The 70,869-nt window shown below is 43.2% G+C and overlaps 1 protein-coding gene across 1 annotated transcript; it reads right to left on the bottom strand.

The window, feature by feature from the left end:
- Positions 1 to 13,268: 13,268 nt before the first annotated feature.
- LOC129640234 (ADP-ribosylation factor-like protein 13A) lies at positions 13,269 to 36,480 on the bottom strand. Its single transcript, XM_055565441.1, has 8 exons — positions 36,137 to 36,480; positions 26,341 to 26,413; positions 25,901 to 25,971; positions 21,852 to 22,107; positions 20,888 to 20,993; positions 20,203 to 20,387; positions 19,126 to 19,317; positions 13,269 to 13,293 (listed from the first exon to the last, which is right to left on the bottom strand). Exons 2-8 carry the CDS (start codon positions 26,397 to 26,399, stop codon positions 13,269 to 13,271), a joined length of 894 nt encoding a protein of 297 aa, XP_055421416.1. The 5' UTR covers positions 26,400 to 26,413; positions 36,137 to 36,480.
- Between the last annotated feature and the right edge of the window lie 34,389 nt (positions 36,481 to 70,869).

Raw genomic sequence — 70,869 nt, 5'->3', positions numbered from 1 at the left:
AGAAAAATCAAATCAATAAAATTAGAAATGAAAATGGAGAGATTACAACAGACAACACAGAAATACAAAGGATCATAAGAGACTACTATCAACAATTATATGCCAATAAAATGGACAACGAGGAAGAAATGGACAAATTCTTAGAAAAGTACAACTTTCCAAAACTCGACCAGGAAGAAATAGAAAATCTCAACAGACCCATCCCAAGCACGGAAATTGAAACTGTAATAAAAAATCTTCCGGCAAACAAAAGCCCAGGTCCAGACGGCGTCACAGCTGAATTCTACCAAAAATTTAGAGAAGAGCTAACAACTATCCTGCTCAAACACTTCCAGAAAATTGCAGAGGATGGTAAACTTCCAAACTCATTCTATGAGGCCACCATCACCCTAATACCAAAACCTGACAAAGATCCCACAAAAAAAGAAAACTACAGGCCAATATCATTGATGAACATAGATGCAAAAATCCTTAACAAAATTCTAGCAATCAGAATCCAACAACACATTAAGAAGATCATACACCATGACCAGGTGGGCTTTATCCCAGGGATGCAAGGATTCTTCAATATCCGCAAATCAATCAATGTAATACACCGCATTAACAAATTGAAAAATAAAAACCATATGATTATCTCAATAGATGCAGAGAAAGCCTTTGACAAAATTCAACATCCATTTATGATCAAAACTCTCCAGAAATCAGGAATAGAAGGAACATACCTCAACATAATAAAAGCTATATATGACAAACCCGCAGCAAACATTATCCTCAATGGTGAAAAATTGAAAGCATTTCCTCTAAAGTCAGGAACAAGACAAGGGTGCCCACTTTCACCATTACTATTCAACATAGTTTTGGAAGTTTTGGCCACAGCAATCAGAACAGAAAAAGAAATAAAAGGAATCCAAATTGGAAAAGAAGAAGTAAAGCTCTCACTGTTTGCAGATGACATGATCCTCTACATAGAAAACCCTAAAGACTCCACCAGAAAATTACTAGAACTAATCAATGACTATAGTAAAGTTGCAGGATATAAAATCAACACACAGAAATCCCTTGCATTCCTATACACTAATAATGAGAAAACAGAAAGAGAAATTAAGGAAACAATTCCATTCACCATTGCAATGGAAAGAATAAAATACTTAGGAATATATCTACCTAAAGAATCTAAAGACCTATATATAGAAAACTATAAAACACTGGTGAAAGAAATCAAAGAGGACACTAACAGATGGAGAAATATACCATGTTCATGGATTGGAAGAATCAATGTAGTGAAAATGACTATACTACCCAAAGCAATCTATAGATTCAATGCAATCCCTATCAAGCTACCAACAGCATTCTTCACAGAGCTAGAACAAATAATTTCACAATTTGTATGGAAAAACAAAAAACCTCGAATAGCCAAAGCGATCTTGAGAAAGAAGAATGGAACTGGAGGAATCAACCTACCTGACTTCAGGCTCTACTACAAAGCCACAGTTATCAAGACAGCATGGTACTGGCACAAAGACAGAAATATAGATCGATGGAACAAAATAGAAAGCCCAGAGATAAATCCACGCACATATGGACACCTTATCTTTGACAAAGGAGGCAAGAATATACAATGGATTAAAGACAATCTCTTTAACAAGTGGTGCTGGGAACTCTGGTCAACCACTTGTAAAAAAATGAAACTAGAACACTTTCTAACACCATACACAAAAATAAACTCAAAATGGATTAAAGATCTAAACGTAAGACCAGAAACTATAAAACTCCTAGAGGAGAACATAGGCAAAACACTCTCTGACATACATCACAGCAGGATCCTCTATGACCCACCTCCCAGAATATTGGAAATAAAAGCAAAAATAAACAAATGGGACCTAATTAACTTAAAAGTTTCTGCACAACAAAGGAAACCATTAGCAAGGTGAAAAGACAGCCTTCAGAATGGGAGAAGATAATAGCAAATGAAGTAACTGACAAACAACTAATCTCGAGAATATACAAGCAACTCCTACAGCTCAACTCCAGAAAAATAAATGACCCAATCAAAAAATGGGCCAAAGAACTAAACAGACATTTCTCCAAAGAAGACATACAGATGGCTAACAAACACATGAAAAGATGCTCAACATCACTCATTATCAGAGACATGCAAATCAAAACCACTATGAGGTACCATTTCACACCAGTCAGAATGGCTGCGATCCAAAAGTCTACAAGTAATAAATGCTGGAGAGGGTGTGGAGAAAAGGGAACCCTCTTACACTGTTGGTGGGAATGCAAACTAGTACAGCCACTATGGAGAACAGTGTGGAGATTCCGTAAAAAACTGGAAATAGACCTGCCTTATAGTCCAGCAATCCCACTGCTGGGCATACACACTGAGGAAACCAGAAGGGAAAGAGACACGAGTACCCCAATGTTCATCGCAGCACTGTTTATAATAGCCAGGACATGGAAGCAACCTAGGTGTCCATCAGCAGATGAATGGATAAGAAAGCTGTGGCACATATACACAATGGAGTATTATTCAGCCATTAAAAAGAATACATTTGACTCAGTTCTAATGAGGTGGATGAAACTGGAGCCTATTATACAGAGTGAAATAAGCCAGAAAGAAAAACACCAATACAGTATACGAACGCATATATATGGAATTTAGAAAGATGGTAACAATAAGCCTGTGTACGAGACAGCAAAAGAGACACTGATGAATAGAACAGTCTTAGGGACTCTGTGGGAGAGGGAGAGGGTGGGAAGATTTGGGAGAATGGCATTGAAACATGTAAAATATCATGTATGAAATGAGTTGCCAGTCCAGGTTCGATGCATGATACTGGATGCTCGGGGCTGGTGCACTGGGACGCCCCAGAGGGATGGAATGGGGAGGGAGGAGGGAGGAGGGTTCAGGATGGGGAACACATGTACACCCGTGGCGGATTCATGTCAAGTATGGCAAAAACCATTGCAGCACTGTCAAGTAATCAGCCTCCGATTAAAATAAATAAATTTTAAAAAATAAACCAAATTCCTTTGCTAACAAGGGCCTGATCAATGTTGGCTTTGTGACTTCCAAAAACACCATTATTTTCGTTCCTTTCTTCTCTCCTTCCTCCCCCTTCTGTCTTTCCTTTTCTTTCTTATTATACAATTGAGAAAGTCTGCTTTCCATTTATAGTTATTAGAGTACTGGCTCTATTCACCATGTTGTACAATACATCCTTGAGCTCCTCTGACACCTAACACGGTGTGCCTCCCACTCCACCACCTCTGTTGCCCCTCCCTCTTGCCCTCCCCTCTGGTAACCAGTACATTGATCTCTGTATCTGTCAGCCTCCATTTTTGTCACATTCTCTATTTTGTGGTGTTTTCAGACTCTATAAGTGATATCGTACAGTATTTGTCTATCTCTGTCTGAGTTATTTTACTTAATAGTGTACCTTCCATGTTGCTGCAAATGTCCAGATTCCATTCTTTTTATGGGGCAGCTTCCCTCTATGCCTTTTTAGCAAATGGCACTGCCACCGCACACGACACGGCTCCCAGGCTCAGTTTCCATCTCTGCACTCACGCAGAGAATCACCAAGTCCTCTTCCTCTTCTCCCATGGGATGTGTATCTTTGAAGCTGAGTCTGGAACCAGTTCTTCCCCCCGCCCCCCACTTTCTGGCAAACTGGACCTTCTAGTCCCATCTCCAACCCCACAGGACCCATCTCCCTCCCTCTTCACACATTTATCCCTGCCCTGCCCTCTCTGCCCCCACTCTCAGAGAACTCGGAGACAAACAGAATTTCACATCAGGTTGATTTTATGTGCATTCTTAATGTATGCAGTTGGTATAATAGTCAACGTCGGTACCGTTGGCCAGTACTCAGCGGCAAGACCCTCGAAGATTTCTGAGGTCTCTAGCCATGCCTTCCAGTCACTGGCTGCCCACGGGTCCCACTCGAATGACACGGGTCTCCACACTCTCTGGGACCTCCTCTGGTCCGTTCTGATGCAGCTCTTCCTTCACCCGGGAACACTGGCTACAGAGCTTTGAGCCTCCGATCTTTCTCAGGTTCCTTGTGGTGGGCGGTTTCTGAGAAGTTTTCTTGGGCAGCTTTGCCTGAAGGTGATTATTCCCTCTCGCACTTGCCCTGGCCACCTGGAGAAAACAAGAGAAGGGTAGAGAATGGCCTTGGTTTGGGGAAGAGGGTGAAGGTGGCCGGGAACGACAGCTTCAGGAGAAGGGGTGTGGGCAGAGAAGGGGTATGTGCCAGGCAAGGACAGGGGAGGGGGTCTTATGGGGTGGGGTCAATGGGCAAGAGGAGTTTGGGTGGGTTCAGCTCACCTTGACATTTGTTTTGGGCCTCAATTGAGAGGAGGTCTTCATCCTTTTGTCCCGGGGAACAGGAGGCAGGTGTTTCCTAACTACTCTGAGGCCTTGGGGCTTCCCAGTCCACTTAGTCATTTTGAGGCCTCCCAGTGGTCTGCTCCAGAGCCCCTGAGCACCCCTATATATACCCCTCCCCAGGGAGACACACCCTCATGCTTTATGAGGTCAGCAAGTCGCTTCCCCAGGCAAAGGTGGCCCTGGGTGAGCCTTGACATCACAAAGCCCCATCCTGACACCTCTAGCGGAGGATGGGGAGCAATTCAGATGTTTTGGTGGGAGAAATGAGGCATTTGTACTTCCCCTAAAGAGGAAGTACTCCCTGCCATCCTCATCTCTCTAAGTCAACTCCGATGGGTCACATGGCAGGGAGAGTGTGTCTCCCCCAAAATTTCCCTATTCTATCTATTTATGACTGTAAAAGTATAAAGGGATTTAAAAAAAAAATCTGCAACAAAAGTTTATTTTCTTTGTTCCATAGTCTCAAAATAACTGACAATTAAGAATGAATTTCAAATAAAACCTGTTTTTCAAATTCAACAAGATCCTTTGTGTTCAAATATAAGACGATTTTGTTCTTTTCAAGCTAAAAAAAGTTTGCACCTTGCAGTGAATACTTTGTTTCACTGATGGAGACGTAAATAAAAGCACATCCTGTGTCTTTACCTTGACAATTTCTGTGGTATCACTGTGTATTTAGAAAAAACTGTTTGGATGCGGGGTGTGTATTAGTCCCTTCCCTCGGGGACTGCAGGCTGTGCAGGAAGTGATCTCGAGGCCTTGCAAACCATGAAGGATGCTCTGTGGAAGGGAGCAGTGGTAACCATGGCAGCCTGTGTTGGTGACAATTGTTGAACAGGGTCTTCTCTTAATGAACTCCCTCATAGAAGACAATGAATTTTTAAAGAGAAGTACTAAGACTGTGGCCGTATGAATTTATATATATATATATATATATATATTTATATATGTATACCTATACACACATATGTGTATGTGTTTGGATATGTATACACACACTCATGCGTGTGTGCATTTGTATATATGTACACTGAAACTTTGTACCTTGTGAATAATATGTAAAATATTAAAACCTGACATATATGACAACAAGCTTTTCAAACTTCAACCAACAGAATTTGGTGTTGCAGAGGAAAAGTATTTAATTACTGACATTATTTTTGAATAGTGGAGTATGGAGATGGTAATGAAAACAGAACCAGTGTTTACTTGGTTTTATTCTTGTAATAAAAGTCTTCGTGGGCAATGCTCCCCAGTATTGCCTGCACGGGATGTGGGCTACTCCCCCTGCCCCACCTGTGGGGCCCACTGCCCCATTCTAAATTCCTTTGCCCCGAAGAAGACATACAGATGGCTAACAAACACATGAAAAGATGCTCAACATCCCTCATTATCAGACAAATGCAAAGCAAAACCGCAATGAAGTACCATCTCAGGCCAGTCAGGATGGCTGCTATCCAAACATCTACAAGCAACAAATGCAGAAGAGGGTGTGGAGAGAAGGGAACCCTCTTACACTGTTGGTGCGAATGCAAACTAGTACAGCCACTATGGAGCACAGTGTGGAGATTCCTTACAAAACTGGCACTAGAACTGCCATATGACCCAGCCATCCCACTGCTGGGCATACACACCGAGGAAACCAGAATTGAAAGAGACATGTGGACTCGAATGATCATCACAGCACTGTTTACGATAGGCAGGACATGGAAGCAACCTAGATGTCCATCAGCAGATGAATGGACGAGAAAGCAGTGGAACATATACACAATGGAATATTACTCAGCCATGCAAAAGAAGACACTTGACTCAGTTCTAATGAGGAGGATGAAACTGGAGCCTATTATACAGAGGGAAATAAGTCAGAAAGAAAAACACCAATCCACTCTACTAAGGCATATATATGGAATGTAGAAAGATGGTAATGATAACCCTGTATGCAAGACTGCAAAAGAGACACAGACGCACAGAAGAGTCTTTTGGACTCTGCGGGAGAAGGCGAGCGTGGGATGCTCTGAGAGAGTCGTGTTGAAACATGTATATTATCGTATGTGAATCAGATCATCAGTCCAGGCTCCATGCATGAGACAGGGTGCTCGGGGCTGGTGCACTGGGATGGCCCAGAGGGATGGGACGGGGAGGGAGGTGGGAGGGGGGATTCAGGATGGGGAACACATGTACACCCGAGGCGGATTCATGCCAAGTATGGCAAAAACCATTGCAGCACTGTCAAGTAATCAGCCTCCGATTAAAATAAATAAATTTTAAAAAATAAACCAAATTCCTTTGGTAAAACGGGCCTGATCAATGTTGGCTTTGTGACTTCCAAAAACACCATTATTTTCGTTCCTTGCTTCCCTCCTTCCTCCCCCTTCTGTCTTTCCTTTTTTTTCTTATTATACAATTGAGAAAGTTTGCTTTCCATTGATAGTTATTAGAGTACTGGCTCTATTCACCATGTTGTACAATACATCCTTGAGCTCCTCTGACACCTAACACGGTGTGCCTCCCACTCGGCCACCTCTGTTGCCCCTCCCTCTTACCCTCCCCTCTGGTAACCAGTAGATTGATCTCTGTATCTGTCAGCCTCCATTTTTGTTACATTCTCTATTTTGTGGTGTTTTCAGATTCTGTAAGTGCTATCGTACAGTATTTGTCTATCTCTGTCTGAGTTTTTTTACTTAATAGTGTACCTTCCATGTTGCTGCAAATGTCCAGATTCCATTCTTTTTATGGGGCAACTTCCCTCTATGCCTTTTTAGCAAATGGCACTGCCACCGCCCACGACACGGCTCCCCGGCTCAGTTTCCATCTCTGCCCTCACGCAGAGAAACACCAAGACCTCTTCCTCTTCTCCCATGGGATGTGTATCTTTGAAGCTGAGTCTGGAACCAGTTCTTCCCCCCGCCCCCCACTTTCTGGCAAACTGGACCTTCTGGTCCCATCTCCAACCCCACAGGACCCATCTCCCTCCCTCTTCACACATTTATCCCTGCCCTGCCCTCTCTGCCCCCACTCTCAGAGAACTCGGAGACAAACAGAATTTCACATCAGGTTGATTTTATGTGCATTCTTAATGTATGCAGTTGGTATAATAGTCAACGTCGGTACCGTTGGCCAGTACTCAGCGGCAAGAGCCTCGAAGATTTCTGAGGTCCCTAGCCATGACTTCCAGTCACTGGCTGCCCACGGGTCCCACTCGAATGACACGGGTCTCCACACTCTCTGGGACCTCCTCTGGTCCGTTCTGATGCAGCTCTTCCTTCACCTGGGAACACTGGCTACAGAGCTTTGAGCCTCCGATCTTTCTCAGGTTCCTTGTGGTGGGCGGTTTCTGAGAAGTTTTCTTGGGCAGCTTTGCCTGAAGGTGATTATTCCCTCTCGCACTTGCCCTGGCCACCTGGAGAAAACAAGAGAAGGGTAGAGAATGGCCTTGGTTTGGGGAAGAGGGTGAAGGTGGCCGGGAACGACAGCTTCAGGAGAAGGGGTGTGGGCAGAGAAGGGGTATGTGCCAGGCAAGGACAGGGGAGGGGGTCTTATGGGGTGGGGTCAATGGGCAAGAGGAGTTTGGGTGGGTTCAGCTCACCTTGACATTTGTTTTGGGCCTCAATTGAGAGGAGGTCTTCATCCTTTTGTCCCGGGGAACAGGAGGCAGGTGTTTCCTAACTACTCTGAGGCCTTGGGGCTTCCCAGTCCACTTAGTCATTTTGAGGCCTCCCAGTGGTCTGCTCCAGAGCCCCTGAGCACCCCTATATATACCCCTCCCCAGGGAGACACACCCTCATGCTTTATGAGGTCAGCAAATCTCTTCCCCAGCCAATGGTGGCCCTGGGTGAGCCTTGACATCACAAAGCCCCATCCTGACACCTCTAGCGGAGGATGGGGAGCAATTCAGATGTTTTGGTGGGAGAAATGAGGCATTTGTACTTCCCCTAAAGAGGAAGTACTCCCTGCCATCCTCATCTCTCTAAGTCAACTCCGATGGGTCACATGGCAGGGAGAGTGTGTCTCCCCCAAAACTTCCCTATTCTATCTATTTATGACTGTAAAAGTATAAAGGGATTTAAAAAATAAAATCTGCAAACGATACAGCTTCAGCAGCCCCAGGTAACAAAAGTTTATTTTCTTTGTTCCATAGTCTCAAAATAACTGACAATTAAGAATGAATTTCACCTTTTTCTCAAGCGCACATGGAACCTTCTCCAGGATAGATCACATCCTGGGCCATAAAGCTAGCCGTGGTAAATTCAAAAAAATAGAAATCATTCCAAGCATCTTTTCTGACCACAATGCAGTAAGATTAGATCTCAATTACAGGAGAAAAACTATTAAAAAATCCAACATATGGAGGCTGAACAACACGCTGCTGAATAACCAACAAGTCACAGAAGAAATAAAAAAAGAAATCAAAATTTGCATAGAAACGAATGAAAATGAAAACACAACAACCCAAAACCTGTGGGACACGGTAAAAGCAGTCCTAAGGGGAATGTTCATAGCAATACAGGCACACCTCAAGAAACAAGAAAAAAGTCAAATAAATAACCTAACTCTACACCTAAAGCCACTAGAAAAGGAAGAAATGAAGAACCCCAGGGTTAGTAGAAGGAAAGAAATCTTAAAAATTAAAGCAGAAATAAATGCAAAAGAAACAAAAGAGACCATAGCAAAAATCAACAAAACCAAAAGCTGGTTCTTTGAAAGGATAAATAAAATTGACAAACCATTAGCCAGACTCATCAAGAAACAAAGGGAGAAAAATCAAATCAATAAAATTAGAAATGAAAATGGAGAGATTACAACAGACAACACAGAAATACAAAGGATCATAAGAGACTACTATCAACAATTATATGCCAATAAAATGGACAACGAGGAAGAAATGGACAAATTCTTAGAAAAGTACAACTTTCCAAAACTCGACCAGGAAGAAATAGAAAATCTCAACAGACCCATCCCAAGCACGGAAATTGAAACTGTAATAAAAAATCTTCCGGCAAACAAAAGCCCAGGTCCAGACGGCGTCACAGCTGAATTCTACCAAAAATTTAGAGAAGAGCTAACAACTATCCTGCTCAAACACTTCCAGAAAATTGCAGAGGATGGTAAACTTCCAAACTCATTCTATGAGGCCACCATCACCCTAATACCAAAACCTGACAAAGATCCCACAAAAAAAGAAAACTACAGGCCAATATCATTGATGAACATAGATGCAAAAATCCTTAACAAAATTCTAGCAATCAGAATCCAACAACACATTAAGAAGATCATACACCATGACCAGGTGGGCTTTATCCCAGGGATGCAAGGATTCTTCAATATCCGCAAATCAATCAATGTAATACACCGCATTAACAAATTGAAAAATAAAAACCATATGATTATCTCAATAGATGCAGAGAAAGCCTTTGACAAAATTCAACATCCATTTATGATCAAAACTCTCCAGAAATCAGGAATAGAAGGAACATACCTCAACATAATAAAAGCTATATATGACAAACCCGCAGCAAACATTATCCTCAATGGTGAAAAATTGAAAGCATTTCCTCTAAAGTCAGGAACAAGACAAGGGTGCCCACTTTCACCATTACTATTCAACATAGTTTTGGAAGTTTTGGCCACAGCAATCAGAACAGAAAAAGAAATAAAAGGAATCCAAATTGGAAAAGAAGAAGTAAAGCTCTCACTGTTTGCAGATGACATGATCCTCTACATAGAAAACCCTAAAGACTCCACCAGAAAATTACTAGAACTAATCAATGACTATAGTAAAGTTGCAGGATATAAAATCAACACACAGAAATCCCTTGCATTCCTATACACTAATAATGAGAAAACAGAAAGAGAAATTAAGGAAACAATTCCATTCACCATTGCAACGGAAAGAATAAAATACTTAGGAATATATCTACCTAAAGAATCTAAAGACCTATATATAGAAAACTATAAAACACTGGTGAAAGAAATCAAAGAGGACACTAACAGATGGAGAAATATACCATGTTCATGGATTGGAAGAATCAATGTAGTGAAAATGACTATACTACCCAAAGCAATCTATAGATTCAATGCAATCCCTATCAAGCTACCAACAGCATTCTTCACAGAGCTAGAACAAATAATTTCACAATTTGTATGGAAAAACAAAAAACCTCGAATAGCCAAAGCGATCTTGAGAAAGAAGAATGGAACTGGAGGAATCAACCTACCTGACTTCAGGCTCTACTACAAAGCCACAGTTATCAAGACCGTATGGTACTGGCACAAAGACAGAAATATAGATCGATGGAACAAAATAGAAAGCCCAGAGATAAATCCACGCACATATGGACACCTTATCTTCGACAAAGGAGGCAAGAATATACAATGGATTAAAGACAATCTCTTTAACAAGTGGTGCTGGGAACTCTGGTCAACCACTTGTAAAAGAATGAAACTAGAACACTTTCTAACACCATACACAAAAATAAACTCAAAATGGATTAAAGATCTCAATGTAAGACCAGAAACTATAAAACTCCTAGAGGAGAACATAGGCAAAACACTCTCTGACATACATCACAGCAGGATCCTCTATGACCCACCTCCCAGAATATTGGAAATAAAAGCAAAAATAAACAAATGGGACCTAATTAACCTTAAAAGCTTCTGCACATCAAAGGAAACTATTAGCAAGGTGAAAAGACAGCCTTCAGAATGGGAGAAGATAATAGCAAATGAAGCAACTGACAAACAACTAATCTCGAGGATATACAAGCAACTCCTACAGCTCAACTTCAGAAAAATAAATGACCCAATCAAAAAATGGGCCAAAGAACTAAACAGACATTTCTCCAAAGAAGACATACAGATGGCTAACAAACACATGAAAAGATGCTCAACATCACTCATTATCAGAGAAATGCAAATCAAAACCACTATGAGGTACCATTTCACACCAGTCAGAATGGCTGCGATCCAAAAGTCTACAAGTAATAAATGCTGGAGAGGGTGTGGAGAAAAGGGAACCCTCTTACACTGTTGGTGGGAATGCAAACTAGTACAGCCACTATGGAGAACAGTGTGGAGATTCCTTAAAAAACTGGAAATAGACATGCCTTATGATCCAGCAATCCCACTGCTGGGCATACACACTGAGGAAACCAGAAGGGAAAGAGACACGAGTACCCCAATGTTCATCGCAGCACTGTTTATAATAGCCAGGACATGGAAGCAACCTAGATGTCCATCAGCAGATGAATGGATAAGAAAGCTGTGGTACATATACACAATGGAGTATTATTCAGCAATTAAAAAAAATACATTTGAATCAGTTCTAATGAGGTGGATGAAACTGGAGCCTATTATACAGAGTGAAGTAAGCCAGAAAGAAAAACACCAATACAGTATACTAAGGCATATATATGGAATTCAGAAAGATGGTAACAATAACCCTGTGTACGAGACAGCAAAAGAGACACTGATGTATAGAACAGTCTTAGGGACTCTGTGGGAGAGGGAGAGGGTGGGAAGATTTGGGAGAATGGCATTGAAACATGTCAAATATCATGTATGAAATGAGTTGCCAGTCCAGGTTCGATGCACGATACTGGATGCTTGGGGCTGGTGCACTGGGACGCCCCAGAGGGATGGAATGGGGAGGGAGGAGGGAGGAGGGTTCAGGATGGGGAACACATGTATACCTGTGGCGGATTCTTTTTGATATTTGGCAAATCTAATACAGTTATGTTAAGTTTAAAAATAAAATAAAATTAAAAAAAAATAAACTAAATTCCTTTGCTAAGAAGGGCCTGATCAATGTTGGCTTTGTGACTTCCAAAAACACCATTATTTTCGTTCCTTGCTTCCCTCCTTCCTCCCCCTTCTGTCTTTCCTTTTCTTTCTTATTATACAATTGAGAAAGTTTGCTTTCCATTTATAGTTATTAGAGTACTGGCTCTATTCACCATGTTGTACAATACATCCTTGAGCTCCTCTGACACCTAACACGGTGTGCCTCCCACTCTGCCACCTCTGTTGCCCCTCCCTCTTACCCTCCCCTCTGGTAACCAGTAGATTGATCTCTGTATCTGTGAGCCTCCATTTTTGTTACATTCTCTATTTTGTGGTGTTTTCAGATTCTATAAGTGCTATCGTACAGTATTTGTATCTCTGTCTGAGTTATTTTACTTAATAGTGTACCTTCCATGTTGCTGCAAATGTCAAGATTCCATTCTTTTTATGGGGCAACTTCCCTCTATGCCTTTTTAGCAAATGGCACTGCCACCGCACACGACACGGCTCCCCGGCTCAGTTTCCATCTCTGCACTCACGCAGAGAAACACCAAGTCCTCTTCCTCTTCTCCCATGGGATGTGTATCTTTGAAGCTGAGTCTGGAACCAGTTCTTCCCCCCGCCCCCCACTTTCTGGCAAACTGGACCTTCTAGTCCCATCTCCAACCCCACAGGACCCATCTCCCTCCCTCTTCACACATTTATCCCTGCCCTGCCCTCTCTGCCCCCACTCTCAGAGAACTCGGAGACAAACAGAATTTCACATCAGGTTGATTTTATGTGCATTCTTTATGTATGCAGTTGGTATAATAGTCAACGTCGGTACTGTTGGCCAGTACTCAGCGGCAAGACCCTCGAAGATTTCTCAGGTCTCTGGCCATGCCTTCCAGTCACTGGCTGCCCACGGGTCCCACTCGAATGACACGGGTCTCCACACTCTCTGGGACCTCCTCTGGTCCGTTCTGATGCAGCTCTTCCTTCACCCGGGAACACTGGCTACAGAGCTTTGAGCCTCCGATCTTTCTCAGGTTCCTTGTGGTGGGCGGTTTCTGAGAAGTTTTCTTGGGCAGCTTTGCCTGAAGGTGAGTATTCACTCTCGCACTTGCCCTGGCCACCTGGAGAAAACAAGAGAAGGGTAGAGAATGGCCTTGGTTTGGGGAAGAGGGTGAAGGTGGCCGGGAACGACAGCTTCAGGAGAAGGGGTGTGGGCAGAGAAGGGGTATGTGCCAGGCAAGAACAGGGGAGGGGGTCTTATGGGGTGGGGTCATTGGGCAAGAGGCGTTTGGCTGGGTTCAGCTCACCTTGACATTTGTTTTGGGCCTCAATTGAGAGGAGGTCTTCATCCTTTTGTCCCGGGGAACAGGAGGCAGGTGTTTCCTAACTACTCTGAGGCCTTGGGGCTTCCCAGTCCACTTAGTCATTTTGAGGCCTCCCAGTGGTCTGCTCCAGAGCCCCTGAGCACCCCTATATATACCCCTCCCCAGGGAGACACACCCTCATGCTTTATGAGGTCAGCAAGTCTCTTCCCCAGCCAATGGTGGCCCTGGGTGAGCCTTGACATCACAAAGCCCCATCCTGACACCTCTAGCGGAGGATGGGGAGCAATTCAGATGTTTTGGTGGGAGAAATGAGGCATTTGTACTTCCCCTAAAGAGGAAGTACTCCCTGCCATCCTCATCTCTCTAAGTCAACTCCGATGGGTCACATGGCAGGGAGAGTGTGTCTCCCCCAAAACTTCTCTATTCTATCTATTTATGACTGTAAAAGTATAATGGGATTTAAAAAAAAAATCTGCAAAGGATACAGCTTCAGCAGCCCCAGGTAACAAAAGTTTATTTTCTTTGTTCCATAGTCTCAAAATAACTGACAATTAAGAATGAATTTCAAATAAAACCTGTTTTTCAAATTCAACAAGATCCTTTGTGTTCAAATATAAGACGATTTTGTTCTTTTCAAGCAAAAAAAGTTTGCACCTTGCAGTGAATACTTTGTTTCACTGATGGAGACGTAAATAAAAGCACATCCTGTGTCTTTACCTTGACAATTTGTGTGGTATCACTGTGTATTTTGAAAAAACTTTTTGAATGTGGGATAAGTACCTTCCCTCGGGGACTGCAGGCTGTGCAGGAAGTGATCTCGAGGCCTTGTAAACCATTAAGGATGCTCTGTGGAAGGGAGCAGTGGTAACCATGGCAGCCTGTGTTAGTGACAATTGTTGATCAGGGTCTTAATGAACTCCCTCATAGAAGACAATGAATTTTTAAAGTGAAGTACTAACTGTGGCCGTATGAATTTATATATATATATATATTTATTTATTTATATATGTATACATAGACACACATATGTGTATGTGTTTGGATATACACACACACACACACATGCGTGTGTGCATTTGTATATATGTACACTGAAACTTTGTACCTTGTGAATAATATGTAAAATATTAAAACCTGACATATATGACAACAAGCTTTTCAAACTTAAACCAACAGAATTTGGTGTTGCAGAGGAAAAGTATTTAATTACTGACATTATTTTAGAATAGTGGAGTATGGAGATGGTAATCCAAACAGAACCAGTGTGTACTTGGTTTTATTCTTGTAATAAAAGTCTTCGTGGGCAATGCTCCCCAGTATTGCCTGCACGGGATGTGGGCTACTCCCTCTGCCTCACCTGTGGGAGCCCACTGCCGCATTCTAAATTCCTTTGCCCCAAAGAAGACATACAGATGGCTAACAAACACATGAAAAGATGCTCAACATCACTCATTATCAGACAAATGCAAATCGAAACCACATGAAGTACCATCTCAGGCCAGTCAGGATGGCTGCTATCCAAACATCTACAAGCAACAAATGCAGAAGAGGGTGTGGAGAGAAGGGAACCCTCTTACACTGTTGGTGCGAATGCAAACTAGTACAGCCACTATGGAGCACAATGTGGAGATTCCTTACAAACCTGGCACTAGAACTGCCATATGACCCAGCAATCCCACTGCTGGGCATACACACCGAGGAAACCAGAATTGAAAGAGACATGTGGACTCGAATGATCATCACAGCACTGTTTACGATAGACAGGACATGGAAGCAACCTAGATGTCCATCAGCAGACGAATGGACGAGAAAGCAGTGGGACATATACACAATGGAATATTACTCAGCCATGCAAAAGAATACACTTGACTCAGTTCTAATGAGGTGGATGAAACTGGAGCCTATTATACAGAGTGAAATAAGTCAGAAAGAAAAACACCAATCCACTCTTCTAAGGCATATATATGGAATGTAGAAAGATGGTAATGATAACCCTGTATGCGAGACTGCAAAAGAGACACAGACGTACAGAAGAGTCTTTTGGACTCTGCGGGAGAAGGCGAGCGTGGGATGCTCTGAGAGAGTCGTGTTGAAACATGTATATTACCATATGTGAATCAGATCGTCAGTCCAGGCTCCATGCATGAGACAGGGTGCTCGGGGCTGGTGCACTGGGATGGCCCAGAGGGATGGGACGGGGAGGGAGGTGGGAGGGGGGATTCAGGATGGGGAACACATGTACACCCGAGGCGGATTCATGCCAAGTATGGCAAAAACCATTGCAGCACTGTCAAGTAATCAGCCTCCGATTAAAATAAATAAATTTTAAAAAATAAACTAAATTCCTTTGCTAAGAAGGGCCTGATCAATGTTGGCTTTGTGACTTCCAAAAACACCATTATTTTTGTTCCTTGCTTCCCTCCTTCCTCCCCCTTCTGTCTTTCCTTTTCTTTCTTATTATACAATTGAGAAAGTTTGCTTTCCATTTATAGTTATTAGAGTACTGGCTCTATTCACCATGTTGTACAATACATCCTTGAGCTCCTCTGACACCTAACACGGTGTGCCTCCCACTCTGCCACCTCTGTTGCCCCTCCCTCTTACCCTCCCCTCTGGTAACAAGTAGATCTCTGTATCTGTGAGCCTCCATTTTTGTTACATTCTCTATTTTGTGGTGTTTTCAGATTCTATAAGTGCTATCGTACAGTATTTGTCTATCTCTGTCTGAGTTATTTTACTTAATAGTGTACCTTCCATGTTGCTGCAAATGTCAAGATTCCATTCTTTTTATGGGGCAGCTTCCCTCTATGCCTTTTTAGCAAATGGCACTGCCACCGCACACGACATGGCTCCCCGGCTCAGTTTCCATCTCTGCACTCACGCAGAGAAACACCAAGTCCTCTTCCTCTTCTCCCATGGGATGTGTATCTTTGAAGCTGAGTCTGGAACCAGTTCTTCCCCCCGCCCCCCACTTTCTGGCAAACTGGACCTTCTAGTCCCATCTCCAACCCCACAGGACCCATCTCCCTCCCTCTTCACACATTTATCCCTGCCCTGCCCTCTCTGCCCCCACTCTCAGAGAACTCGGAGACAAACAGAATTTCACATCAGGTTGATTTTATGTGCATTCTTAATGTATGCAGTTGGTATAATAGTCAACGTCGGTACTGTTGGCCAGTTCTCAGTGGCAAGACCCTCGAAGATTTCTGAGGTCTCTAGCCATGCCTTCCAGTCACTGGCTGCCCACGGGTCCCACTCGAATGACACGGGTCTCCACACTCTCTGGGACCTCCTCTGGTCCGTTCTGATGCAGCTCTTCCTTCACCCGGGAACACTGGCTACAGAGCTTTGAGCCTCCGATCTTTCTCAGGTTCCTTGTGGTGGGCGGTTTCTGAGAAGTTTTCTTGGGCAGCTTTGCCTGAAGGTGATTATTCCCTCTCGCACTTGCCCTGGCCACCTGGAGAAAACAAGAGAAGGGTAGAGAATGGCCTTGGTTTGGGGAAGAGGGTGAAGGTGGCCGGGAACGACAGCTTCAGGAGAAGTGGTGTGGGCAGAGAAGGGTTCTGTGCCAGGCAAGGACAAGGGAGGGGGTCTTATGGGGTGGGGTCAATGGGCAAGAGGAGTTTGGGTGGGTTCAGCTCACCTTGACATTTGTTTTGGGCCTCAATTGAGAGGAGGTCTTCATCCTTTTGTCCCGGGGAACAGGAGGCAGGTGTTTCCTAACTACTCTGAGGCCTTGGGGCTTTCCAGTCCACTTAGTCATTTTGAGGCCTCCCAGTGGTCTGCTCCAGAGCCCCTGAGCACCCCTATATATACCCCTCCCCAGGGAGACACACCCTCATGCTTTATGAGGTCAGCAAGTCTCTTCCCCAGCCAATGGTGGCCCTGGGTGAGCCTTGACATCACAAAGCCCCATCCTGACACCTCTAGCGGAGGATGGGGAGCAATTCAGATGTTTTGGTGGGAGAAATGAGGCATTTGTACTTCCCCTAAAGAGGAAGTACTCCCTGCCATCCTCATCTCTCTAAGTCAACTCCGATGGGTCACATGGCAGGGAGAGTGTGTCTCCCCCAAAACTTCTCTATTCTATCTATTTATGACTGTAAAAGTATAAAGGGATTTAAAAAATAAAATCTGCAAAAGATACAGCTTAAGCAGCCCCAGGTAACAAAAGTTTATTTTCTTTGTTCCATAGTCTCAAAATAACTGACAATTAAGAATGAATTTCAAATAAAACCTGTTTTTCAAATTCAACAAGATCCTTTGTGTTCAAATATAAGACGATTTTGTTCTTTTCAAGCTAAAAAAAGTTTGCACCTTGCAGTGAATACTTTGTTTCACTGATGGAGACGTAAATAAAAGCACATCCTGTGTCTTTACCTTGACAATTTCTGTGGTACCACTGTGTATTTAGAAAAAACTGTTTGAATGCGGGGTGTGTATTAGTCCCTTCCCTCAGGGACTGCAGGCTGTGCAGGAAGTGATCTCGAGGCCTTGCAAACCATGAAGGATGCTCTGTGGAAGGGAGCAGTGGTAACCATGGCAGCCTGTGTTGGTGACAATTGTTGAACAGGGTCTTCTCTTAATGAACTCCCTCATAGAAGACAATGAATTTTTAAAGAGAAGTACTAAGACTGTGGCCGTATGAATTTATGTATATATATATATATATATATATATATATATATATATATGTATACATATACACACATATGTGTATGTGTTTGGATATATATATACACACACACACACACATGCGTGTGTGCATTTGTATATATGTACACTGAAACTTTGTACCTTGTGAATAATATGTAAAATATTAAAACCTGACATATAGGACAACAAGCTTTTCAAACTTAAACCAACAGAATTTGGTTTTGCAGAGGAAAAGTATTTAATTACTGACATTATTTTCGAATAGTGGAGTATGGAGATGGTAATCAAAACAGAAGCAGTGTTTACTTGGTTTTATTCTTGTAATAAAATCTTCGTGGGCAATGCTCCCCAGTATTGCCTGCACGGGATGTGGGCTACTCCCCCTGCCTCACCTGTGGGAGCCCACTGCCCCATTCTTAATTCCTTTGCCCCGAAGAAGACATACAGATGGCTAACAAACACATGAAAAGATGCTCAACATCACTCATTATCAGACAAATGCAAATCAAAACCACAATGAAGTACCATCTCACGCCAGTCAGGATGGCTACTATCCAAACATCTACAAGCAACAAATGCAGAAGAGGGTGTGGAGAGAAGGGAACCCTCTTACACTGTTGGTGCGAATGCAAACTAGTACAGCCACTATGGAGCACAGTGTGGAGATTCCTTAAAAACTGGCACTAGAACTGCCATATGACCCAGCAATCCCACTGCTGGGCATACACACCGAGGAAACCAGAATTGAAACAGACATGTGGACTCGAATGATCATCACAGCACTGTTTACGATAGGCAGGACATGGATGCAACCTAGATGTCCATCAGCACATGAATGGACGAGAATGCAGTGGGACATATACACAATGGAATATTACTCAGCCATGCAAAAGAATACACTTGACTCAGTTCTAATGAGGAGGATGAAACTGGAGCCTATTATACAGAGTGAAGTAAGTCAGAAAGAAAAACCCTTCTTTTTGTATATCAGCAAGATGGAGGAGAAAGGCAATTGGTGCCCAAAGGGTTTGGAGATTGGTCCGTGAGGTAATAACTTTTAATGAGCCACTTACTAGCAGGATTGACTTCAGAGGCTTAGGTTCCACTGAGTGTTGTCCTACATGCTGTCTGTTTTCTTTGGACATTCCCATCTGGGTAGCAAACCTGGAGAAGATAGAGAGGATAAAGCCATAGTGAAAACAGATGCGAGCTCCTTAATCAAATTCAACTATCCCCCCATCCCTGCCATGTGTCTTCAGACAATTAGAGGAACAACAGAGGAAGAGGACATTTAGTCTTTTTACTCCTCAAAACCTTGATCACATCCTGTTTCTTTTTCTTCTTCTTTTCTATATTCCTGTTCTCTCCCACCTTGCTGTATTATTGGAATGATCAGAGAATGGGAAGCAGAGAATGTGGAGCAGCTCCAGGATAGTTATCCATAGAATATTGCCAATAAGCTCCTTAAGGGGCTTGTGTTCCTTTTCTCCTCTGTGTAACAAACCAGAGAATATGGCATTGAAACATGTATAATATCATATAAGAAACGAATCGCCAGTCCAGGTTCGATGCAGGATACAGGAAGCTTGGGGCTGGTGCACTGGGATGACCCAGAGGGATGGTACGGGGAGGGAGGTGGGAGAAGGGTTCAGGATTGGGAACATGTGTACACCCATGGTGGATTCATGTTGATGTATGGCAAAACCAATACAATATTGTAAAGTAGTTAGCCTCCAATTAAAATAAATTTAAATTAAAAAATATATATATATATACAGTTCAAAAAAAAAAAAAAAGAAACCCTGTTTTGGAGAAACTCTACTACTGATGATTTAACTCATCCCACTCAAATTGTGCCTAGGGGAGGATGTACCGAACAGTGTTAGGATGTTTGTGGTCACTGCCTTCACTCCATTTGGGCCAACTGATCTTGAGAGACTTGCTCAGCACCTCACAGAATTCATGCTCCTCCCAGAACTCCCTGCTTATGTTGAAGATTAACTCCCGCATCTGTTCTTATCAGTCCACCTAACAGAGGCAGCTCGGTACCTGTCTGCTGGGGATCTTTCCTCAAATCCTCTAGTGCTACTGGAGGCTGCAATGGTTGGTGGCAGTGGCTGTTGGCGAGTACACAGCTCTTCATATTTCTCCCCAATGGCAGATAACAGCCAGTACAGGCCATCAATTATAGGCTGACGGCGCCTTTGGAGTTGTTTGACAACTGAACAAAGTTCCTGTGACAAAAAGAGAAGACTCTAGCCCAGGAGCTTGGGACCTCTGGGGCCCATAGTCTCAATCACCCTCAGCACACAGGTACACAGAAACTCTGCTGTACCTAGAGAGGCTCTTAAGACTTCCTAACAGATACTCAACATTTACTCCTGAGAAGGTAAATGAAAGGTACAAAAGCTAGGTCCTTTAATCAAGTGTCACGTCTTGGATGTATAACCTTGGACAAGGCACACAGGGTCTCTGAGCCTTGGCTTGCTTAACCATAAAATGAGACTACTGAAACTTCCAGCTTTAAAGAGCTGTTTTACAGGCCTAATGAGAAAACAGATGCAAAAGTGCTGTAAGTGAGTGGTACTTATTATCACCGTTGAGTCAGAAATCATTACCATACTTGTGTCAGGGAGAGGCTTTGCCTGAGATCTGGCATAGGAGACTGATTATGGGCTGTGGAAGGCATCAGCCTTGGTTGAGAGGACAAGGGAAGGGAGGGCAGGACACTTACCACTCGGCACGGAGACTTGTTCTCATTCATTCGTCTCTCCAGCAGCAGATATTCAATGATCTCACCAGGCGTCAGGGCATCCATCTTATCCTGCTTGTTGGCCAGGCTAAAACCAGGCATTGGAAGATTTTGAGGGAAGAAGAGAGGATGAGTGAAACTGAGATAGAGACCAAGGGCAAGAAAAGAAAGGAAAGAGGGGGATATCCAGTTCTGGTACAGCTGCTCCATATCCAGGGACTAGCTTTTAAGCCATACCCAGTAAGGTGATCCAGACATTTTTCTAGCCAGCTCTCAATGGAGGAAAGAACAGCACAAGTAATTTGAATCCGAGATAATCCCCAAGCCTCATTTCTCACTTCTACACTACACCATCAAACTTTAATTAGAATTTCTAACTGGGATAGGAACAAATTTGGAGCTTTTACACCCTTCCCTAAACTCTGTTCATGCTTGAGCTGGGGGTGCTAACAAGGAATAAAAAAGGCTAAAAGGGCATGGGGAGGATTGACAGGCCACCTGAAATATCACCCTGGAATAAGAGGTAGTGGCATAAGTCTCGGGCACTCTGCCAAGGGAGCAGGCCACTGGCATTGAATATACAACACAGGAGTTTTCTGCCTTCATCTCAGGGTCAGAGACTGAAGCCAGAAAAGAGAAGCAAATGTAGGGAGGCAGTCTTCAGGAAGAGTTGACAAATGGGTGAGGAGGGTGTGTGCATTTCCCTTTGATGCTTGCCTTCAAAATTACCTTTGCACAATTAGATAATAGGTTCCCCCATGGCAGTGTCTGGTAGAAAGTGGCTCTTGAAAACAGCCCATAGAGGACTGGGCCACTACCCCTCAGCCAAAGAGGAGAGGCGGTCGAATTGGACGTGATAGAGGGACCACCTAGCCCTTCCTCTGTCTACCTCTCTTCTAAAGGCTCAGAATGGAAGGGAAAATTGGACACAAAGGTAGAGGCTTACAGTAGGATGGGTTTCCCAGCCACTCTTTCATCAGACAGCATGTTGGGTAAGATGACCTTCACTTCCTGCATGCGCTCCAAGTCACTGGAATCCAGAATAAAAACCAGCCCATGTGCCTGAGCATAGTAGTTTGGCCAGATTTCGCAGCCCTGCATGTCTCCTTTTAGATCATCGACGGAAACTTCATAATTATCCACCAGGAGTCTGGTTAGTTCAGAGTTTGAACAACTGTCCATCCTACTCCTACTAGGGAGTTCTATGCATAGGGGAAGAGAGAATGAAAGAATTTGTTAAATGATTATCTGGACCTTGATTACAGCCTGCCCTCAGGAATCCTATGGAGGTGTCCTGGCATCCTGCTCATGCTGATTCATCTTCCTAAACCAGCACTTTGCCCACACTACCCTATCCTGGCTCAGTAACCTTCCTTGAGTGCCTGCTGCTCTGAAGACAGAATACAAACTCTTTTACCTCCTAACCTGCCAGATCCATTTCTTCCCTGACTGGTATCCAGGGTCTCTGGTACCCAGCCTCTTCCTCCCTCTGCTTCTTGACTCGTGTGCCTCCCTATCCCCCATTCCACATGCATGTCAGGCTCTCCCTTGCCCCGGGCCTTCACAAGATACTATTCCTACTGGTTAGAACACTTTCCCACTACTCTGCTTGGTTAAAACCTATTTTGTTTTTAAAAGGTCAATTCAGATCTTGTTTCTTCTAGAAAATTTTCTTAACTCACACTACCATCCCCAAGTGCGGATAAGGTGCCTTTCTTCTGGGCTTACCACTACCACAGCACATGTATGCTTAGTCGCTCAGTCATGTCTGACTCTTTGTGACTCCGTGGACTGTACCCTGCTAGGGTCCTCTTTCCATGGGGATTCCCCAGGCAAGAATACTGGTGTGTGTTGCCATGCTGTCCTCCAAGGGATCTTCCCAACTCAGGGACTGAACCCAGGTCTCCTGCATTGCAGGTGGATCCTTTACTGTCTGAGCCACCAGGGAAGCCCATGTTACAGTGTTATAAATTCTGTGACTTATTTATCTGGGTTATAAACTGCAACAGGATAGAAACCCCTTCAGTATTTGCTATTATATATTCACAATGTCAAGCACAGAAACTGGCAGACAGGTGTTCAATAAATATTTGTTGAATGCATCTGATGAAGCTCTTCTCTCCCATCCTTTCTTTAAGGCCCAGCTCAAGTACCACTTTCTTTAGGAAGCCTCGCTGACTGGCCCAGCTCTCGCTTCGATCTCTAGTTAAGCACATGATGTGTTAAACTGGTCCTTCACCTCATTCTGTGCATATCCTGCCTCCCCAGTGAAAATATAAGCTCTGTGAGGGAGGGGCTCTGCATTCCCTTACACATAGTAGGTGTTCAGTAAATGTTTATGGGGCCTGTTACTGTGGAGGAGAGTATGAAGTCCTCTTCCTCTCATATCTCCTAGAAACCATGCCAAACTCAGACACCTTTGCCCTTTCAAGGCTATGGCCAGACCATACAGTCCCACAGGGCATTCCACCTCTCACTCAGCCCCCGGAGAAATGCAGTTCAGCATTTCTGTAGACACATTCCAGTCTATTAAACCGACAGCCTGGCTTAGCTCTCTGCCCACATTAGTAGCAAGATGATTTTTACAGATTCTCTACACTCATATCTGGGAGTTCTAAGACCAGAATCAGTAGCTTCTTATCTCTAGTTTCAGATTTACATGCGACATTTTCTATAGGATTGCTAGAATAAGTTGCTTAGCTGAGAAGTTAACAGGATGCTTTCAGACCTTTGGAAATGTATGGCTATACACACATGTATGAGTATACATAATATGCCTCTATATGTGTGTATATGTACATATTATTACATTTTACTATCATCTCATAGTGTCCTCTTCTGATTTTGTTAGTCAATGATTTAATTATAGCTTTCACAGATCATATAATTTTCATTCACAATTTTATGTTATTTGTTATGTCTATATTAGACTACTTAAAAATAATAAGTGAATAGGTTAAAACTCTAAAGGTAATTTTTAAATCGTGTTTTCTATATCAAAGCAAACTTTATGTTTTTTCCCTGTTATTTCTTTGTATTTGCAGCCTTACCAATTCTCCAATAATTCAATCTATTGATGGCAAACCCTAAAAACCATCAGAACTTGCTCTCTGACGATGTACATTTCTCTTATTTCCTCTATTAATTTATAAACACTCTGAGGACAGGTACTGAGTCAAATCCATCTCTATATCCCTAGCAGAATGCTACATAAAGCATAGTTTGGGGATCATCTGCTTTAGAGTTACATGGGGGTGATGGTTAAGTCCCCCCCTGTGCCAAATGAATAAGAATCCATACATTTGGGACACAAGCATCTGTATGTTTAGCAAACTCCTATGTTTAACAAAATCCCTAGGTGATTCTTCTCACCTTATATTTTGAGACTCACTGCCTTAAAGAGCAGTAGAATGTATGCCTGTCTCAGAATTATCTGGTGCACCTGTTAAGATTTTTTATTCCCTGGGCCTTCTCCAGGCCCAAATATCTGAACCTTCAGGTCCCCTGTGAGTTGGTGTGATTCTGATTTTTGGCTCTCAGTACCCACTCTGCACACCAGGATCACCTGTGGAGCTCTTAAAACCTATGACACTAGGCCTCATTCTTTGAGAGAGAGAGAGATCTGGGGTGGGGCTAAGACAGCATTTTCTTTTAAAGTTCGAAATATATATCTAGGTTTGAAACTGCTTTAAACGCCCTCACTTGCCCCATATGACCATGCCAGACAAAATAGTTATAGTGAATGATGTTGTTGATGATAATGGCTTATGTCCCAAAATATTTTATAGCCAGTGTCTTCAAATGTTTACACAAGTTACTGCTTATAGATTGGAACTTCCTCCCTAGGCTATCATCTGTTTTCAGCAATTATAAACATTTGCAGGAGCTTATAGGGGGCAAGCTATTGCATTTTGGGTACAGAGGAGTCTACTAGTCTCTGGAAGTCTTACATGGACAGAGGTGGCCTGAGATAATTCTTCAGAATGTGACATTAGTGGAAAGTTGCTTCTTAGCCATAAAAACGTCTCTGTGAATGAAGTTTATGAATCAGCCCCAAGTTATTCATCAACCACAAGGCAAGTTAAACAGTAACAAATTAGACTGCAAGCTCGATCTTCTAGGAATTAGAATGGAAAGCACATGCTATTCTCATAGGCAAAATAGCATAAGGCTAATTACAGTTGAGTGCTTCCCAAAGATGGCTATTAGAAAGGCCTGGGGTGTTCTTCATATATCCCCAGGCCCCACCCAGACTGGATGGGAATCTAGGGGTGGTGCTGAGTTGGGCTTTAAAAATCATTCCCTTTATCAGTAACCTTGTGATTTATCTTGGTTCCTTGATTTTCTTGCTGCTGTTTAACTTTTTTTTTTTTTTTAATTATCATTTCTGCCAATCAGAGATTTGGGAGAGGCAGAATCAAGTTTGCTGCCTGTAAGGTGGAATACCAGGCTGAACCACTGGCTGAAATGTCAAGGTATTACACTGGAGATTTGGTATTAAACTTGCCTGTCTCTGAACTGACACCATTTCTCAAGCTCCAACCCTCTATATGAACTGTCAAAAAGAGTTCCACGTTATTAAAATTGTTCAGCATCCCACACTTGTCTCTCTTATCTAGACCAAATTCCACTTTAGTTGAGCTCTGACACTAGACACTGTTTCAAACTTGCTCTCCTTCCTTATCAACTGCAGTGCTTTGCATAGTCACAGTTCATTCATACTGACACTATGCAAAGACCTTCAATTAGGATATCTTGTAAAGGGAGCAGGTAACAGACATTACATAATCAGGCTGATAACACCTGAGGAGAGGTGTGTGTGTGTGTGTGTGTGTGTGTGTGTGTGTGTGTCTTGTTCGTGTGTGTTAGGAAGTGTTTACCTTCAAATGAGGTAACTTAAGTGCCATGAAGTAAGGGTAGGAAGGAATGATATTTCATTGGTCACTGGGACCCAGGGGAGACCTAAACTAGTATCTAATGCTCTCAGTTCCTTACGTCTCTGGAACGCCTCCACAAGAACAGTTTTCCCTGAGTTGTGCAGTCCAAGGATGATGATGGCTACATGTCTAGAAATGGATAAGAAAAATGAGTCAAAGCCTTAAAAGTACTGTTAGTTCTCAGTCTAAAAAAGAATTATACTCTTGGTGTCTGGGGCTCTGCCTGCAGTAGTCCCAATGCAGTCATAAAGACACAGCCAGGTGGTAGAAGGTGGAGTGGGAACTACTCCCCAAAGCCTCCAAGGACACTTTGCTTCCCTGATTCACTTGCCTTGTAGAACTGGCCATCCTCCCCCAACCCTGCCCTTAGTCTTGTAGACACTACCTAGTCATGCCCCCTAATAATATATATCATAAGGATTTGTCCTGTGAGGGACTATGGCTAGGTACATTGGAGGAAATGGTGGAACAGGTCTAAGGAAATAATTACAGTATTACCTTTGGGTCTCTTCAGTTGTCTTTAGATGACACCAGCAGGAGGTCAGAAGCCGGAACATGATTCAGCTTAGTTCTTGAATATTAAGGGAAATAAGAAATCATCCCATGGTTAACTCTGAACCTAAATTAGCTTATGAATACACAGAAACTGATAAACAGACTGGGACCGTCAAAAGTCCATTATTTCATTCTGTCCAACCTTGTTTATGTCATGGATGGGGTGCAGGGGAACCGATTATCATCAACTCTAGTGGCAAAACAGTGATTTCTTATTAAAGCAACCTACACCAGCATGATGGCATTAGGTGTGGCCTATCCCTTCAGCCATAGTTCATCCCTGTTAGGAATATCTTTATTCAACCTTGGAATTGGGGATGGGGTGGAGAAATGCGTTGCCTAAGTAAAAAGGGTACTTTAGACAATTGCTTCACAGTTAATCCATGTTATAGCATGTATTAATATTTCATTCCCTTCTATGGCTAAATAACATTCCATTGTATGGATATACCACATTTTGTTTATCCATTCATCAATTGATAAGATGTTTGGATTGTTTCTACTTTTTGACTCTTATGAATAATCCTGCTATATATATGTGTGTGTGTGTAGGATTGTATAAGTTTTATATGGACATATGGTTTCAGTTCTCTTGAGTATATACCTAGGAGTGTAATTGCTGGGTCATATGATAACTTTGTGTTTAACATTTTCAGAAAGTGCCAGATTGTTTCTATATTTTACATTCCTACCAGCAGTTCCGGATGGTTCCAATTTCTCCACATCCTCATCAACCGTCGTTGTCTTTTTGTTTAATATTAGTGGGTGTGAAGTGTTTGTCTATTGGGCTGGTCAAAAAGTCCATGAGATCTTAAGAAAAGCCCAAATAAACCTTTTGGCTAACCTAATGATTGTGGTTTTGATTGACTGTGTGGATCATAATAAACTGTGGAAAATTCTGAAAGAGATGGGAATACCAGACCACCTGACCTGCCTCTTGACAAACCTGTATGCAGATCAGGAAGCAACAGTTAGAACTGGACATGGAACAACAGACTGGTTCCAAATAGGAAAAGGAGTACATCAAGGCTGCATATTGTCACCCTGCTTATTTAACTTATATGCAGAGTACATCATGAGAAACCCTGGGCTGGATGAAGCACAAGCTGGAATCAGGATTGCCGGCAGAAATATCAATAACCTCAGATATGCAGATGACACCACCCTTATGGCAGAAAGTGAAGAGGAACTAAAAAGCCTCTTCATGAAAGTGAAAGAGGAGAGTGAAAAAGCTGGCTTAAAGCTCAACATTCAAAAAACAAAGATCATGGCATCTGGTCCCATCACTCCATGGGAAATAGATGGGGAAACAGGGGAAACAGTGTCAGCCTTTATTTTGGGGGGCTCCCAAATCACTTCAGATGGTGAGTGCAGCCATGAAATTAAAAGACGCTTACTCCTTGGAAGAAAAGTTATGACCAACCTAGAGAGCATATTCAAAAGCATAGACATTACTTTGCCAACAAAGGTCCGTCTAGTTAAGGCTATGGTTTTTCCAGTAGTCATGTATGGATATGAGAGTTGGACTGTGAAGAAAGCTGAGTGCCTAAGAATTGATGCTTTTGAACTGTGGTGTTGGAGAAGACTCTTGAGAGTCCCCTGGACTGCAAGGAGATCCAATCAGTCCATTTTAAAGGAGATTAGTCCTGGGTGTTCTTTGGAAGGACTGATGCTAAAGCTGAAACTCTCATGCGAAGAGCTGACTCATTGGAAAAGACTCTGATGCTGGGAGGGATTGGGGGCAGGAAGAGAAGGGGATGACAGAGGATGAGATGGCTGGGTGGCATCACCAACTGGATGGACTTGAGTTTGAGTGAACTCCGGGAGTTGGTGATGGACAGGGAGGCCTGGCGTGCTGCAATTCACGGGGTCGCAAAGAGTCAGACACAACTGAGCGACTGAACTGAACTGAATGTCTATGTATGGGGCCCAGAGCTGGGGGAAGCTCTGGTTGGGTTACCAAAGTACTTAGGCTGATACTCAGATGGGCTTTGGTTAGCTCTCTGATGATTATGTGGTGAGTATGTATCTGCTTATCAATGGATAACTTAGCAGGATTCTGCAGAATCACCCACTGTTTTAGAGAACTGCTATCCCCAAATAGAGACTCACATTTCATAGCATTTCTTATTAGAGCATTGTTCATTCCCTAGGAAATCATTCAGATTCCCATAAGGACCTCCTGGAAAATAGGTCTGGCTTATGCCCTTCCAAAGGAAAACCTGATATGTGGCCTGTGATCAAAACCAGCCTTATTCCAGCTTTGCTCATGATGCTGATAAGACCAGGAGCCTGAAACACCACTGTCTGATTGTCTGGGTTCCATGGTAGCCATCTCCCTTTAAGACAGAAGTAGCAGCTTCATGTCTGTTTCCTGATAATTGCAGAGCTTCCTAGCTTGATCTCAGACAGTCTGTATTTGTTAGTACCACTAAGAGAGGTCCAACTGGCATCACACAAATTCTTCCTTGAGAACGTATCTTCAAGAAGGATAAGTAGGATAACCAAGAAGGAAAATAATTGGACTAGGGATTATCAGGTCCTTTCACTTCCAGCACCTCTCCTGGGTACTCTAGGATGAAATCATCTAAATTAAACCTACCATTTTCAGAATTCTTATCTACAGAATGGAGATAATGATATATTTTGCTTACCTTGAGGTGGTTAACTATGTATCTGATTAGAAGTTGGTTCTTTTTGAGAGAAAGACTTAAAATGGGTAGAGTAACAGGAAGATGTGTTGTGCCTTCTAGCTTTCTTGCCAGAGTAACACAGCTCAGTTGCCCCCTTATGCTGGCTGTCAAGGTTCTGACATATCCATGGTAACCACTGCTTGGTTTATAGCAACCAAACTCCTATCTCCCTACCTTGTCTGATTATATAGCTAATTACTAAATTACTGAATTTTTAGTCATCACGTTTTTAAGTTTACAACGTATCTACATAGATCTTACAGTGTGTCAGCACTCATTTAAGCAATCTATACATAGTCAACTCATTTAATACTAATAACATGGCAAAAAGTAGGGGCCATCATTCACAAAAAGGTTAAGGAATTTGCCCAAATGTACCCATTTAGTAAGTGGTAATGCCCAGAATTCAAACCCAGGTGGTCTAGTTTCAGAGACTGTGTATTAAGGGTCTCACAGGCTGTGTGAGTGAGATTTTTAGGGGCCAGAGAAACTACCGCAGCTCTGGGCCTTTCCATCTTTTCTGGACAAACTGTACTGTACTCCTTTTTAAGTCAACTTTAAAATAAACTTTTATAAGAACAGTTTTAGATATACAGAAAAGTTACAAAGACAGTACAGAGAGTTCACATTATACCCTGCACCTGTTTTCCCCCTTTATTAATAGTATTGATCTAACACATATAGACTACCAGTTATTTTTCCAGCAAAAAATGGGTTTATTTGGGATCAACAAAGAATTACAATTTGGGGTCTGCCATCATAGCAAGTCACACACAAGTACCCCTCACAGCAAGGAGGGGGAAAGGTAGTTGGTTGGGCTATACTAAACAAAAGAGCCGACTGGGGGAATTTAGAGCTTGAAGTCAGAGAAGGCAATCGCACCCCACTCCAGTACTCTTGCCTGGAAAACCCCATGGACAGAGGAGTCTGGTAGGCTCCAGTCCATGGGGTCGCCAAGAGTCGGGCATGACTGAGCAACTTCACTTTCACTTTTCACTTTCATGCATTGGAGAAGGAAATGGCAACCCACTCCAGTATTCTTGCCTGGAGAATCCCAGGGACAGAGGTGCCTAGTGGGTTGCCGTCTCTGGGGTTGCACAGAGTCGGACACGACTGAGCAACTGAGCTGAACTGAAAGTCCATATATCGTCAAGATCATAAACATTGGAGATCATATGAAAGATTTGGCAGACAAACTTCTGACAAGCCTGATCTAACTACCTTGGGAAAGCTGTTCCATCAGATGTTGTGTGCTTCAATTCTGGGAGCTATTTACTGTCAGGTCACCAGATGATGTGCAGGTCCACTCAGGGTGTGGTGCTTTCTCTCCATGTGTCATACGAATCCAAGAGTCTGTTGCCTGGAGTTTCATGGCACAAGGGTTGGTTGGCAGTACCTGATAGGGGTCTCTCCAGTGAAGTTCAAGAGAATCCTTCTGAAGGTGTCTTTTCCAGTATATGAAATCTCCAGGTTGCAAGGGTGCTTAAGGTCTTCATCTCCGGAGAGTGCACTGTGAAAACATTGCTCTAGCAAAACATGGTTATTTTTAATAGAAGCAATTAGGCCTTCGCAACACCGGAATATTTCTCATTTCATCAGCTGCAGGTTAAACAGTGCAAGAGCCAAGTGCATTGAGTGTCCTGTGACTATCTCAAAGGGTGAGAGTTTGAATTCCACAAGGGATGGATATAAGATTTAGAAGGATCAGTGGCAGTGCTTTTGGCCAATATATTTGGAGGGCCCATACAGATTTTTCCAATTGAGTTTTAATAATTCCATTAGTGCATTTGACTAAACCAGAGGATTGAGGATGCTAAATGCAGTACAAGTGTTGTAAAACTGGCCAAACAGCACAGATATCAAAATATCTGACCAGTAAAATGGGTCCCTTGATCGTTATGAATTGTGGGAGGATTTCCCCAGGTAGGGATAATATTTTCCAGAAAGACCAGCCACAGAAAAAGCAGTAGCCTGTCTGCAAGGGAAGGCTTAAGTCCAGTGTGAAAACATTCACACCATGACCAAAATGTATTTATATCCCTGAGATGGGGAAAGTTGTATTAAATCCAATTGCCAGACCTTGCATGGTCCATTAAGACAGTTTAAAATGTTTGGAAGCAGTAAGAACAGGCTTCCCTGGGTTGTCCTTTGGATTAGTGGGGCAAGTGAGGTAGGCACTTTTTGCAACTTTGTAAATGTTTCCCCACCAATATTGATTCATGAAAGATGGAATTTTGTCAGTAGACCAATGATCTAATGCATGTACAATGGTTAGGAGTATAAATTTTGGAATCTCTAGTAGGACTGAGTTGTTATTTGATCTGAATCAGAGCTTTCTCTTTTTATCAAACCAAGAGTTGAATTTCCAGTCTTTTTCCTTTTTTGAGACCAATTGTTGGGCTTCTCCAGCCAGTTTTTCTAAGTTATCATTTGGGGAAATACCCCTTTGTATCATGACAGAAGTTTGACTGCTTTTGATTCCTTTAAGTGCAGCGTTCCTTATGGAACTGTCAGCAAGGTAATTTCCTTTAGCTTCCAGGGAGTCAAGTTAAAAATGCCCTGGAATTTTAATAATAGCTTAAGTGGCAGGTAAAAGTACTGCATTCACTAATGTTTGAACATAGGAGCCATTTTAAATTTTATCTCTACTGAAAGTTAGGAAGCCATGTTGCTTCCACAACATTCCAAAATCATGAGCTTCTCCGAAACCATATCTACTATCAGTATAAATTCTGGCAGTTTTGTACTTGGGTAAAGTATGAGCTTGTGTAAGATCACATAATTCAGACTTTGGGGCTGAAGTAGCCATTAGTAAAGATGCTGCCTCAAAAACAATGAAAGGAGTAGCTATAGCATACCCAGCACAGTATTTACCATGATCACCTTTTAGATAAGAACTATCAGCAAACTTTGAGAAGTCAGCATTACCCAAATTATTTTCTTGCAGGTCATCACAAGGCATCAGGATATGATCTATCAGCATTAAGTAGTGGTGAGAGACTTCATTGGTGATGGAGGGCAGAAGAGCAGCAGGATTAAGGTTATTACAACCTAAAAGAGTTATGTGAGGAACTTAACAAAAGGACTTCTTAGGAGGTGAGGCAGCTGACTGAAAAATATTGAGTGTGATGAGAATTCAGAAGGGCTTCTACTGCATGAGGTACAAAAATGGTTGAATGGAATCCCACCTCAATCTTTTTGATGACCTTAACCAAAAAGGCAGTGGCAGTAATGGCTCTAAGGCAAGTTGGAAAGACAACTTAGAAGGCTGCAGGCACCCAAGGTGCTTAATTGGTAACAATCTTTTTTTCTAATATCCTGGCTCTTTGCAATAATAGCAGGGTAGACCTGTGCCACAGTGTACAGTTGCTGGCTTTAATACTCTGTGGATAGATGGTGGTTCTCATGTTTTTGGGTGAGTACCCCAAATGAACTATATTCCTTTTCATATATAAAACCAGAAGAGAGAACCTGATCACTGGATGCCCAAGAGTGTGTGGGTGCATCAAACTCTCCTTTAAGGCCTTAAAGACTATTTTGTCTGGTTCTTCCCATAACATTGGGTTGAGGTTGCTCTTTAGTAAAATATACAGAGATTTGGCCATAAGAGAGAAATTTGGAATCCAGTTTGAGTAATATCCAACTAGCCCGAGAGAACCTCACATGTGGCACTTCATTTTGGATTTTTGGAAGCTTAGGACATTATGAAGCCTTCTGGGTTCAGGTATAGCCCTTTTTCTGGTATCAGGCGTCCTAAATATTGAAGGGGTTTGGGAAAACTGCAATCTTCCCTTGGCAACCTTATGTCCCTCTAAGGCTAATAACTTTAGCAAGTGGATGCTGCTTTCCTGTGAGAAGGCTTGAGAAGGAGAGCAAAGAAGCAAATCATCTACACAATGCACCAAAGCAGAACCCCTAAGGAACTTTGTATCATCCAGATCAGCCTTCAGGATTTCTGAGAAATAAAGGCTCTCAGTAAAACCCCAAGGCATTACTGTACGGATGCATTGTTTTGTTTTCCAAATGAGGCCAAAAAGGTATTGGTTAGAATGCACTGCATATATCAATTATAGTAAAGAATTTGCTTCTGTTGGAAATGGATGTTAGTAGTGTGTGAGTTAGGAATAAAGGGTGTCCAGGGATAAGAGTCTTGTTTATTGCTCTGAAATCCTGGACAAACTTCCACCCTCAGCCCTTAGGTTTCTCGAGGGTAAAATCAGGGGATTATAGGGATTAGTATAGGGATAATGATGACTTGTTATCTTCTATTATAGGCTTTTTACCTCGAAGGCCTTCTTTCCTTACAGGGTGTTGATTCATTCTGGAGAGAAATTTGGGGGTATTTATTTGGATCTTGATGGGATGTGCACTGTGAATTTTACCAATATCAGTTGGAGATTTTGCCCATAAGGAGGGTGGTATCTGATCCAGTAGGAACAAATGATCAGTGTGTCCAGAATCAGCTGTAGTACCATCAAAGACAGAAGAAATAAAATATGTCAAAGGGTCATTTAATTTACCTGATTGACTGCTTTGATGACTACTGTCAAGTTGTAGAATTATTTCCTCCTCATGGGAGAGAAAAACTCTGGCATGATACTTCCCTAAGAAGTCTTGGTCAAATACATAGGTAGGGGTGGAGGAACTGAGGAGAAAATGTTGTGTGTTTCTCAAAGGGCCTAGAGAAAAGAATGGCTTCAGAGATAGGAACCTTTTGAAGTTCATTAGAGAACCCTAGTATTTGAACTATCTTAGTACTCCAAGGCAGAGACTGTTTATTGTAGTGGAATTGAACACCAAAGAGTGTGGCTCTGGTGTCACTTAGGACTGGAAAAAAATTTATCCTTAACATGCAGAAATGTTATTCAGGATCATCAAAAGGGAGGGATTGCGAATAGCTCTTATAGTTCCTTTGACTCCTGTTATTGAGAATTAGGGGGATGTTGGAAAGACGACTTAGAAGGCTGCAGGCACCCAAAGTGTGAAAATTGCTAACAATCTCTTTTCTAATATCCTGGCTCTTTGCAATAATAGCAGAAACTAGGAGGGTTTTGTTTTTGTTTAGGGACCTCCATTTGCTTGAATTGAACATTAAGAATTTTAGCAGTTTTCCTTTTACATGACTAATCTAGAGTGTGAGAGACCTGGGTTGCCAGATTAACTAAATCTGGACTGGACAAAGTTTCCCATTCAATCTTGGTCCTTTTTACTAGAAGAGAAAGATCCTGTTTCAGCCCACTAATAAAAATACAGTTGAAAGCTACCCAAGTGGAATCAACATCTGAAGGAAGGTAAGAATTTTCTTTAAGTACATTCTGAAGTTGATCATAATACTCATGAATATGTTCATCAGATGTTTGTGTGCAAGTCTGAATTTTGTTCTAATTAACAGGCTTTTGGAAAGCCTTATGAATTGCTCTTGGAAATCACTTAGTGATCGCCTGATCTCCCAGTTATAATTCTAGAGAGCTCTCAGGATTTCCCCATTTGTGAATTTTCATCCAAATTTAGGCCTGGTCTTCATTGACAGGCATATGAACTAACTAATCTAAGTCAGAGTCGATAAGTTTGAATAACTATATTATATTCTTCACCAAATCTGTAAGGATTTCAGTTACCTTGGGAAAATCTTTGACTACGGCTTTGCAGTTCCACTTTAGTCCAGGAGATGTAAAATAATTAAGAGTCTAGCCTCTGGATCCTCTGCAGACTTAATTTTAAAGAGACGGGTTCTGATAAGTTCAGAGGAAATGGCACAGGGGAGTTTCAGAGAAAAGGGAAAGTTTGGCAAGAGAATTAGTTGGGCAAAAGAATTAGTATGGGGGAACTGAGAGTTACAGATGAGGTATCAGATCAGATCAGTCGCTCAGTCATGTCCGACTCTTTGCGACCCCATGAATCGCAGCACGCCAAGCCTCCCTGTCCATCACCAACTCCCGGAGTTCACTCAGACTTAGGCCCATCGAGTCAGTGATGCCATCCAGCCATCGCATCCTCTGTCGTCCCCTTCTCCTCTTGCCCCCGATCCCTCCCAGCATCAGAGTCTTTTCCAATGAGTCAACTCTTCGCATGAGGTGGCCAAAGCACTGTCGTTTCAGCTTTAGCATTATTCCCTCCAAAGAAATCCCAGGGCTGATCTCCTTCAGAATGGACTGGTTGGATCTCCTTGCAGTCCAAGGGACTCTCAAGGGAAGAAGGAGGATGATGCCAGAGGCAGAGTCAGAGGAAAGGAACAAGATGACACTGGAGACAGTATCCAAGATACAGAAGCCAGGGACAAGGAACATGAGGCTTTGGCAGCCATTTTGTCTTTGCTTGCCTCAGTTGATCTTAAAATCTTACATTGCAGAGATGAAATTTTAGGCTCCTGATAATGCATTATCAGGAAATAATGAAATATACTATAGAAATAGGCATTCCATTCAGTTTTGGAAATTTTACAGATATGGCTGTCCAATTTTGTTTTAAGAAAAATAAGTTTGGGATTTCAGTATTTCTCCATAATCCCCATTGATGTTCTCAATTGCCTTTGGTTAGGTTGGTCCATTTCCTTAGAAATGTGCATGAGGAAGGACTACAGATTTTTAAACATAAAATCAGTCAGAATTCTTGTAAGGGCACCCTCAAAGTATTTAGGTAATTGGAATCACATTTCTCAGAGGTTTTTCTTTGGAGTAAAACAGTAATTTTCAAACAGCCTAAATAGCTTAAATGGGCTCAAACACCCTGCAGGCCTATATCAGCAAGTTCTAAGGGAACAGTCTAGTTTTAAAGGAGCCAGGACAAAGGCTGCTCGGCACAGCCTAATCCTGAACGAGGCAGGCTGAAGACTGAACAGCACAGTTTCAATGAAACAGCTCCTGTTCCAAAAGAAATTCAGCTAAAGGCTAGCATAGTTTCATTTGGAATAGCAGGCCGAAGTGCTTAACTCACAGACAGAATAAGGCTTTAATCAGAATAAACCTCCAGGAGAAACATTTACCCTCAGGCCTCAGAGCTGGTGATTGAAAAAAAAAAAATCTCAATGGACTTTTTAGGTAACTTACCTATCTGCTTACTAGCCTCAGAGTCGTTGTGGGGTCTTCTCTGTATCCTTGCATTGGACACCAAAATGTTCACCTTAAACAGTTTGCCAGTTACTTCTCCAGTAAAAACCGATTTACTCAGAATCAGCAAACAATTATACCCTAGGGTCTCCAACTATGGTTGCCACCAACAAAGCCCTCTGCCTCAGGCGAAAAAGACTGTTACGGAAAGGAAGTGGCAAAGTCTAATAAGAAGACAGATCATTGGATGAATTGAGAGTTCCAAGTATAGTGGCTTTTCATTGGCTGAGTTGTGGCAATCGCTCATTGGCTAAACTCTTGCCAGGTGAAAAAAGGAAGTTTTTCTTTCTTCTTCCGGTTCCGGGCTGCTACTGTCCTAAGTTGTGAGAGCTCCTCCTTTGACTTGTTGACTGTTTTCTTTGAGGTTTCTGTTATTCATTTCTGTAACATCTCTCACACTAGTATGGTACATTTGTTAAAATTAAAGACCCAGAATCGATGCATTGTTGTTGCTGTTGTTGTGCAGCTGCTGAGTCGTGTCTGACTCTTTGTGACCCCATGGAGTGCAGCACGCCAAGCTTCCCTGTGCTATAGTATCTCCAGCAGTTTGCTCAAATTGATGTGTCGGTTGAGTCCGTGATACTAACCATCTCATCCTCTGCCGCCCCATCTCCTTTTGCCTTCTATCTTTTGCAGCATCAGTCTTTTCTAATGAATTGATACATTATTACTAACTAAAGAACATACCTCAGTCACATTTCCTTAGTGAAGTTGCTTTTGCCTTCAGTGTCCCAGGCTCCACTTCCAAAGTTAGTTGGGTCAACACTCTTAACCCTGCGTCCTTCAATGAAGTTGTTTTGTACATTCGTAATACACATTCTGTAATAAGTTAATTTTGTGTGTCAACTTGACTGGGCCGCGGTGTGCCCAGATATTTGGCCAAACATTATTTTGGGTGTTTCTGTGAGTGTTTTTAGGTGAGATTAACTTTTAAATAGCAGAGAAGGCAATGGCACCCTACTCCAGTACTCTTGCCTGGAAAATCCCATGGACGGAGGAGCCTGGTGGGCTGCCGTCCATGGGGTCGCACAGAGTCAGACAGACTAAAGCAACTTAGCAGCAGCAGCAGTAGCAACTTTTAAATAGACTCAGGAAAGCAAATTGCCCTCCCTAATTTGACCTCATCCTCAGTGGCTCATATGATAAAGAATCTGTTTGCAATGAAGGAGACCTGGGTTTGATCCCTGGGTAGGGAAGAGCTCCTGGAGAAGGGATTGGCTACGCACTCCAGTATTCTTGCCTGGAGAATTCCGCAGACACAGGAGCCTGGTGAGCTCTAGTCCACTGGGTCGCAAAGAGTTGGACATGATTGAGCAACTAAAAATCAGTTGGAGGCATGACTAAAATCAAAAAAGCTGACCCTTCACCAAGTAAGAGAGGAAAATGTCAGGCAGAAGTCTGACTGCTTGTGAACTGGATCATTGACTTCTTTCCTGCCTACAGACTCAAAGTGAAACAATGGCTCTTCCTGGATTGTGAGCCTGCTGGTCTTTGGACTGGAACTACACCATCTGCTCTTCTGGTTCTCAGGCTTTAGGACTCCTCCTGGAACTAAACAATTGACTCTCCTGGATCTCTAGCCTGCCAATTCATCCTGCTGATCTTGGGGCTTGCCAGACTGTATAAATGTATAAACCAATAGCTTGTAATAAATCTATACACACACACACACACACACACAGATATCCTATTGCTGGGATAGAACAGCTACCTGTTCTTGCAGCAGGACCTCCTTCTATATTATCTCTTATCTCTTGCCTCCAGTTCTCTGCCTCAAATACTCTCCTCCCATTCTTCACTTTCATGCTTTATTGTCATCTCTCATTTCTCTCGTCTTCTTGTCACCTCCTCAAAAGAAGCCTTCCCTGGCCCAGGCTATTCTCCTTTCCCCTTTAATCCCTTTTATTTTTATTTTAAACATTTAATTAAAATAAAGACACAGAAAACTACGCAAAACTTAGCTTAAAGCGTTACTATAAAGTGAACACCCTAGTAACCATTATCTTATTTAATCTACATGTTTATGTTCTATTCCTTTCTTTTTTCTTCTCTTTTTAAAGTTTATCATACATTAACATAGACTTTAAAAACCTGCATCTATACAGTTTTAAGACACATAAATTGATGTATCCACCACCACCATCTATATACAGAATAGTTCTGTCACCCCAAAAAACTCTCTGTTGTTATCCCTTTATAGTTTCACCTCTATCTCAACCTCCCCCCTACCACTAACCTCTGGTAACTAATAATCTGTTCTCTGTCATTATAGTTTTGTCATTTGGAGAATGTTATATATATGGAATCATACATTTGTGATTAAAACTGGCTTTTTTAATATCAGCCTAATGCCATCGAAATTCATCCAAGTATTTGTGTTTATTAAATACTCGGTTTCTCTTTATTGCTAAATAGTATTCCATTGTGTGGATGTACCACAGTGTATTTATTCTATCTTTTGAGTAACATTTGGATTACTCAAATAGAGCTAGAATAAACATTTATATTCAGGATTTTGTTTAACAGTTTGGATGTTTATTTAATTATATTTTAAAATTGAGGTGTAGTTGATGTATAATGTGGTTCCCTGGTGGTTCAGATGGTAATGACTCTGGCTGCAATGCAGCACACCCAGGTTTGATCCTTGGGTCAGGAAGATACCCTGGAGAAGGAAATGGCAACCCACTTCAGTATTCTTGCCTGGAAAATCACATGGACAGAGGAGCCTGACAGGCTACAGTCCATGAGGTCACAAAGAATCGGACATGATGTATAATATTATATTAATTCCAGTTGTACAACATGGTGATTCAAAATTTTTCTAGATTAGATTCCATTTATAGTTGTTATAAAATATTGACTATTTTCCCTGTGCTGTACAATATATTGTTGTACCTTATTTTATGCATAGTAGTTTGTACTGCTTAATTCTCTACCCATCTCTTGCTCATCCCCCCTTCCCTCTCCTCACTGGGAACACTAGTTTGTTCTCTATATCTGTGAGTCTATTTCTTTTTTGTTATAGTCACTATTTTTTTTTTTAGATTCTACATGTAACTGATGCAATACAGTATTTGTCTTTCTCTGTCTGATTTATTTCACTAAGCATAATGCTCTCCAGGTCCATCTGCATGTGCATGCTCAGCTTCTCAGTCGTGTCTAACTCTTTGGGACTCTTTGAACTGTAGCCTGCAAGGTTCCTCTGTCCATGTGATTTTTCAGGCAAGAATGCTGGAGTGGGTTGCCATTCCCTCCTCCAGAGGATCTTCCTGACCCAGGGATTGAATCTGTGTCTTCTGCATCTCCTGCACTGAAGGTTGGTTCTTTACCTGCTGAGCCATCAGGTCCAGAGACATCCACATTATTGCATGTGTCAAATGTTCATTTTTTATGTCTGATTAATAGTCCATTGTGTGTGTGTGTGTGTGTGTGTGTGTGTGTGTGCATATATAAGCCCATCTGGTCTAATGTGTTGTTTAAGGCCATTGTTTTCTTATTGATTTTCTGTCTGGATGATATAGCCATTGGTAAAACTGGGGTATTAAAGTCCCCTAAAATTGTTGTATTGTTGTCTGTTTCTCACTTTCAGTTCAGTTCAGTCGCTTGGTCATGTCCAACTCTTTGTGACCCCATGGACTGCAGCACGCCAGGCCTCCTTGTCCATCAACAACTCCCGGTGTTTACACAAACTCATGTCCATTGAGTCAGTGATGCCATCCAACCATCTCATCCTCTGTTGTCCCCTTCTCCACCCACCTTCAATCTTTCCCAGCATCAGGGTCTTTTCAGATGAATCATTTCTTTGCATCAGGTGGCCAAACTATTGGAGTGTCAGTTTCAGCATCAGTCCTTCCAATGAATATTCAGGACTGATTTCCTTTAGGATGGACTGGTTTGATCTCCTTGCAGTTCACGGGACTCTCAAGAATCTTCTCTAACACCACAGTTCAAGAGCATCAATTCTTTAGTGCTCAGCTTTCTTTGTAGTCCAACTCTCACATCCATACATGACTACTGGAAAAACCATAGCCTTGAGTAGATGGACCTCTGTTGGCAAAGTAATGTCTGTGCTTTTTAAATAGGTTGTCTAGGGGTTGGTCATAACTTTTCTTCCAAGGAGCAAGCATCTTTTAATTTCATGGCTGCAGTCACCATTTGCAGTGATTTTGGAGCCCCCAAAAATAAAGTCTGACACTGTTTCCCCATCTATTTGCCATGAAGTGATGGGACCAGATGCCATGATTTTAGTTTTATGAATGTTGAGCTTTAAGCCAACTTTTTCCCTCTCCTCTTTCACTTTCATCAAGAGATTCTTTAGTTCTTCCCTTTCTGCCAAAAGGGTGGTGTCATCTGCATATCTGAGGTTATTGGTATTTCTCCCGGCAATCTTGATTCCATCTTGTGCTTCCTCCAGCCCAGCGTTTCTCATGATGTACTGTGCATATAAGTTAACTAAGCAGGGCGACAATATACAGCCTTGACATACTCCTTTCCCTAATTGAAACCACTCTTTTGTTCCATGTCCAGTTCTAACTGTTTCTTCCTGACCTGCATACAGATTTCTCAGGAGTCAGGTAAGGTGCTCTGGTATTCCCATCTCTTTAAGAATTGTCCACAGTTTGTTGTGATCCACACAGTCAAAGGCTTTGGCATAGTCAGTAAAACTGAAGTAGATGTTTTTCTGGAACTCTCTTGCTTTTTCGATGATCCAACAGATGTTGGAAATTTGATCTCTGGTTGCTCTCCCTTTTCTAAAAGGAGCTTGAACATCTGGAAGTTCACGGTTCACATATTGTTGAAGCCTGGCTTGGAGAATTTTGAGCATTACGTTAGTAGCATGTGAGATGAGTACAATTGTGCAATAGTTTGAGCATTCTTGGCATTGCCTTTTTTGGGGATTGGAATGTAAACTGACCTTTTCCATTGCTGTGGCCACTGCTGCGTTTTCCAAATTTTCAGGTCTATTGAGTGCAGCGCTTTCACAGCATCATCTTTTAGGATTTGAAATAGCCCAACTGGAATTCCATCACCTCCACTAGCTTTTTACGTCATGATGCTTCCTAAGGCCCACTTGACTTCTCATTCCAGGATGTCTGGCTCTAGGTGAGTGATCATACCATCATGATTATCTGGGTCATGAATATCTTTTTTGTACAGGTCTTCTGTGTATTCTTGCCACCTCTTCTTAATATCTTCTGCTTCTGTTAGGTCCATACCATTTCTGTCCCTTATTGTGCCCATCTTTGCATGAAATGTCCCCTTGGTATCTCTAATTTTCTTGAAGAGATCTCTAGTCTTTCCCATTCTGTTGTTTTCCTCTATTTCTTTGCATTGGTCGCTGAGGAAGGCTTTCTTATCTCTCCCTGCCATTCTTTGGAAATATGCATTCAAATTGATACATCTTTCCTTTTCTCCTTTGCCTTTCGCTTCTCTCCTTTTCACAGCTATTTGTAAGGCCTCCTCAGACAACCATTTTGCCTTTTTACATTTCTTTTTCTTGGGGATGGTCTTGATCCCTGCCTCCTGAACAATGTCATGAACCTCTGTCCATAGTTCTTCAGGCACTCTGTCAGATTCAATCCCTTGAATCTATTTCTCACTTCCACTGTATAATCATAAGGGATTTGATTTCGGTCATACCTGAATGGTCTAGTGGTTTTCCCTGCTTTTGTCAATGTAAGTCTGAATTTGGCAATAAGGAGTTCATGATCTGAGCCACAGTCAGCTCCTGGTCTTGTTTTTGCTGATTGTATAAAACTTCTCCATCTTTGGCTACAAAGAATATAATCAACCTGATTTTGGTGTTGACCATCTGGTGATGTCCATGTGTAGGGTCTTCTCTTGTATTGTTGTTGTTTCTCACTTTAGGTCTGTTAATATTTGCTTTATCTATTTAGATTCTCTTATGTTAGGTGCCTAAATATTTATACATGTTATATCCCCTTCATGGGTTGACCCTTTTATCATGATGTAATGACTTTTTCTCTTTTTACAGTCTTTATCTTAAAGTCTATATTGTCTGATATAAGTATAGTTATTCTAGTTTTGTTTTGGTTTTCATTTGCATGGAATATATTTCCCCATCTTTCATTTTCAGTATGTTGCACACAGCATATATATGGGTCTTTTATTTGTATATGTACATTCAAACTATTTTGTGTCTTTTGACTGGAGAATTTAGCGCATGTACATTTAAAGTAATTTTGGTAGGTGTGTACTTATTGCAAATTTGTTCATTGTTTTCCCTGGCTGATTGTAGTTCCTCTTCTCTTGCTGTCTTCCTTTGTGATTTGATGATTTTCTGTCACCCTTTCTCTATATGTTTTGTGTTTGAGTTTCTGCTTTGTGGTTACCACGAGGTTTACATATAATAACTTATAACTGTCTTTTTAAATTTATTTTTAATTGAAGGATAATTGCTTTACAGTATTGTGTTGGTTTCTTCCAAATATCAACATGAATCAGCTTTAGGTCTACATATGTCCCCTTTCTCTTAAATCTCCCTCCCCCTCCCCATTCCACCCCTCTGGGTTGTTACAGAGCCTTGGTTTGAGTTCCCTGAGTCCTATAGCAAACTGTCTATTTTAATATGATCACAACTTAAGTATGAATTTATTCCAGAACTCTATGTTTTTACTTCCCTCCCCATGTTCTTGATGTCACAATTTCCATCTTTTTATCTTGTGTATCCATTGACAAATTATTATGGCTATAATTATTTTTACTACTTTTGTCTTTTAACCTTCATACTAGCTTTATAAGTGATTAATCCAGCCCCTTTACAATATTAGATTTTATGAATTTTACTATATATTTACCCTTACCAATGACATTTTTGTTTCAAATGTTTTCCTGTTACTAATTGGTGCCCTTTTGTTTTGGCTTAAAGAAGTCTCTTAAACATTTTTTTTTATCAGGCTGATCTAGTGCTGATGAGCTTCTTTACCTTTTGCTTGTCTAGAAAATTTTGAATCTCTCCTTCAATTCTAATCTAAAGTTTGCTGTGTAGAGCATTCCTTGTTGGAATTCACTCATCTTTCCTTCCCACCCCTAGTCTTAGGTGACCACTAATTTACTTTCTACTGATTGCCTATTCTGTACATTTAATGTAAATGGAATCATATAATATGTAATCTTTTGTGAAAGGCTTCTTACACTTAGCATAATATTTGGAAGACTCATCCATGTTGTAGCATGTATTAGTATTTCATTTCTTTTTATTGCTAAATAATATTCAATTGCATTGGATATGCGACATTTGTTTATCCACTTGTCAGCTGATGCAGATTTTGGGTTGTTTTTATTTTTTTGGCTCTTAGGAATACTGATGTGATGACATGATGTTCAAAATTTTGTATGGGCCTATCTTTTATTTCTCTTAATCATACACCTAGGCATGGAATTGCTGAGTCATATGGGAAACAAATTGTTAAGGAACTGCCAGATTATTTCTCAAAGCAGTTACACCATTTACAATTCCACCATCAGTGTATGAAAGTTCCAGCATTGCCACTCTTTGATAGTATTTTTATTATCTATCCTTCTGATTATAGCCATCCTGTGGTGTGTGATGAGGTATCTCATTGTGGTTTTGATTTACATTTCTCTGATGTCTGATGATGTTGGGCATCTTTTTATGTACTTATAGGCCGTTTGTATATCTTCTTTGGAGAAGTACCTATTCAAATCTTCCATCAATTTTAAAAGTTTGTTTGCTTGTCTTTTTATTGTTCAGTGGTAAGAGTTATTTATACATTTTTGATTCAAGAACTTTATCAGGTATGTGACTTGCAAAATTTTCTCCCATCATATGAGTCATGTGTTTACTTGCTTAATGGTGTCCTTTGCAGCAAAATTTTAAAAAGTAGATGAAGTCCATTTATCTGCTAGTCCTTTTGTTATTTGTGCTTTGGGTATCTTATCTAAGAAACCACTGCTTAATCCAAGTTCATGAAGATTTATGCCTATTTTCTTAGAAGAGTTGTATAATTCCATCCCTTATACTTAGGTTAAAACATTTAAAATTAATTTTCATGAATGGTATGAGCAAGTGGTCCAATTCATTCTTTTGCAGGTGGATATCCAGTTGTCCATACAATTCTTGGCAATTTTAACACATGTATAGATTTTTTTAATTAATTAATTAATTTTAATTGGAGGCTAATTACTTTATAATATTGTAGTGGTTTTTGCCATACATTGACATGAATCAGCCATGGATGTACATGGGTTCCCCATCCTGAATCTCCCTCCCACCTCCCTCCCTAACCCATCCCTCAGGGTCATCCCAGTGCACCAGCCCTGAGCACCCTGTCTCATGCGTTGAACCTGGACTGGTGATCTATTTCACATATGGTAATATACATGTTTCAATGCTATTTTCTCAAATCATCCCACCTTTGCCTTCTCGCACAGAGTCCAAAAGTCTGTTTTTACATCTGTGTCTCTTTTGCTGTCTCGCATATAGGGTCATCATTACCACCTTTATAAATTCCATCAGATCAGATCAGATCAGATCAGTCACTCAGTGGTGTCCGACTCTTTGTGACCCCATGAATCGCAGCACGCCAGGCCTCCCTGTCCACCACCAACTCCCGGAGTTCACTGAGACTCACGTCCATCGAGTCAGTGATGCCATCCAGCCATCTCATCCTCTGTCGTCCCCTTCTCCTCTTGCCCCCAGTATGCATTAATATACTGTATTGGTGTTTTTCTTTCTGACTTAATTCACTCTGTATAATAGGCTCCAGTTTCATCCACCTCATTAGAACCAATTCAAATGCATTCTTTTTAATAGCTGAGTAATATTCCTTTGTGTATATGTACCACAGCTTTCTTATCCATTCATCTGCCGATGGGCATCTAGGTTGCTTCCATGTCCAAGCTATTGTAAACTGTGCTGCGATGAACATTAGGATACACGTGTCTCTTCAATTCTGGTTTCCTCGGTGTGTATGCCCAGCAGTGGGATTGCTGGGTCATATGGCAGTTCTATTCCCAGTTTTTTAAGGAATCTCCATACTGTTCCCCATAGTGACTATACTAGTTTGCATTCCCACCAACAGTGTAAGAGGGTTCCCTTTTCTCCACACCCTCTCCAGCATTTATTGTTTGTAGACTTTTTGATAGCAACCATTCTGACTGGCATGAGATGGTACCTCATTGTGGTTTTGATCTGCATTTCTCTGATAACAAGTGATGTTGAGTATCTTTTCATGAGTTTGGTAGTCATCTGTATGTCTTCTTTGGAGAAATGTCTGTTTAGTTCTTTGGCCCATTTTTTGATTGGGTCATTTATTTTTCTGGAATTGAGCTGCAGGAGCTGCTTGTATATTTTTGAGATTAATTCTTTGTCCATTGCTTCATTTGCTGTTATTTTCTCCCATTCTGAAGGCTGTCTTTTCACCTTGCTTATAGTGTCCTTCATTGTGCAAAAGCTTTTAATTTTTTTTTAATTTTATTTTATTTTTAAACTTAACATAACTGTATTAGATTTGCCAAATATCAAAATGAATCCGCCACAGGTATACATGTAATTAGGTCCCATTTGTTTATTTTTGCTTTTATTTTCATTACTCTGGGAGGTGGGTCATAGAGGATCCTGCTATGATTTACATCAGAGAGTGTTTTGCCTATGTTTTCCTCTAGGAGTTTTATACTTTCTGGTCTTACATTTAGATCTTTAATCCATTTCGAATTTATTTTTGTGTATGGTGTTAGAAAATGTTGTAGTGTCATTCTTTTACAAGTGGTTGACCAGTTTTCCCAGCACCGCTTGTTAAAGAGATTGTCTTTTCTCCACTGTTTATTTTTGCCTCCTTTGTCAAAAATAAGGTGTCCATAGGTGCATGGATTTATCTCTGGGCTTTCTATTTTGTTCCATTGATCTTTTTTGTGCCAGTACCATACTGTCTTAATGACTGTATCTTTGTAGTATAGTCTGAAGTCAGGCAGGTTGAGTCCTCCAGTTCCATTCTTCTTTCTCAAGATTGCTTTGGCTATTCAAGGATTTTTTTTTTTATTTCCATACAAATTGTCAAATTATTTGTTTTAGTTCTGTAAAATATACCATTGGTAGCTTGATAGGGATTGCATTGAATCTATAGATTACTTTGGGTAGTATATTAATATTATATTAACATTTTGAAAGATTGATTCTTCCTATCCATGAACATGGTATATTTCTCCATCTATTTGTGTCATCTTTGTTTTTTTTTTTTTAATCAGTGTTTTATAGTTTTCTATACATAGGTCTTTTATTTGTTTAGGTATATTTATTCCTAAGTATTTTATTCTTTTTGTTGCAATGGTGAATGGGATTGTTTCCTTAATTTCTCTTTCTGCTTTCTCATTGTTAGTATATAAAAATGCAAGGGATTTCTGTGTGTTAATTTTATATCCTGCAACTTTACTATATTCATTGATTAGCTCTAGTAATTTTCTGGTGGTGTCTTTAGGTTGTGTGTTTACTCTTTCATAGTGTGTGTCTTTCTCAGTGTGTGTGTGTTTGTTTGTCTCTCTTAGTGTGCATGGCTAACTCTCAGTGTGCGTGTGTCCCTTTCAGTGTGTGTGTCTCTGTGTGTGTGTTTCTGTCTGTGACTCTCACAGTGTCTCTGTTTGTGTGTCTCCCAGTGTGTCTCTCTCTCCATGTGTGTGCTTCTGTCTCATTGTGTGTCTGCCTCTGTGTAGTGGGTCTCTTTTGTAGTGTCTCTGTGTGTTGCTCAATGTGTGTGTCTCTCCCTCTAAGTTGTGTGTGTATCTCTCAGTGTTTGTATGTCTCTCTCAGTGTGTGAATGTTTGTCTCGCTCTCTGTGTTTGTTTCCCTCCCTCAGTGTGTGTGTGTGTGTGTGTGTGTGTGTGTGTGTGTGTGTGTCTAGCTCTCAGGAGTGTGTGTCTCTTCCTGGATGAAAGTGTCTCTCTCAGTGTGTGTGGCCCTTTCAGTTTGCATGTCCCTGTGTGTCTCTGTGTGTCTCTCGGTGTACTTTTGTCTCTCTGTCAGTTTGTGTCTCTCTCTCAGTGTCTGTGTGTCTCTCTCAGTGTGTGTCTCGCTCTCCTTGTTTACGTTTCTCTCCCTCAGTGTGTGTGTGTGTATGTATATCTCACTCTCAGGATTGTGTGTCTCTTCCTTGATGAGGGTGTCTCTCTCAGTGTGTGTGTCCTTCTCAGTTTGCATATCTCTGTGTGTCTCTGTCTGTGTCTCTCCATGTACTTTTGTCTGTTTCTCAGTGTCTGTCTCTCTCTCAGTTTTGTGTGTCTCTCTCAGTGTGTGAGTGTGGGTCTAGCTCTCGTTTAAATTTCTCTGCCTCAGTGTGTGTGTGTGTGTGTATATATATATCTCGCACTCTCAGCAGTGTTTGTCTCTTCCTGGATAAGAGTGTCTCTCTCAGTGTGTGTATTCCTCTAGTCTGCCTGTCTCTGTGTGTGTCTGTCAGTATGTATGTCTCTCAGTGTGTTTCTGTGTCTCAGTCTGTGTGTCTGTCTCAGTGTGTGTGTCTCTCTCATTGTGAGTGTGTCTGGTTCTTAGTGTGTGTGTGTCTCTCTCTGTATGTGTATGTCTCTCAGTGTGTGTGTCTCTCAGTGTGTGTGTCCCTCCCAGTTTGCATGTCTCTGTGTGTCTCTGTGTGTGTCTCTCAGTGTGTTTTTGTCTCTGTGTGTGTGTCTCTCTCAGGTTGTATGTCTCTCACAGTGTGTTTCTCCTTCTCAGTGTGGATGTCTCTCTCAAGGTGTGTGTCTCTAAGAGTGTGTGGGTCTCTGTAGGTTGTGTGTTCACTCTTTCACAGTGTGTGTCTGTCTCAGTGTGATTGTGTCTGGTTCTCAGTGTGTGTGTGTGTCCATGTTTTTGTGTATTTCTCTCTGCAAGGGTATGTCTCTCAGGGTGTGTGTCTCTCAGTTGTGTGTCTCTATGTATCTGCTGTGTGTCTCTCAGTGTTTTGTGACTGTCTCTCAGTGGGTATGTCTCTCTCAGTGTGTGTGTGTCTCTCAGTGTGTGTGTCTCTCTCTCTGTATGTGTATGTCTCTCAGTGTGTGTGTCTCTCAGTATGTGTGTCGCTCTCAGTTTCCATGTCTCTGTGTGTGTCTCAGTGTGTTTCTGTCTCTCTCTCAGTATGTGTGTTTCTCAGTGTCTTTGTTTCTCTGTATGTTGTGTGTTCAGTCACTCTCAGTGTGTGTCTATCTCATGTGTGTGTCTTTCTCAGTGTGTGTCTTTCTCATATGTGTGTCTTTCTCAGTGTGTGTGTGTGTTTGTCTGTCTCTCTCAGTGTGCGTGGCTAACTCTCAGTGTGTGTCTGTCCCTTTCAGTATGTGTGTCTCTGTGTGTGTGTGTGTCTCTGTGGGACTCTCACAGTGTCTCTGTGTGTCTCCCAGTGTGTCTCTCTCTCCATGTGTGTGTTTCTGTCTCATTGTGTGTCTGCCTCAGTGTAGTGGTTCTCTTTCGTAGTGTCTGTGTGTATTGCTCAATGTGTGTGTCTCTCCAAGTTGTGTGTGTCTCGCTCTCAGTGTCTGTGAGTTTCTCTCAGTGTGTGAATGTTTGTCTCGTTCTCTGTGTTAAGTTTCTCTCCCTGAGTGTGTGTGTGTGTGTGTGTGTGTCTAGCTCTCAAGAGTGTGTGTCTCTTCCTGGATGAGGGTGTCTCTTTCAGTGCGTGTGTCCATTTCAGTTTGAATGTCTCTGTGTGTCTCTGTGTGTGTCTCTCAATATGTGTGTCTCTCAGTGTGTATTTCTCTCTCTTTCAGTGTGTGTCTCACTGTTTTTCTCTCTCTCTCAATGTGTGTCTCTCTCAGGGTGTCACTGTCTTTGTGAGTGTATCTGGTTCTTAGTGTGTGTATGTGTCTGTCTCTGTTTGTGTATGTCTCTCATTGTGTGTGTCCCTCTCATTTTGCATGTCTGTGTGTCTCTGTGTGTGAATCTCCATGTACTTTTGTTTCTCTCTCAGTGTGTGTCTCTCTCTCAGTGTTTGTGTGTCTCTCTCAGTGAGTGAGTGTGTGTCTTGCTCTCCTTGTTTAAGTTTATCTGCCTCAGTGTGTGTGTGTATAGCTTGCTCTCAGGAGTGTGTGTCTCTTCCTGGATGAGGGTGTTTCCCTAAGTGTGTATGTGCCTCTAGTCTGCTTGTCTCTGTTTGTCTGTGTGTGTGTCTCTCAATATGTGTGTCTCTCAGTGTATTTTTTCTCTCTCTCAGAGTGTATGTTTCTCTCAGTCTGTGTGTCTCTCTCATTGTGAGTGTGTCTGGTTCTTAGCGTGTGTGTGTGTCTCTCTCTGTATGTGTATATCTCTCAGTGTGTGTGTCTCTCAGTGTGTGTCCCTCTCAATTTGCATGTTTCTGTGTGTCTATGACTGTGTCTCTCCATGTACTTTTGTCTGTCTCTCAGTGTCTGTCTCTCTCGCAGTTTTGTGTGTCTCTCTCAGTGTGTGAGTGTGTGTCTCGCTCTCCTTGTTTAAATTTGTCTGCCTCAGTGTGTGTGTGTGTGTGTGTGTGTGTGTATATATATATATATATATATATATATATGTATATATGTATATATATATCTCGCCTGCTCTCAGGAGTGTGTGTCTCTTCCTGGATGAGGGTGAATCTCTCAGTGTGTGTGTGTGCCTCTAGTCTGCCTGTCTCTGTGTGTGTCTCTCATATGTGTGTGTCACAGTGTGTTTCTGTGCCTCAGTATGTGTGTCTGCCTCAGTGTGTGTGTCTCTCTCATTGTGAGTGTGTCTGGTTCTTGGCGTGTGTGTGTGTGTGTCTCTCTCTCTGTATTTTTATGTCTCTCAGTGTGTGTGTCCCTCTCAGTTTGCATGTCTCTGTGTGTCTCTGTGTGTGTCTCTCAGTGTGTTTTTGTCTCTCTCTCAGTGTGTGTGTCTCTCAGTGTGTGTGTTTCTCTGTATGTTGTGTGTTCACTCTTTCACAGTGTGTGTCTTTCTCATGTGGGTGTCTTTCTCAGTGTTTGTGTGTGTTCTTCTGTCTCTCTCAGTGTGCATGGCTACCTCTCAGTGTGTGTGTGTCCCTTTCAGTGTGTGTGTCTCTGTGTGTGTGTTTCTCTCTGTGACACTCACAGTGTCTCTGTTTGTGTGTCTCCCAGTGTGTCTCCCTCTCCAAGTGTGTGTCTGTGTCATTGTGTTTCTGCCTCAGTCTTGTGGGTCTCTTCTTAGTGTCTGTGTGTTGCTAAATGTGTGTCTCTCTCCCTCTAAGTTGTGTGTGTGTCTCTCTCTCAGTGTTTGTTTGTCTCTCTCAGGGTCTGAGTGTGTGTCTAACTCTCCTTGTTTACATTTCTGTCCCTCAGTGTGTGTGTGTGTGTGTATGTGTCTATTTCTCAGGAGTGTCTGTGTCTTTCTGGATGAGGGTGTCTCTCTCAGTTTGTGTGGCCCTCACAGTTTGCATGTCTCTGTGTGTCTCTGTGTGTCTCTCTGGGTACTTTTGTCTCTCTGTCAGTTTGTGTCTCTCTCTCAGTGTTTGTGTGTCTCTCTCAGTGTGTGAGTGTGTTCTTGCTCTCCTTGTTTATGTTTTTCTCCCTCAGTGTGTGAGTGTGTGTGTGTCTAGCTGTCAGGAGTGTGTGTCTCTTCCTGGAGGAGGGTGTCTCTCTAAGTGTGTGTGTCCCTCTATATTTGCATCTCTCTGTGTGTGTCTCTCCATGTACTTTTGTCTCTCTTTCAGTGTGTGTCTTTCTCTGTGTGCTTGTGTGTCTCGCTCAGTGTGTGAGTGTGTGCCTCGCTGTCCTTGTTTACATTTCTCTCCCTCACTGTGTGTGTATATGTGTTTCTAGCTCTCAGGAGTGTGTGTCTCTTCCTGGAGGAGGGTGTCTCTCTCACTGTGTGTGTACCTCTACCTTTGCCTGTCTCTGTGTGTGTCTCTCCGTGTACATTTGTCTGTCTCTCAGTTTGTGTCTCTCTCTGTGTGCTTGTGTGTCTCTCTCAGTGTGTGAGTGTGTGCCTCGCTCTCCTTGTTTACGTTTCTTTCCCTCAGTGTGTGTGTCTGTGTGTGTGTCTGTGTGTGTGTGTGTGTCTAGCTCTCAGCAGTGTGTGTCTCTTCCTGGAGGAGTGTGTCTCTCTAACTGTGTGTGTCCCTCTATGTTAGCATGTCTCTGTGTGTCTCTCTGTGTACTTTTGTCTCTCTCTCAGTGTGTGTCTCTCTCTGTGTGCTGGTGTGTCTCTCTAAGTGTGTGAGTGTGTTCGCTCTCTCCTTGTTTACGTTTCAATCCCTCAGTGTGTGTGTGTGTGTGTGTTTCTAGCTCTCAGGAGTGTGTGTCTTTTCCAGGAGGAGGGTGTCTCTCTCAGTCCGTGTGTCCCTCTAAATTTGCATGTCTCTGAATGTGTCTCAGTGTGTGTCTCTATCTCTGTGCTTGTGTGTCTCTCTCAGTGTGTGAGTGCGTGTCTCACTCTCCTTGTTTACTTTTCTCTGCCTCAGTGTGTGTGTGTATATATCTCACTCTCAAGACTGTGTGTCTCTTCCTGGATGAGGGTGTCTCTCTCAGTATGGGTGTCCCTCTCAATTTGCATGTCTCTGTGTGTCTCTGTCTGTGTCTCTCAGTGTACTTTTGTCTCTCTCTCGGTATCTGTCTCTCTCTCAGTGTTTGTGGGTCTCTATGTTAGTGTGTGTCTCACTCTCCTTGTTTAAGATTCTCTGCCTCAGTGTATGTGTGTGTGTGTGTGTGTGTGTGTGTGTGTGTATATATATATATATATATATCTCATCCTCAGGAGTGTGTGTCTCTTCCTGGGTGAGGCTGTCTCCCTCAGTGTGTGTGTGCCTCTAGTGTGACTGTCTCTGTGTATCTGTGTGTGTGTCTCTCAATATGTAAGTCTCTAAATGTGTTATTCTCTTTCTCTCAGTGTGTGTTTCGCTCAGTGTGTCACTGTCATTGTGAGTGTATCTCGTTCTTAGTGTGTGTATGTGTCTGTCTCTGTATGTGTATCTCTCAGTGTGTGTGTCCCTCTCAGTTTGCATGTCTCTGTGTCTCTGTCTCTGCATGTACTTTTGTCTCTCAGTGTGTGTCTCTCTCTCAGCGTTTGTGTGTCTCTCTCAGTGTGAAAGTGTGGGTCTCGCTCTCCTTGTTTAAGATTCTTTCCCTCAGTGTGTGTGCGTATCTTGCTCTCAGGAGTGTGTGTCTCTTCCTGGAGGAAGGTTTCTGTCTCAGTGTGTGTGTCCCTCTCAGTTTGCATGTCTCAGTGTGTCTCTGCCTGTGTCTCTCCATGTACTTTTGTCTCTCTCTCAGTGTTTGTGTGTCCCTCTCAGTGTGTGAGTGTGTGTCTCTCTCTCCTTTTTAAGTTTCTCTTCCTCAGTGTGTAGCTCGCTCTCAGGAGTGTGTGTCTCTTCCTGGATGAGGGTGTTTCCCTCAGTGTGTGTGTGTCTCTAGTCTGCCTGTCTCTGTGTATCTCTTTGTGTGTCTCACTGTGTTTTTCTCTCTCTCTTATTGTGTGTCTCTCTCAGTGTGTCACTCTCATTGTGAGTGTATCTTGTTCTTAGGGTTTGTATATGTCTGTCTCTGTATGTGTATGTTTCTCAGTATGTGTGTCCCTCTCAGTTTGCATGTCTCTGTGTGTCTCTGTGTGTGTCTCTGCGTGTACTTTTGTCTCTCTCTCAGTGTGTGTGTCTCTCAGTGTGTGTTTCTCTGTATGCTGTGTGTTCACTCTTTCACAGTGTGTGTCTTTCTCATGTGTGTATCTTTCTGAGTGTGTGTGTGTGTTTGTCTGTCTCAGTGTGCATGGCTAACTCTCAATGTGTGTGTCCCTTGCAGTGTCTGTGTCTCTGTGTGTGTGTTACTCATTGTGACTCTCACAGTGTTTCTCTTCGTGTGTCTCCCAGTGTGTCTATATCTCGGTGTGTGTGTTTCTGTCTCATTATGTGTCTGTCTTCATGTTGTGGGTCTCTTCTTAGTGTCTGGGTATTGCTCACTGTGTATTTCTCTCCCTGTAAGTTATGTGTGTGTTCTCTCTCTCAATGTTTGTGTGTCTCAGTGTGTGAGTGTGGGTCTCACTCTCCTTATTCAAGTTTCTCTCCCTGAGTGTGTGTGTATAGCTCGCTCTCAGGAGTGCGTGTCAGTTCCTGGATGAGGATGTCTCTCTCACTGTGAGTGTTGCACTCACTTTGCATGTCTCTGTGTGTCTCTGTATGTGTCTCTGCATTTACTTTAGTCTCTCTCTCAGTGTGTGTGTGTCTCTCTCAGTGTTTGTGTCTCTCAGTATGTGAGTGTGTGTCTCACTCTTTGTTTAAGTTTCTCTGCCTCAGTGTGTGTGGGTATAGCTCGCTCTCAAGAGAGTGTGTCTCTTGCTGGATGACGGTGTTTCCCTAAGTGTGTGTATGCCTCTAGTCTGCCTGTCTGTGTGTATCTCTGTGTGTGTCTCTCAATATGTGTGTCTCTCAGTGTGTTTTTTCTCTCTTTCAGTGTGAGTCTCTGTTAGTCTCTGTGTCTCTCGTATTGTGAGTGTTTCTGTTTCTTAGCTTGTGTGTGTGTCTCTCTCTGTATGTGTATGTCTCTCAGAGTGTGTGTCTCTAAGTGTGTGTGTCCCTCTCAGTTTGCATGTCTCTGTGTGTCTCTCAGTGTGTTTTTGTCTCTCTCTCAGTGTGTATGTCTCTGTGTGTGTGTTTCTCTGTATATTGTGTGTTCACTCTTTCACAGTGTGTGTCTTTCTCAAGTGTGTGTGTGGTTTTCTGTCTCACTGTGCATGGCTAACTCTCAGTGTGTGTGTCCCTTGCAGTGTGTGTGTCTCTCTGTGTGTGTTTCTGTCTGTGACTCTCACAGTGTCTCTGTTTGTGTGTCTCCCAGTGTGTCTCTCTCTCCAAGTGTGTGTCTGTCTCATTGTGTTTCTGCCTCAGTCTTGTGGGTCTCTTCTTAGTGTCTGTGTGTTGCTAAATGTGTGTGTCTCTCCCTCTAAGTTGTGAGTGTGTGTCTCTTTCTCCGTGTTTGTTTGTCTCTCTCTGGGTGTGAGTGTGTGTCTCACTCTCCTTGTTTAAGTTTCTATGCCTCAGGCTGTGTGTGTATCTGTGTGTGTGTGTGTGTGTGTGTATATCTCGCTCTCAGGAGTGTGTGTTTCTTCCTGGATGAGGGTGTCTTCCTCAGTGTGTTTGTGCCTCTAGTCTGCCTGTCTCTGTGTATCTCTGTGTGTGTCTCTAAATACGTGTGTCTCTCAGTGTGTATTTTTTGTTTCTGAGTGTGTGTGTCTCTCTCTGTGTGTCTCTCTAATTGTGAGGGTGTCTGCTTCTTAGCATGTGTGTGAGTCTCTCTCTCTGTATGTGTTTGCTCAGAATATGTGTGTCTCTCAGTGTATGTGTCTCTCAGTGTGTGTGTCTCTCACTAAGTGTGTCCCTCTCAGTTTGCATGTCTCTGTGTGTGTCTATCAGTGTGGTTTTGTCTCTCTCTCAGTGTGTGTGTTTCTCTGGATGTTGTGTGTGTACAGCCTTTCACAGTATGAGTCTTTCTCACATGTGTGTCTTTCAAAGTGTGTGTGTGTGTGTTTGTCTCTCTCAGTGTGCATGGCTAACTCAGTGTGGGTCCCTTTCAATGTGTGTGTCTCTGTGTGTGTGTTTCTCTCTGTGACTCTCACAGTGTCTCTGTTTGTGTGTCTCCCAGTGTGTCTCTCTCTCCATTTGTGTTTCTGTCTCATTGTGTGTATCCCTGAGTGTTGCATCTCTCCTTTGCGTGTGTAGCTCAATGTGTGTTTCTCTCCCTATAAGCTGTGAGTGTGTGTCGCTATCTCCGTGTTTGTTTGTCTCTCTCTGGGTGTGAGGCCGTGTCTGACTCTCCTTTTTTAAGTTTCTCTGCCTCAGGGTGTGTGTGTATCTGTGTGTGTGTGTGTGTGTGTGTGTATCTCGCTCTCAGGAGTGTGTGTTTCTTCCTGGATGAGGGTGTCTTCCTCAGTGTGTTTGTGCCTCTAGTCTGCCTGTCTCTGTGTATCTCTGTGTGTGTCTCTAAATACGTGGGTCTCTCAGTGTGTATTTTTTGTTTCTGAGTGTGTGTGTCTCTCTCTGTGTGTCTCTCTAATTGTGAGGGTGTCTGCTTCTTAGCATGTGTGTGTGTCTCTCTCTCTGTATGTGTTTGTCTGCCAATGTGTGTGTCTCTCAGTGTGTGTGTCTCTCACTATATGTGTCCCTCTCAGTTTGCATGTCTCTGTATGTATCTATCAGTGTGTTTTTCTCTGTGTGTGTGTGTGTGTGTTTCTCTGTATGTTGTGTGTACAACCTTTCACAGTATGAGTCTTTCTCATATGTGTGTCTTTCTCAGTGTGTGTGTGTGTTTGTCACTCTCAGTGTGCATGGCTAACTCAGTGTGTGTCCCTTTCAATGTGTGTGTCTCTGTGTGTGTGTGTTTCTCCCTATGACTGTCACAGTGTCTCTGCTTGTGTGTCTCCCAGTGTGTGTCTCTCGCCAAGTGTGTGTCTGTCTCATTGTGTTTCTGACTCAGTGTTGTGTGTCTCTTTTTAGTTTCTGTGTGTTTCTAAATGTGTGTGTCTCTCCCTGTTAGTTGTGTGTGTTTTTCTCTCTCAGTGTTTGTCTCTCTCTCAGTGTGTGAGTGTGTTATTACTCTCCTTGTTTATGTTTCTCTCCCTCCGTGTGTGTGTGTGTGTGTGTGTGTGTGTGTGTGTGTCTAGCTGTCAGGAATGTGTGTCTCTTCCTGGAGGAGGGTGTCTGTCTCAGTGTGTGTGTCCCACTATATTTGGGTGTCTCTGTGTGTGTCTCTCTGTGTACTTTTGCCTCTCTCTCAGTGTGTGTCTTTCTCTGTGTGCTTGTGTGTCTCTCTCAGTGTGTGAGTGTGTGCCTCGCACTCCTTGTATACGTTTCTCTCCCTCACTTTTTGTGTGTGTGTATGTGTGTGTGTGTGTCTTCCTCTCAGGAGTGTGTGTCTCTTCCTGGAGGAGGGTGTCTCTCTCAGTGGTGTGTCCCTCTCAGTTTGCATGTCTCTGTGTGTGTCTATCTATGTACTTTTTTCTCTCTCTCCGTGTGTCTCTTTCTCTCTGTGCATGTATGTCTCTCTCAGTGTGTGAGTGCATTCTTGTTCTCCTTGTTTATGTTTCACTCCCTCAGTATTTGTGTGTGTGTGTGTGTGTGTGTTGTGTGTTTGTGTCTAGGTCTCAGGACTGTGTGTTTCTTCCTGGAGGAGGGTGTCTCTCTCAGTGTGTGTTTTTCTCTATCTTGCATGTCTCTGTGTGTGTCTCTCCGTGTACTTTTGTCTCTCTCTCAGTGTGTGTCTCTCTCTGCGTGCTTGTGTGTCTATCACAGTGTTTCAATGTGCACCTCGCTCTCTTTGTTTACGTTTCTCTCCCTCCGTTTGTGTGTGTGTGTGTGTGTGTGTGTGTGTGTGTGTGTCTAGCTGTCAGGAATGTGTGTCTCTTCCTGGAGGAGGGTGTCTGTCTCAGGGTGTGTGTCCCACTATATTTGGGTGTCTCTGTGTGTGTCTCTCTGTGTACTTTTGCCTCTCTCTCAGTGTGTGTCTTTCTCTGTGTGCTTGTGTGTCTCTCTCAGTGTGTGAGTGTGTGCCTCGCACTCCTTGTATACGTTTCTCTCCCTCACTTTGTGTGTGTGTGTGTGTGTGTGTCTTGCCCTCAGGAGTGTGTGTGTCTTCCTGGAGGATGGTGTCTCTCTCAATGTTTGTGTCCCTCTCAGTTTGCATGTCTCTGTGTGTGTCTCTCCAAGTACTTTTGTCTTTGTCTCCGTGTGTCTTTTTCTCTGTGCATGTATGTCTCTCTCAGTGTGTGAGTGTGTGGCTCGTTCCGATTGTTTACGTTTCTCTGTCTTAGTGTGTGTGTGTGCGTGTGTGTGTGCATATTTCAGTCTAAGGAGAGTGTGTCCCTTCTTGGATGAGGGTGTCTGTCTCAGGGTGTGTGTTCCTCTCAGTTTGCATGTCTCAGTGTGTCTGTGTCTGTGTCTCTCCATGTACTTTTGTCTCTCTCTGAGTGTCTGTTTCTCTCCCTGTTTTTTTGTGTCTCTCTCTGTGTGTGAGTGTGTTCTTGTTCTCCATGGTTATGTTTCACTCCCTCAGTATGTGTGTGTTTGTGTGTTTTTGTGTTTGTGTCTAGGTCTCAGGACTGTGTGTCTCTTCCTGGAGGAGGGTGTCTCTCTCAGTGTGTGTGTTCCTCTATCTTGCATGTCTCTGTGTGTGTCTCTCCATGTACTTTTGTCTCTCTCTCAGTGTGTGTGTCTCTCTGTGTGCTTGTGTGTCTATCTCAGTGTGTGAATGTGTGCCTCGCTCTCCTTGTTTATGTTTCTATCCCTCAGTGTGCGTGTGTGTGTGTGTGTGTGTGTGTGTGTGTGTCTTGCTCTCAGGAGTGTGTGTCTCTTCCTGGAGGAGGGTGTCTCTCTCAGTGTGTGTGTCCCTCTCAGTTTGCATGTCTCTGTGTGTGTCTCTCCATGTACTTTTGCGTCTCTCTCTCATTGTGTGTCTTTCTCTCTGTGTTTGTGTGTCTCTCTCAGTGTGTGAGTGTGTGTCTCACTCTCCTTGTTTAAGTTTCTCTGCCTCAGTGTGTGTGTATATCTCGCTCTCCGGAGTGTGTGTCCCTCCCGGATGAGGGTGTCTCCCTCAGTGTGTGTGTTTATCTAGTCTGCCTGTCTCTGTGTATCTCTGCGTGTGTCTCTCAATATGTGTGTCTCTCAATGCGTTTTTCTCTCTCAGTGTGTGTCTCCCTCAGTGTGTCACTGTCATTGTGAGTGTATCTGTTCTTAGTGTGTGTATGTGTCTGTCTCTGTATGTGTATGTCTCTCAGTATGTGTGTCCCTCTCAGTTTGCATGTCTCTGTGTGTCTCTGTGTGTGTCTCTCAGTGTGTTTTTGTCTCTCTCTCAGTGTGTGTGTCTCTCAGTGTGTGTGTTTCTCTGTATGTTGTGTGTTCACACTTTCACAGTGTGTGTCTTTATCATGTGTGTTTCTTTCTCAGTGTTTGTGTGTGTTTTCCTGTCTCTCTCAGTGTGCATGGCTACTTCCCAGTGTGTGTGTGTCCCTTGCAGTGTGTGTGTCTCTGTGTGTGTGTTTCTCTCTGTGACTCTCACAGTGTCTCTGTTTGTCTGTCTCCCAGTGTGTCTCTCTCTCCATTTATGTTTCTGTCTCATTGCGTGTCTCCCTGAGTGTTGCGTCTCTTCTTAGTGTGTGTGTGTAGCTCAATGTGTGTTTCTGTCCCTATAAGATGTGAGTGTGTGTCTCTCTCTCCGTGTTTGTTTGTCTCTCTCTGGGTGTGAGTGTGTGTCTCACTCTCCTTGTTTAAGTTTCTCTGCCTCAGGGTGTGTGTGTATCTGTGTGTGTGTGTGTGTGTATGTGTATATCTCGCTCTCAGGAGTGTGTGTTTCTTCCTGGATGAGGGTGTCTTCCTCAGTGTGTTTGTGCCTCTTGTCTGCCTGTCTCTGTGTATCTCTGTGTGTGTCTCTACATACGTGTGTCTCTCAGTGTGTATTCTTTGTTTCTGAGTGTGTGTGTCTCTCTCTGTGTGTCTCTCTAATGTGAAGGTGTCTGCTTCTTAGCGTGTGTGTGTGTGTCTCTCTCTCTGTATGTGTTTGTCTCCCAATGGGTGTGTCTCTCAGTGTGTGTGTCTCTCAGTGTGTGTGTCCCTCTCAGTTTGCATGTCTCTGTGTGTGTCTATCAGTGTTTTTGTCTCTCTCTCAGTGTGTGTGTTTCTCTGTATGTTGTGTGTACAGCCTTTCACAGTATGAGTCTTTCTCATATGTGTGTCTTTCTCAGTGTGTGTGTGTGTTTGTCTCTCTCAGTGTGCATGGCTAACTCAGTGTTTGTCCCTTTCAATGTGTGTGTCTCGGTGTGTGTGTTCCTCTCTGTGACTCTCACAGTGTCTCTGTTGTGTATCTCCCAGTGTGTCTCTCCCTCCAAGTGTGTGTCTGCCTCATTGTGTTTCTGACTCAGTGTTGTGTGTCTCTTTTTAGTGTCTGTGTGTTTCTAAATGTGTGTGCCTCTCCCTCTAAGTTGTGTGTGTTTCTCTCTCTCAGTGTTTGTCTCTCTCTCAGTGTGTGAGTGTGCTATTGTTCTCCTTGTTTATGTTTCTCTCCCTCCGTGTGTTTGTGTGTGTGTGTGTCTAGCTGTCAGGATTGTGTGTCTCTTCATGGAGGAGGGTGTCTGTGTCAGTGTGTGTGTCCCTCTGTATTTGGGTGTCTCTGTGTGTGTCACTCTGTATACTTTTGCCTCCCTCTCAGTGTGTGTCTCTCTCTGTGTGCTTGTGTGTATCTCTCAGTGTGTGTGTGTGCGCCTCGCACTCCTTGTATACGTTTCCCTCCCTCAGTGTGTGTGTGTGTGTGTGTGTGTGTGTGTGTGTGTGTGTGTGTCTGGCTCTCAGGAGTGTGTGTCTCTTCCTGGAGGAGGGTGTCTCTCTCAATGTGTGTGTCCCTCTCAGTTTGCATATCTCTGTGTGTGTCTCTCCATGTACTTTTGTCTCTCTCTCCGTGTGTGTCTTTCTCTCTGTGCTTGTATGTCTCTCTCAGTGTGTGAGTGTGTGGCTCATTCCGATTGTTTACGTTTCTCTGTCTCAGTGTGTGTGTGTGTACATTTCTGTCTAAGAAGCGAGTGTCCCTTCTTGGATGAGTGTGTCTGTCTCAGGGTGTGTGTCCCTCTCAGTTTGCATGTCTCAGTGTCTGTGTCTGTGTCTCTCCATGTACATTTGTCTCTCTCTCAGTGCCTGTCTCTCTCCCTGTTTTTTTGTGTCTCTCTCAGTGTGTGAGTGTGTTCTTGTTCTCCTTGTTTATGTTTAACTCCCTCAGTGTGTGTGTGTGTGTGTGTGTGTGTGTGTGTGTGTGTTTGTGTCTAGGTCTCAGGACTGTGTGTCTCTTCCTGGAGGAGGGTGTCTCTCTCAGTGTGTGTGTTCCTCTATCTTGCATGTCTCTGTGTGTGTCTCTCCGAGTACTTTTGTCTCTCTCTCAGTGTGTGTCTCTCTCTGTGTGCTTGTGTGTCTATCTCAGTGTGTGAATGTGTGCCTCGCTCTCCTTGTTTATGTTTCTATCCCTCAGTGTGCGTGTGTGTGTGTGTGTGTGTGTGTGTCTTGCTCTCAGGAGCGTGTGTCTCTTCCTGGAGGAGGGTGTCTCTCTCAGTGTGTGTGTCCCTCTCAGTTTGCATGTCTCTGCGTGTGTCTCTCCATGTACTTTTGACTCTCTCTCATTGTGTGTCTTTCTCTCTGTTTGTGTGTCTCTCTCAGTGTGTGAGTGTGTGTCTCTCTCAGTATTTCACTGTCATTGTGAGTGTGTCTCGTTCTTAGTGTGTGTATGTGTCTGTCTCTGTATGTGTATGGTTCTCAGTATGTGTGTCCCTCTCAGTTTGCATGTCTCTGTGTGTCTCTGTGTGTGTCTCTTAGTGCTTCTGTCTCTCGCAGTGTGTGTGTTTCTCTGTATGTTGTGTGTTCACTCTTTCACAGTGTGTGTTTTTCTCATGTGTGTTTCGTTCTCAGTGTTTGTGTGTGTTTTTCTGTCTCTCTCAGTGTTCATGTCTACCTCTCAGTGTGTGTGTCCCTTGCAGTGTGTGTGTCACTGTGTGTGTGTTTCTCTCTGTGACTCTCACAGTGTCTCTGTTTGTTTGTCTACCAGTGTGTCTCTTTCTCCATTTGTGTTTCTGTCTCATTGTGTGTCTCCTTGAGTGTTGCATCTCTCCTTAGTGTGTGTATGTAGCTCAGTGTGTGTTTCTCTCCCTATAAGTTGTGAGTGTGTGTCTCCCTCTCCTTGTTTGTTTGTCTCTCTCTGGGTGTGAGTGTGTGTCTCACTCTCCTTGTTTAAGTTTCGCTGCCTCAGGGTGTGTGTGTATCTGTGTGTGTGTGTGTGTGTGTGTGTGTGTGTCTAGGTCTCAGGACTGTGTGTCTCTTCCTGGAGGAGGGTGTCTCTCTCAGTGTGTGTGTCCCTCTCAGTTTGCATGTCTCTGTGTGTGTCTCTCCATGTACTTTTGCCTCTCTCTCATTGTGTGTCTTTCTCTCTGTGATTGTGTGTCACTCTCAGTGTGTGAGTGTGTTTCTCATTCTCCTTGTTTAAGTTTCTCTGACTCAGTGTGTGTGTGTATATCTCGCTCTCAGTAGTATGTGTCCTTTCCCGGATGAGGGTGTCTCCCTCAGTGTGTGTGTGTCACTAGTCTACCTGTCTCTGTGTATCTCTGCGTGTGTCTCTCAATATGTGTGTCTCTCAATGCGTTTTTCTCTCTCAGGGTGTGTCTCTCTCAGTGTGTCACTGTCATTGTGAGTGTATCTCGTTCTTAGTGTGTGCATGTGTCTGTCTCTGTATGTGTATGTCTCTCAGTATGTGTGTCCCTCTCAGTTTGCATGTCTCTGTGTCTCTCTGTGTGTCTCTGTGTGTGTCTCTTAATGCTTCTGTCTCTCTCAGTGTTTGTGTCTCTCACTGTGTGTGTTTCTGAGTGTGTCTCTCAGTGCATGTGTTTCTCTGTATATTGTGTGTTCACTCTTTCACAGTGGGTGTCTTTCTCATGCGTGTTTCTTTCTCAGTGTTTGTGTGTGTTTTTCTGTCTCTCTCAGTGTGCATGGCTACCTCTCAGTGTGTGTGTGTCCCTAGCAGTGTGTGTGTCTCTGTGTGTGTGTTTCTCGCTGTGACTCTCACAGTGTCTCTGTTTGTGTGTCTCCCAGTGTGTCTCTCTCTACATTTGTGTTTCTGTCTCATTGTGTGTCTCCCTGAGTGTTGCGTCTCTCCTTAGTGTTTGTGTGTAGCTCAATGTGTGTTTCTCTCCTATAAGTTGTGAGTGTGTGTCTCTCTCTCCGTGTTTGTTTGTCTCTCTCTGGGTGTGAGTGTGTGTCTCACTCTCCTTGTTTAAGTTTCTCTGCCTCAGGGTGTGTGTGTATCTGTGTGTGTGTGTGTGTGTGTGTTCTGTGTATATATCTCGCTCTCCGGAGTGTGTGTTTCTTCCTGGATGAGGGTGTCTTCCTCAGTGTGTTTGTGCCTCTTGTCTGCCTGTCTCTGTGTATCTCTGTGTATCTCTGTGTGTGTCTCTAAATACGTGTGTCTCTCAGTGTGTATTCTTTGTTTCTGAGTGTGTGTGTCTCTCTCTGTGTGTCTCTCTAATTGTGAGGGTGTCTGCTTCTTAGCATGTGTGTGTGTCTCTCTCTCTGTATGTGTTTGTCTGCCAATGTGTGTGTCTCTCAGTGTGTGTGTCTCTCACTATATGTGTCCCTCTCAGTTTGCATGTCTCTGTATGTATCTATCAGTGTGTTTTTCTCTGTGTGTGTGTGTGTGTTTCTCTGTATGTTGTGTGTACAACCTTTCACAGTATGAGTCTTTCTCATATGTGTGTCTTTCTCAGTGTGTGTGTGTGTTTGTCACTCTCAGTGTGCATGGCTAACTCAGTGTGTGTCCCTTTCAATGTGTGTGTCTCTGTGTGTGTGTGTTTCTCCCTATGAGTGTCACAGTGTCTCTGCTTGTGTGTCTCCCAGTGTGTGTCTCTCGCCAAGTGTGTGTCTGTCTCATTGTGTTTCTGACTCAGTGTTGTGTGTCTCTTTTTAGTTTCTGTGTGTTTCTAAATGTGTGTGTCTCTCCCTGTTAGTTGTGTGTGTTTTTCTCTCTCAGTGTTTGTCTCTCTCTCAGTGTGTGAGTGTGTTATTACTCTCCTTGTTTATGTTTCTCTACCTCCGTTTGTGTGTGTGTGTGTGTGTGTGTGTCTAGCTGTCAGGAATGTGTGTCTCTTCCTGGAGGAGGGTGTCTGTCTCAGTGTGTGTGTCCCTCTATATTTGGGTGTCTCTGTGTGTGTCTCTCTGTGTACTTTTGCCTCTCTCTCAGTTTGTGTCTCTCTCTGTGTGCTTGTGTGTCTCTCTCAGTGTGTGAGTGTGTGCCTCGCACTCCTTGTATATGTTTCTCTCTCTCAGTGTGTGAGTGTGTTATTACTCTCCTTGTTTATGTTTCTCTCCCTCCGTGTGTGTGTGTGTGTGTGTGTGTGTGTGTGTGTGTGTGTGTCTAGCTGTCAGGAATGTGTGTCTCTTCCTGGAGGAGGGTGTCTGTCTCAGTGTGTGTGTCCCACTATATTTGGGTGTCTCTGTGTGTGTCTCTCTGTGTACTTTTGCCTCTCTCTCAGTGTGTGTCTTTCTCTGTGTGCTTGTGTGTCTCTCTCAGTGTGTGAGTGTGTGCCTCGCACTCCTTGTATACATTTCTCTCCCTCACTTTTTGTGTGTGTGTATGTGTGTGTGTGTGTCTTCCTCTCAGGAGTGTGTGTCTCTTCCTGGAGGAGGGTGTCTCTCTCAGTGGTGTGTCCCTCTCAGTTTGCATGTCTCTGTGTGTGTCTATCTATGTACTTTTGTCTCTCTCTCCGTGTGTCTCTTTCTCTCTGTGCATGTATGTCTCTCTCAGTGTGTGAGTGCGTTCTTGTTCTCCTTGTTTATGTTTCACTCCCTCAGTATTTGTGTGTGTGTGTGTGTGTGTGTGTTGTGTGTTTGTGTCTAGGTCTCAGGACTGTGTGTTTCTTCCTGGAGGAGGGTGTCTCTCTCAGTGTGTGTTTTTCTCTATCTTGCATGTCTCTGTGTGTGTCTCTCCGTGTACTTTTGTCTCTCTCTCTCAGTGTGTGTCTCTCTCTGCGTGCTTGTGTGTCTATCACAGTGTTTCAATGTGCGCCTCGCTCTCTTTGTTTACGTTTCTCTCCCTCCGTTTGTGTGTGTGTGTGTGTGTGTGTGTGTGGGTGGGTGTGTGTCTAGCTGTCAGGAATGTGTGTCTCTTCCTGGAGGAGGGTGTCTGTCTCAGGGTGTGTGTCCCACTATATTTGGGTGTCTCTGTGTGTGTCTCTCTGTGTACTTTTGCCTCTCTCTCAGTGTGTGTCTTTCTCTGTGTGCTTGTGTGTCTCTCTCAGTGTGTGAGTGTGTGCCTCGCACTCCTTGTATACGTTTCTCTCCCTCACTTTGTGTGTGTGTGTGTGTGTGTGTCTTGCCCTCAGGAGTGTGTGTGTCTTCCTGGAGGATGGTGTCTCTCTCAATGTTTGTGTCCCTCTCAGTTTGCATGTCTCTGTGTGTGTCTCTCCAAGTACTTTTGTCTTTGTCTCCGTGTGTCTTTTTCTCTGTGCATGTATGTCTCTCTCAGTGTGTGAGTGTGTGGCTCGTTCCGATTGTTTACGTTTCTCTGTCTTAGTGTGTGTGTGTGCGTGTGTGTGTGCATATTTCAGTCTAAGGAGAGTGTGTCCCTTCTTGGATGAGGGTGTCTGTCTCAGGGTGTGTGTTCCTCTCAGTTTGCATGTCTCAGTGTGTCTGTGTCTGTGTCTCTCCATGTACTTTTGTCTCTCTCTGAGTGTCTGTTTCTCTCCCTGTTTTTTTGTGTCTCTCTCTGTGTGTGAGTGTGTTCTTGTTCTCCATGGTTATGTTTCACTCCCTCAGTATGTGTGTGTTTGTGTGTTTTTGTGTTTGTGTCTAGGTCTCAGGACTGTGTGTCTCTTCCTGGAGGAGGGTGTCTCTCTCAGTGTGTGTGTTCCTCTATCTTGCATGTCTCTGTGTGTGTCTCTCCATGTACTTTTGTCTCTCTCTCAGTGTGTGTGTCTCTCTGTGTGCTTGTGTGTCTATCTCAGTGTGTGAATGTGTGCCTCGCTCTCCTTGTTTATGTTTCTATCCCTCAGTGTGCGTGTGTGTGTGTGTGTGTGTGTCTTGCTCTCAGGAGTGTGTGTCTCTTCCTGGAGGAGGGTGTCTCTCTCAGTGTGTGTGTCCCTCTCAGTTTGCATGTCTCTGTGTGTGTCTCTCCATGTACTTTTGCGTCTCTCTCTCATTGTGTGTCTTTCTCTCTGTGTTTGTGTGTCTCTCTCAGTGTGTGAGTGTGTGTCTCACTCTCCTTGTTTAAGTTTCTCTGCCTCAGTGTGTGTGTATATCTCGCTCTCCGGAGTGTGTGTCCCTCCCGGATGAGGGTGTCTCCCTCAGTGTGTGTGTTTATCTAGTCTGCCTGTCTCTGTGTATCTCTGCGTGTGTCTCTCAATATGTGTGTCTCTCAATGCGTTTTTCTCTCTCAGTGTGTGTCTCCCTCAGTGTGTCACTGTCATTGTGAGTGTATCTGTTCTTAGTGTGTGTATGTGTCTGTCTCTGTATGTGTATGTCTCTCAGTATGTGTGTCCCTCTCAGTTTGCATGTCTCTGTGTGTCTCTGTGTGTGTCTCTCAGTGTGTTTTTGTCTCTCTCTCAGTGTGTGTGTCTCTCAGTGTGTGTGTTTCTCTGTATGTTGTGTGTTCACACTTTCACAGTGTGTGTCTTTATCATGTGTGTTTCTTTCTCAGTGTTTGTGTGTGTTTTCCTGTCTCTCTCAGTGTGCATGGCTACTTCCCAGTGTGTGTGTGTCCCTTGCAGTGTGTGTGTCTCTGTGTGTGTGTTTCTCTCTGTGACTCTCACAGTGTCTCTGTTTGTCTGTCTCCCAGTGTGTCTCTCTCTCCATTTATGTTTCTGTCTCATTGCGTGTCTCCCTGAGTGTTGCGTCTCTTCTTAGTGTGTGTGTGTAGCTCAATGTGTGTTTCTGTCCCTATAAGATGTGAGTGTGTGTCTCTCTCTCCGTGTTTGTTTGTCTCTCTCTGGGTGTGAGTGTGTGTCTCACTCTCCTTGTTTAAGTTTCTCTGCCTCAGGGTGTGTGTGTATCTGTGTGTGTGTGTGTGTATGTGTATATCTCGCTCTCAGGAGTGTGTGTTTCTTCCTGGATGAGGGTGTCTTCCTCAGTGTGTTTGTGCCTCTTGTCTGCCTGTCTCTGTGTATCTCTGTGTGTGTCTCTACATACGTGTGTCTCTCAGTGTGTATTCTTTGTTTCTGAGTGTGTGTGTCTCTCTCTGTGTGTCTCTCTAATGTGAAGGTGTCTGCTTCTTAGCGTGTGTGTGTGTGTCTCTCTCTCTGTATGTGTTTGTCTCCCAATGGGTGTGTCTCTCAGTGTGTGTGTCTCTCAGTGTGTGTGTCCCTCTCAGTTTGCATGTCTCTGTGTGTGTCTATCAGTGTTTTTGTCTCTCTCTCAGTGTGTGTGTTTCTCTGTATGTTGTGTGTACAGCCTTTCACAGTATGAGTCTTTCTCATATGTGTGTCTTTCTCAGTGTGTGTGTGTGTTTGTCTCTCTCAGTGTGCATGGCTAACTCAGTGTTTGTCCCTTTCAATGTGTGTGTCTCGGTGTGTGTGTTCCTCTCTGTGACTCTCACAGTGTCTCTGTTGTGTATCTCCCAGTGTGTCTCTCCCTCCAAGTGTGTGTCTGCCTCATTGTGTTTCTGACTCAGTGTTGTGTGTCTCTTTTTAGTGTCTGTGTGTTTCTAAATGTGTGTGCCTCTCCCTCTAAGTTGTGTGTGTTTCTCTCTCTCAGTGTTTGTCTCTCTCTCAGTGTGTGAGTGTGCTATTGTTCTCCTTGTTTATGTTTCTCTCCCTCCGTGTGTTTGTGTGTGTGTGTGTCTAGCTGTCAGGATTGTGTGTCTCTTCATGGAGGAGGGTGTCTGTGTCAGTGTGTGTGTCCCTCTGTATTTGGGTGTCTCTGTGTGTGTCACTCTGTATACTTTTGCCTCTCTCTCAGTGTGTGTCTCTCTCTGTGTGCTTGTGTGTATCTCTCAGTGTGTGTGTGTGCGCCTCGCACTCCTTGTATACGTTTCCCTCCCTCAGTGTGTGTGTGTGTGTGTGTGTGTGTGTGTGTCTGGCTCTCAGGAGTGTGTGTCTCTTCCTGGAGGAGGGTGTTCTCTCAATGTGTGTGTCCCTCTCAGTTTGCATATCTCTGTGTGTGTCTCTCCATGTACTTTTGTCTCTCTCTCCGTGTGTGTCTTTCTCTCTGTGCTTGTATGTCTCTCTCAGTGTGTGAGTGTGTGGCTCATTCCGATTGTTTATGTTTCTCTGTCTCAGTGTGTGTGTGTGTACATTTCTGTCTAAGAAGCGAGTGTCCCTTCTTGGATGAGTGTGTCTGTCTCAGGGTGTGTGTCCCTCTCAGTTTGCATGTCTCAGTGCCTGTGTCTGTGTCTCTCCATGTACATTTGTCTCTCTCTCAGTGCCTGTCTCTCTCCCTGTTTTTTTGTGTCTCTCTCAGTGTGTGAGTGTGTTCTTGTTCTCCTTGTTTATGTTTAACTCCCTCAGTGTGTGTGTGTGTGTGTGTGTGTGTGTGTGTGTGTGTTTGTGTCTAGGTCTCAGGACTGTGTGTCTCTTCCTGGAGGAGGGTGTCTCTCTCAGTGTGTGTGTTCCTCTATCTTGCATGTCTCTGTGTGTGTCTCTCCGAGTACTTTTGTCTCTCTCTCAGTGTGTGTCTCGCTCTGTGTGCTTGTGTGTCTATCTCAGTGTGTGAATGTGTGCCTCGCTCTCCTTGTTTATGTTTCTATCCCTCAGTGTGCGTGTGTGTGTGTGTGTGTGTGTGTGTGTCTTGCTCTCAGGAGCGTGTGTCTCTTCCTGGAGGAGGGTGTCTCTCTCAGTGTGTGTGTCCCTCTCAGTTTGCATGTCTCTGCGTGTGTCTCTCCATGTACTTTTGACTCTCTCTCATTGTGTGTCTTTCTCTCTGTTTGTGTGTCTCTCTCAGTGTGTGAGTGTGTGTCTCTCTCAGTATTTCACTGTCATTGTGAGTGTGTCTCGTTCTTAGTGTGTGTATGTGTCTGTCTCTGTATGTGTATGGTTCTCAGTATGTGTGTCCCTCTCAGTTTGCATGTCTCTGTGTGTCTCTGTGTGTGTCTCTTAGTGCTTCTGTCTCTCGCAGTGTGTGTGTTTCTCTGTATGTTGTGTGTTCACTCTTTCACAGTGTGTGTTTTTCTCATGTGTGTTTCGTTCTCAGTGTTTGTGTGTGTTTTTCTGTCTCTCTCAGTGTTCATGTCTACCTCTCAGTGTGTGTGTCCCTTGCAGTGTGTGTGTCACTGTGTGTGTGTTTCTCTCTGTGACTCTCACAGTGTCTCTGTTTGTTTGTCTACCAGTGTGTCTCTTTCTCCATTTGTGTTTCTGTCTCATTGTGTGTCTCCTTGAGTGTTGCATCTCTCCTTAGTGTGTGTATGTAGCTCAGTGTGTGTTTCTCTCCCTATAAGTTGTGAGTGTGTGTCTCCCTCTCCTTGTTTGTTTGTCTCTCTCTGGGTGTGAGTGTTTGTCTCACTCTCCTTGTTTAAGTTTCGCTGCCTCAGGGTGTGTGTGTATCTGTGTGTGTGTGTGTGTGTGTGTGTGTGTGTGTCTAGGTCTCAGGACTGTGTGTCTCTTCCTGGAGGAGGGTGTCTCTCTCAGTGTGTGTGTCCCTCTCAGTTTGCATGTCTCTGTGTGTGTCTCTCCATGTACTTTTGCCTCTCTCTCATTGTGTGTCTTTCTCTCTGTGATTGTGTGTCACTCTCAGTGTGTGAGTGTGTTTCTCATTCTCCTTGTTTAAGTTTCTCTGACTCAGTGTGTGTGTGTATATCTCGCTCTCAGTAGTATGTGTCCTTTCCCGGATGAGGGTGTCTCCCTCAGTGTGTGTGTGTCACTAGTCTACCTGTCTCTGTGTATCTCTGCGTGTGTCTCTCAATATGTGTGTCTCTCAATGCGTTTTTCTCTCTCAGGGTGTGTCTCTCTCAGTGTGTCACTGTCATTGTGAGTGTATCTCGTTCTTAGTGTGTGCATGTGTCTGTCTCTGTATGTGTATGTCTCTCAGTATGTGTGTCCCTCTCAGTTTGCATGTCTCTGTGTCTCTCTGTGTGTCTCTGTGTGTGTCTCTTAATGCTTCTGTCTCTCTCAGTGTTTGTGTCTCTCACTGTGTGTGTTTCTGAGTGTGTCTCTCAGTGCATGTGTTTCTCTGTATATTGTGTGTTCACTCTTTCACAGTGGGTGTCTTTCTCATGCGTGTTTCTTTCTCAGTGTTTGTGTGTGTTTTTCTGTCTCTCTCAGTGTGCATGGCTACCTCTCAGTGTGTGTGTGTCCCTAGCAGTGTGTGTGTCTCTGTGTGTGTGTTTCTCGCTGTGACTCTCACAGTGTCTCTGTTTGTGTGTCTCCCAGTGTGTCTCTCTCTACATTTGTGTTTCTGTCTCATTGTGTGTCTCCCTGAGTGTTGCGTCTCTCCTTAGTGTTTGTGTGTAGCTCAATGTGTGTTTCTCTCCTATAAGTTGTGAGTGTGTGTCTCTCTCTCCGTGTTTGTTTGTCTCTCTCTGGGTGTGAGTGTGTGTCTCACTCTCCTTGTTTAAGTTTCTCTGCCTCAGGGTGTGTGTGTATCTGTGTGTGTGTGTGTGTGTGTGTTCTGTGTATATATCTCGCTCTCTGGAGTGTGTGTTTCTTCCTGGATGAGGGTGTCTTCCTCAGTGTGTTTGTGCCTCTTGTCTGCCTGTCTCTGTGTATCTCTGTGTATCTCTGTGTGTGTCTCTAAATACGTGTGTCTCTCAGTGTGTATTCTTTGTTTCTGAGTGTGTGTGTCTCTCTCTGTGTGTCTCTCTAATTGTGAGGGTGTCTGCTTCTTAGCATGTGTGTGTGTCTCTCTCTCTGTATGTGTTTGTCTGCCAATGTGTGTGTCTCTCAGTGTGTGTGTCTCTCACTATATGTGTCCCTCTCAGTTTGCATGTCTCTGTATGTATCTATCAGTGTGTTTTTCTCTGTGTGTGTGTGTGTGTGTTTCTCTGTATGTTGTGTGTACAACCTTTCACAGTATGAGTCTTTCTCATATGTGTGTCTTTCTCAGTGTGTGTGTGTGTTTGTCACTCTCAGTGTGCATGGCTAACTCAGTGTGTGTCCCTTTCAATGTGTGTGTCTCTGTGTGTGTGTGTTTCTCCCTATGAGTGTCACAGTGTCTCTGCTTGTGTGTCTCCCAGTGTGTGTCTCTCGCCAAGTGTGTGTCTGTCTCATTGTGTTTCTGACTCAGTGTTGTGTGTCTCTTTTTAGTTTCTGTGTGTTTCTAAATGTGTGTGTCTCTCCCTGTTAGTTGTGTGTGTTTTTCTCTCTCAGTGTTTGTCTCTCTCTCAGTGTGTGAGTGTGTTATTACTCTCCTTGTTTATGTTTCTCTACCTCCGTTTGTGTGTGTGTGTGTGTGTGTGTCTAGCTGTCAGGAATGTGTGTCTCTTCCTGGAGGAGGGTGTCTGTCTCAGTGTGTGTGTCCCTCTATATTTGGGTGTCTCTGTGTGTGTCTCTCTGTGTACTTTTGCCTCTCTCTCAGTTTGTGTCTCTCTCTGTGTGCTTGTGTGTCTCTCTCAGTGTGTGAGTGTGTGCCTCGCACTCCTTGTATATGTTTCTCTCTCTCAGTGTGTGAGTGTGTTATTACTCTCCTTGTTTATGTTTCTCTCCCTCCGTGTGTGTGTGTGTGTGTGTGTGTGTGTCTAGCTGTCAGGAATGTGTGTCTCTTCCTGGAGGAGGGTGTCTGTCTCAGTGTGTGTGTCCCACTATATTTGGGTGTCTCTGTGTGTGTCTCTCTGTGTACTTTTGCCTCTCTCTCAGTGTGTGTCTTTCTCTGTGTGCTTGTGTGTCTCTCTCAGTGTGTGAGTGTGTGCCTCGCACTCCTTGTATACGTTTCTCTCCCTCACTTTTTGTGTGTGTGTATGTGTGTGTGTGTGTCTTCCTCTCAGGAGTGTGTGTCTCTTCCTGGAGGAGGGTGTCTCTCTCAGTGGTGTGTCCCTCTCAGTTTGCATGTCTCTGTGTGTGTCTATCTATGTACTTTTGTCTCTCTCTCCGTGTGTCTCTTTCTCTCTGTGCATGTATGTCTCTCTCAGTGTGTGAGTGCGTTCTTGTTCTCCTTGTTTATGTTTCACTCCCTCAGTATTTGTGTGTGTGTGTGTGTGTGTGTGTTGTGTGTTTGTGTCTAGGTCTCAGGACTGTGTGTTTCTTCCTGGAGGAGGGTGTCTCTCTCAGTGTGTGTTTTTCTCTATCTTGCATGTCTCTGTGTGTGTCTCTCCGTGTACTTTTGTCTCTC

The sequence above is a fragment of the Bubalus kerabau genome, chromosome X, assembly GCF_029407905.1.
Source record: "Bubalus kerabau isolate K-KA32 ecotype Philippines breed swamp buffalo chromosome X, PCC_UOA_SB_1v2, whole genome shotgun sequence".
In the NCBI taxonomy this organism is placed as follows: Eukaryota; Metazoa; Chordata; class Mammalia; order Artiodactyla; family Bovidae; genus Bubalus; species Bubalus kerabau.
The sequence above is the reverse complement of the archived record's forward strand: the minus strand, read 5'-3'. Positions and strand labels throughout refer to the sequence as shown.

Bases quoted from the DNA above. Each gene is read 5' to 3' on its own strand.
- LOC129640234 (XM_055565441.1), bottom strand. From the start codon at position 26,399: ATGTTCCGGCTTCTGACCTCCTGCTGGTGTCATCTAAAGACAACTGAA. The intron at 22,108-25,900 runs GTAAGGAACTGA...CCCTATGCATAG, and splicing joins TGTGGAGGCGTTCCAGAGAC to AACTCCCTAGTAGGAGTAGG. The intron at 20,994-21,851 runs GTAAGCCTCTAC...GCCTGGTTTTAG, and splicing joins GCTGGGAAACCCATCCTACT to CCTGGCCAACAAGCAGGATA.